This window comes from Chelonia mydas, chromosome 13 (genome assembly GCF_015237465.2).
Source record: "Chelonia mydas isolate rCheMyd1 chromosome 13, rCheMyd1.pri.v2, whole genome shotgun sequence".
Taxonomy (NCBI): Eukaryota; Metazoa; Chordata; order Testudines; family Cheloniidae; genus Chelonia; species Chelonia mydas.
In genome coordinates this window covers 10,001,265-10,073,353 of record NC_051253.2, presented here as the reverse complement: position 1 = coordinate 10,073,353, position 72,089 = coordinate 10,001,265, and the positions used below count along the sequence as shown (strand labels likewise).

Below are 72,089 nucleotides of genomic sequence, written 5' to 3'. Positions count from 1 at the left end.
ATGTTATGAATGCTTTCCAACTTTTGAGAGTCCTTGGAATGTCTTTGCTAGTTTCACTGGAATCTGGTACTCTGATACCCAATTATGATCTTGCCCCTTCAAATCCATTCACAAGCTATTGCAAAAATCATTTTCCTGGTTTATTGCTCCAGCTATGTCATCCACCAAGTTTCTTTTGCATCATTCCACTGACATCAATGGAGTTACACCAAATTTACATCCTCTAATCTCTTTCTTCCCACCATGCCTCAGAACAAAAGAGAGTGTGTTCAACTGTTCTGCAAGAATTTTTGGTAAATGTGCATTTAACTTTGCAAATAAAGTACTATAGTTGCCCACTTGAATACACATTTTCATATGCAATTATATGGAACTGGTGGGATGTGGAAAAGGCGTAGGCCTTTAAGAACACATGAGGGGTTGAAAGAGAGTGGGAGAAGAGGAAAGGTGCATGATTGGTTTCATTTTCCTGACTGGAGGCCCGACTTTCAAAAACTTGGGACACACTGACCTAAAATACATTGTGTGAGCAAATGCAGGTTTTGCAAGCATATATTTTTAGTGGTTTTGGTCATTTGTTCTGCAGTTTGTGTAGCACACACTAAAGTAAAACAACGAGAGGAATTTATTTTCACCAGATACTTTTTTCTTGAAAATGTTTTTATTTTCTTTTAAGTGTAAACTATTTTAAATTATATTTAGGTGCAATCTTATGCTAATGCCTTTCAGGAACAGCATCTTTCTAATTTCCCGCTCTGATAAGTCCTTGTCGTGGCATCTCCTGACCATGAAATGAGTCGTGTTCTATGCTGATATCAACGGGCATGATGTGTCATAGCAACAACCACTAGTGTGGAAAATTCAAACAGAAAAAAGACACTTGACAGGCACTGTAGTGATTTTCTAGAAAAAACTCTTAGGAAACACTTCAACTATTTAAGGGGAAAAAAAGAGGATTAAAATATATATTTAAGTATCTGCTGCTCACCGAAAGATGTTATGGTCTAAATTTTAGGACAACCGCAAACCAAACTCCATTTTGCTTGTCCAAATGATTGTATGTGGTATGCATCTGATGACTGAGCGCTCAGCTAGAGCGCATAGACAGGTGTCCAGAAAAACCCCCTCAAAATTGGAGGCCAGGACTGCCCAGCTGGTCCTATGAGTTTATGACCCATATATTTTCATGATCAAAACTCGCTTTGGGAGTGAATAGATGAACTATTTCAGTTAAAATACCCTGCCTTCTCTCATCAATGTCCTGAAACTATGCCTCAGGATCAACCTGGATATTTTTGATGCTTGAAAAGGTTACTTTCCCCCCATTATTTCTCATTTTCCTGCACCTGTGTACTTTTGGGTCTTAGCTAGAATTCAGAAGTGCTGAAATGTGGCAAAGAGAAATCTGTTTTTGTGTGATCTCTGGCTCAAGTGGAAGATAAAGACACAGAAAAATTATAAGAAACCGATTCTTTCAAGATTTCCAGCCCAGTTTTGCAGCTCCAAGCAGTTCTGATAAACAACTAGGTTGGGATTTTCAAAACCACTCAGGGCTAGATCCACAAAGGGAGGCAGGCATGAATGAGATTCACAGAAGCCAGCAAACTGAGTGGGGAGCTGCCTATTTTAGCCATTAGGAAATGCAGAGGCCCCGCCCCGACAAAGAATTATGCATCTAAGTCAGGAGGTAGCAGTGGTGTTGAAGGTACCAGCATTATACCCAGTAGGTGACTGGCAAGGGCACTCACCTCAGATGTGGGAGTCCAAAGCTTGGACCCCTGGTCTGCCTGATTTAAAGTCAGGACTTGAACGCAGGTCTCCCACATTCCAGGTGAGTGCCCTAACCCCTGAGCTATTGTGTATAATAGGGGGCAGTGGTAACTGCCACTAAACTGCACTGCTTTGGGAGGGCAGTAGGCATGCACCGAGCACATGTACCAGCTTAGGCCCCACTGGAGAGACAGGCAGGGAAGCGCCTAGTGCACAAATCCTACCAGGGTTTAGGTGTTCAGCTGCTCAGTGGCATCAGGATTTAGGCAGCTTTTTACGTGGCTACCAGTCTATCAACTTTAGGCACCGCCAGGTTCGGGCGGTATCTAAACAGGGGTTTTGAGGCTCCCGTGGCAACTAAATGTTGGAGATCGGCAACGACAGTGGCAGGTAGGCACCTAAATGCCTTTGTAGATCTGGCCCTTAGAGTTCACCTAACTGCTTATATTGAAGTCAGTGGGAGCTTTATCACCCACTTCAATTGGAGAAGAGTTAGGCCAGTGCTGAAGGCTTTTGCAAACCCCACCCCTAGACTTTTGGCTATTCACTTGAGTCAAATCTGAACGTTCAACCCACTCCCTATTAACAGGGGAGGGACTGAGTTTCCTGACTTCGCCACAGTCTGTAGGGTGTTCAGATGCTGCAACGTCTGGAAGCGGGCTCTGAATCCCTGCAAAATTCAAATCCAGATTTGGAACCAGGGTACAAAGTTCCACGGTATTTGGATCAGGGATTGCGGGGGGGAGTGGGGGGGAACTCTATTTCACTTTTTGACTCTGGACAGAAGACCACATCAGTAGCAGAGATTTACTGGCTAGTAAAGTACAATATCCCTTTTTTCCCTTTGCTTCTCTTGCTGAGAGTTTTTAATCATTCATTAAGAACAGGTATTGCCTTTCCATAATTAAATTAAGCAGAGTGTCTGCACCATTATGCTATTGGAAGTGCTTAATATACTGTGCGCTGCAAGCCAATAGACCTCTGGCTTTCATCTACATTCCCTGCACACTTTTCAAAGTATGCAACAGCGATGCAAATTGTGTAAACAAGACAAATCCAATCTCACCAATGTGTATGTATGTTAGAGATGGACAAACTGCGACCTTACAGTAAATAACCAGTAGGCTCTGTCCCTTTCCCATGCATTAGAGCTATCTGAGGCTATGACTACACACCAGCTGGGGAGGGGGGTGGGGTTGATTCTCAACTCACGCAGACATGCTTGTGCTAGCTCTCATCTGCACTAGCTTGCTGAAAATAGTAGTGTGGCTGCAGCTGTGGCATGTGCCAGCAGTCCTGAGTACATCCCCTGGGGTTTGCGCCCTGGGCGACTAGCCTGCACAGTCACTACTTGTGTTACTGTGGCTACACGACTGGTTTTAGAGCGCGACCTCCGAGGAGCGGTAGCGCGAGTATGTCTACATGAGCTGGGAACCGCATCCCTCATTTGTAGCGTAGACACAGCCTAAGAGATGCTGTGTGAGCCAACGGGTGTTTACTGAAAAGGAGCAGGGAAGTAGGCACCGAACAAAGGGGCAAGGGTGGATGAGCATCCTACTTATGGGGGCTTTTCTGAAGCAGATGGTCCACCCCTAGTTTGGAACAAACATATGCTTCATGTATTTATCTCCTATTTGCCAAAGAAAACACATTTGCGGGGGATGGGGGGAACAAAAGCTAGTCACTTTATGGCTGAATAGAATAATTTAACAAATCCCTATTTGACATGCTCATAAGAGGCTTAAGGAATCAATTTTCCCAGGCTGTACTCTTAGTCCTTGGGGACACTTTAATTAACACCGCTTGAAATAATTTGAGGCACAAAGTGACAAAGATCAATTCTCAAAGATGCGTGGCTGGCACAAACCCTGATGAGCACGGGGCCCAATTCAGAACAGCCGTGAAAAGCCCAGGGAAGAGGCTTTGCTTGCTTGAAATTGAGTGAAGACGCAGCAGGGCGGAGGGAAAGAATCTCCAGGCAAAGGGCTAGCACGGGCACACACAGACCACTACCAGTGGGTGCGTAGAGACTGCAGAGTAGCACCTCAGGGCTGGCATCCTCCACCAATGTGGGCTTTGAACCAAGAGGATCCACACTGTACCTTGTCCCCATCTGTGGGTGACATGCCTACTGATCCCCTTCTATGTTCCCTTGCAGAGGCCTGCCACAGAAATCTCTTCTGCAACAGACAGTAGGGAGTGAAGTCTCCCAGAATGGGTGCTCTGCACCTGTCTCCTTCTGGCCAGTAGGAAGCACATGGTAGTGTTTAGGCCTTGTGCACCGATGCAAGGGTTAGTTCTTGGTGAAAAGAAAGCAATGCTGTGAAGTGCTTCAGCCTCGCTTGAGGGTCATACTCACTGTGTCCATAATATAGTGCTTTTCATCTAAAGATCCCAAAGTTCTTTACAGGGGCGAATAAGCATTAATATCTTCTCTCTCTCTCTCCACCCCACCCTCACCAGCCCCTGTCACGCTGGCATCCAAATGGTAACATTCACCAAAAGAAAAATAACCTTATTTCTCTCAGCTCCCTGTGAACAGACGTGTATGATTGTAAGTGTCAGTGAGATATTGCTTCTTATAAATGCCATTCCTGAGGGAAGCTTTCTTGAAAAGACTGCAGATTTAAGCACAGTTTTTAGGTCGTCTTCAGAACAATGTAGCCAGAAACAACTCTTTTTAAATGAAAGCTGAGATTCTGGGGAACAGTTCTGATACGGGGCGGTGGATACTGTAGTCATGGAATGCACAAAGCTCTATGGTAACCGAGAGATGATGAAGTAAGATTCACAGATATGAGTTTTAAAGAGATGGGGCAAATCTAGTGTTAAAGTGACTTGCCCTAAATCAGAGAGCATACTAGTGGCAAAGGCAGAAGCAGAACCGTTGTTTGCTAATGCCCAGTGCAATGCTCTAACCATTAGGCATCCATGCCTCCCTATACAAGGTTGATGGGTGTGTGCAACAAATCCTGACTCATTTTGCTTTATCCAAGGGTGTTGGAATGACTCCGCCTCCAACCAGAGGTTAGAGTGGCAGGAAGAGACGACTACCGTCACCACATGGGGACAGAGGCAAGAGGCCCCGTTCCTTGACACAACCGATTCCATCACTGTAATTCACTGCAGTCCAATAGGAACCAGGAGGACAACAAACCATTCCTGCAAGAATCGAGTCAATGCAGGGGAGTGACCCTCTTCATAGGTGCACAATCTGTTCCTGATTCTGCGATGATTTTAAATTGGTTGGGTTGTTTAGATTAAAAAAACCCCCTATATTCCAACGAGGACCTAGAGGGTGATGGTTGTCGTCTATTAGAGTCAGACAGATGACTGCTGGGGGATTTCAATGGAAATAGAGTGCAGGGTACCTCAGAAATGTGCATTTGGGGACATCCACTCAAGGATCAGGAAGATCTTGGGTATGGCAGAAGAGGTTATTGAGACATTTGACTGTTTTTTTTAACAATGTGCTGGATAAATAAGCTTGTGCACGCGTCAATCTTTTCTAATCTGGCACTGCCTTCTTTTTTTGCCAGCCACATAAATGTTTGTCAGATGATCTGTCCTGGATCAACATTGTCATGGCGTGATCAAAGTGATGACACAGACATATTGAGAATATTGTATTCCCTTGAGCTATTTTTTATTGGTACTCTATTGAATCCTAAAAGTGCTGTGAATATTAATGAAAATATCTGCCTTACTATTTCCTGGCTTTAAACATTCAGCATTAAACATCCATGGGTTTGTTCCTCATCTTTCAACCAAGTTTAATTCCTCATACTAACATCATTTCTGTAAAGCAAAATAAATGCATAATTTTGGGGTTTAAATCTTAAGTCTCAAGAAAGTCATCGCAAATTGAAAGTGAATACAATATATTTGTTAACACCTAATGGCTCGAAATAATTTATCATACAAACATTTTATTGGAAACAACAGCCACTTGAGTTCAAGCAACTTCTAAAATGTTACTTGTGTGTCTAATAAACTACCCGCGGGCCAACAAGTACATTAGCATTGCACAAACTTTCTGACTTATTCATCATCACTATTTATTATTAAAACTTTATCTGTTTCAACTTAGTGAATAGCTGCCTTGGGACACACCAGTCTGAGCAGCAGCAACAACATAAAGTTTATGCAATTTGCATAATATTGCACAAAGAATATTAGCTTAGAACAATATGAATCCCCTGGATCATTTGCACAGGCCCTTTGGTGTTTAATGCTGGTAAATATTTAAATAACAGCAAGCCTATATAATTTTAAAGATTCCTCTTCCTAATCTGCACAGGATGTAAAAGTGTTGTAAATCATCGCTGTTACATGGTTTTAGCCAGACGCACTTGTTGCATTGGCCAAGTATTTTATGATCTGCATGCAAGGATATGCTGGATTACAAGCAGAACCTATGCACAGCTGAGTGCTGAAGAGTGCGCACACTGTCTGTGACTGAGGATTGGTGATATCAGCATGTTTTAAAGGCAGAGGGACAGATTCTTCATTGTCATGCATAATGAGCAGTTATTTACACCAGTACTAATTGTTCATTTACATCTCGCACTCCTTTTGCACTACTGGGTGACCATGGGCAAGTCTCTTTATAGCCCCATGCCGCAGTTACCCCTATGTAAAATGGTGGACATGATCCTGCCCACTTTTATAAGGCGCTTTGAGACCTACTGATGAAAACAGCTACATAAGAGCGAAAGATTATTATAATTATTATGGCCCAGGACTTCCTGTGTTATTGGTCTGTAGTGCATTGCACAGATCTATGGCACTGTAGTAAAATAAACAATCATCAATAATGGTGTAAACTGGCAAAGTTGCATTGAAAGCAATGAAGCTGATCTCATTTAACTCCAGATGAGGATCTGGCCCAATGACAACACCCTCTCTTGGGTGATTGCCTCTTTCCTGGACCAACATGGTAAAAATGCAAGTCCTCTATCGAGCTAATGGGAGTAAATAGGCCCATTCCCATGGCCCTGTGCTTAGTCCAGTCTGATTCAGCCTGATGTTTCTATAGTGAAATTGAAGATAAAAATAATGCACTACAACGGACTGGAACATGTTGTGACAGATTTCGAACATGAGCCCTGGTGAATCTCACATCGGCTCATCCCTGTCACCCATTTCCCTGAAAGATGGGTATTGAGATTTAAACAGTTTCCTGTACAATAGACTGAAATTAATGCCCATGGAGTAAATAGAATATCTCACCTTTGAAGAGTGATTATGTTTCTTTCACTCATGAGAAAGGCCTTCATAATTCATTCATACCTGAAGCACTCATGAGTTATGGGACCTTCACGCTCCTGAAAGAAACATAATGTTCACCCTTCATGGATGAGCTCTCCTATATGTATTTAAATTGTAAAATTAAAATCTGGAGCTTTTGAAAGCATTTTCAACATGTAAAACATAAATGCATCTACAGAATGTTTTCCCTGTCTATTTGAAAGGTGACGTGAGACCATAGGAGAATATGACAACATGAAATATTACAGTGAAAGCTAACATGGGATGTGCTGCATGCAAGACAAAAGAAGAGAAAAAGAAATTATCTTCCCCACTGATCATTCTTCAAAGGGATGCACTATTGTCGCTTTCTTTGGAACACTTATAAATGTCTTACTCCTATGCCCTCAAAAACTTTAATAGAATCCAAGATGTTACACCTAAAAATGTCAGCATCACATCAGTCTTATTCCTAACCCCTGAGATTATTTTAAAAAGATACATTTAATACCAGAAAGTGGGATAGGCTAGAAATGCATATGTAGAGGCGTTATAAATAGAAAGGGAAGGGTAACCACCTTTCTCTATACAGTCCTATAAAATCCCTCCTGGCCAGAGGCAAAGTCCTTTTACCTGTAAAGGGTTAAGAAGCTCAGGTAACCTGGCTGGCACCTGACTGAAAATAACCAATGAGGGACAAAATACTTTCAAATCTGGAGGTGGGGGGGGGAGGCTTTTGTCTGTCTCTGTGATACCTTTGCCGGGAACAAATCAAGGATGCAAGCCCTCCAACTCCTGTAAAGTTAGTCAGTAATCTAGCTAGAAAATGCATTAGGTTTTCTTTGATTTAGCTTGTGAAATTTGCTGTGCTGGACGAAATGTGTATTCCTGTTTTTGTGTCTTTTTGTAACTTAAGGTTTTGTCTAAAGGGATTCTCTATGTTTTAAATCTGTCTGTAAAATTATCTTCCATTCTAATCTTACAAAGTTGTTCTCTTATCTTTTTTTGTTCTTCTAATGAAGTTCTGTTTTTAAAAAATCTGATTGGGTTTTTTGGGTCTTAAAAATCCAAGGCTGGTTTGTGCTCATCTTGCTTATTCTCAAGCCTCCCCCAAAAAGGGGGTGTAAGGGCTTGGGGGAATAGTTCGAAAAATAAAAACTCCAAGTGGTCCTTTCCCTGTTCTTTGTCTAAATCACTTGGTGGTGGCAGCATACTGTTCAAAAACAAGGCAAAATTTGTGCCTTGAAAAAGTTTTCAACCTAAGCTGGTAAAAATAAGCTTAGGGGTTTTTTCATGCGGGTCCCCACATCTGTACCCTAGAGTTCAGAGTGGAAAAGAAACCCTAACAAGAGGAGAGACAGAGGAGAGACAGGGTAACACATAGCGTGATGGAGAACACATAGATTTTTGGGAATATATACCTATGTACTAAAAGGGCTCAGCATCACTTTTACTTGTGCTAGTACTTAATACATCAAGTTCCATCATCCATTGTCTCCTCCTTAACTTTTACAGTCTATTAGATAACGACAGTTATGCTTGAATAGTTCTACAGCTATTATACCAAGTCCAAAATAAGACTTCTAGGAGAAAAGACAAAAAATAAATAAATGGAAAAACAACCACCAAATTTAAATACCAGACCATAGAGTGAATGTATTCTGGACATATATTTGTCTTCACAAATGCGCTCTTCCTGAAGGTTCAAGATTACGTGGCTGTTAAAAAACAGTTATTATTAGAACTGGTCAAAATTTGATTTTTTTGATGGAAATTTTCACCAAAATTCAATGAACAAAAATCAGGCTATGTTACAGCTACATTTTCATGCCCCCCAGCTCCCTGCTTTTAGACTAGCTGTACTTATCATGCGTAGGCTGGCCATCAATACAGCTATTGAATAAGCATGAGAATCCAAGGAAACCGCTTTAAAAAAAACATAGGGTACAAATCGAGTGGCGCTAAGGAAGCTATTCAGGTATTTTTTAAGGCAGTTATCTTGCATGCGGACTTCTGCTTTCAACAGGGCTGCACATGGGCGCAAAGGACAGACCATACGGAGCTCCTTGCATAATCAGGGCCTTTATCGCTTTTGGTCACTGACCCGATTACTCCATTAGGCCCCGACCCTGTAAATATATACTCATGTGCTTAGCTGAACTATCATGAGGCGTTCAACTGACTGACTGAAGAACACAATTTTTCACAATAGTAAAGTTAACCACGTGCCTGAGTGTTTGCAGCATCGATGCCTTACTGAATTAACTTCGTAACATCAGTAACACATATTAAAAAGAATGAAATAAAATAATACCCAGCTCTTTTTCTCAGTAGATCTGAAAGCACTTTACAAAGCAGGTCACTAACATTATCCCCATTTTACAGATGGGGAAACTGAGTCACAGAGTGGGGAAAATGACATGGCCAAGGTCACCTAGAAGCCAGTGGCAGAGCCAGTACTAGAAGCAAGGTCTTCTGAGGCTCAGTCCAGTGCTCTGTGTTTTCCCCATATAACCCTGGCTTGCCACACGGTGGGTGTGAATAAGAAAATACAATATTTGACTATGCCTTCGGTAAATGTGTCTCTGGGTAGTTTTGGGGAAAAGAGATGAAGAAAAGTCAAGGAGAGACTTTTTAATGATGGACAGTAAATAAAGTTTAAATAAACAGAGAGAATTGCACAGGGGCAAAAAAGACACAAGTATCAGGTCAGAGAGGGATGAAGTTTTAGAGATAATCTTCGAGAATGCCTGAAAAACAAGTTTCAGAGTAGCAGCTGTGTTAGTCTGTATTCGCAAAAAGAAAAGGAGGACTTGTGGCACCTTAGAGACTAACCAATTTATTTGAGCTGTAGCTCACGAAAGCTTAAGCTCAAACAAATTGGTTAGTCTCTAAGGTGAGACAAGTCTCAAGAGAAACAAGTTGTTTGACAGACATTTCATAACTGAAAATCTAGAGAAATGTACAAAAGACTTTGCTGTCTAGCAGGAATCACTAACCACAATGTTCCGAAATTTAACAATTAGAGGGGACAATTAGTTAATATATGTGCTGGAGAATCCTGCTAGCACATAGCTGGAGTAACATTAAAAATAGTGCTAAGCACTGATTCTAACATAGTGGGGCAGCAAATAATTCCACTTTGTTGGGCTACATTCTAATTGCACTCTAATGTTCCCAACAGTTTGATCTGTTACTGGGGATAAGTATTAATGCAGTATTTCGGTCTGGGGAAATCAGCATTGCCCTTTTTAAGAGTACAAGAATCCCCAAAGGGCTCGCCATGTATGACAAAATACAAAGCTAATTTTAAAGTTGAGCTAATCATGGTTTGTTCCGAGGACATAACTCGGACAATTTTTTTCTAATAACAGGAAAGATTTTATTTCGGACTTCAGACTAAACTGATATTTGGTGAGAAAGAGTTAGACTTTTGTAAATCTGTATCAGCCTTAAATATTTTCTAATTTGCCGGTCTGTAAGATCTGATTGCCAAGAAAGTCAATTGCAAATTGGCTATTCCTTGCTTTATGCTGATATGGTTAGGCACGGTCATTTACCAACAAATGGTGGTTATGTAACTATCACGACAAAATTAATAAATGACTTAGAGCCTGATCCTCAGAAACACAGGGCACACAGTACTTCACAGTAAGTGATTGCAGGGTGGAATGATTCTTTGGATATTTTCCAGCAACACTTAAAAAATGTAATGCATGTTTCTGTTCAGGGACAGAGTCTGTACTTTGCTTTTGCACTACTGGAAGAATTTAAGGGGACACCATCAACTTGAAAACCACCTCTCTTTGAAAAAACAATGAGGAGTCCTTGTGGCACCTTAGAGACTAACAAATTTATTTGGGCATAAGTTTTGTGGGCTATAACCCACTTCATCAGATGCATGGAGTGAAAAATATGGTAGGCAGGTATAAATATACAGCACGTGAAAAGATGGGAGTTGCCTTACCAAGTGGGGGGTCAGTGCTAATGAGACCAATTCAATCAGGGTGAATGTGGCCCATTCCCAACAGTTGACAAGAAGGGGAGAATATCAACAGAGAGAAAATTACTTTTTGTAGTGGCTCAGCCACTCCCAGTCTTGATGGTCACATAAACACCACCCTATACCAGAAACCTACTGACCGCTATACTTACCTACATGCCTCCAGCTTTCATCCAGACCACATCACACGATCCATTGTCTATAGCCAAGCCCTAAGATACAACCACATTTACTCCAATCCCTCAGACAGAGACAAACACCTATAGGATCTCTATCAAGCATTCTTAAAACTACAGTACCTACCTGGTGAAGTGAAGAAACAGATTCACAGAGCCAGAAGGGTACCCAGAAGTCACCTACTACAGGACAGGCCCAACAAAGAAAGTAACAGAATGCCACTAGCCATCACCTTCAGCCCCCAACTAAAACCTCTCCAGTGCATCATCAAGGATCTACAACCTATCCTGAAGGATGATCCCTCACTCTCACAGACCTTGGGACACAGGCCAATCCTCGCTTACAGACAGCCCCCCAACCTGAAGCAAATACTCACCAGCAAATACACACCACACAACAGAAACACTAACCCAGGAACCAATCCCTGCAACAAACCCTGTTGCCAACTCTGTCTGCATATCTATTCAAGGGACACCATCATTGGACCTAACCACATCAGCCACACCATCAGGGGCTTGTTCACCTGCACATCTACCAGTGTGATATATGGCATCATGTGCCACATATGTACAGTTACTCATGTATGTAAGTGTTTGCAGGATCAGAGCATTAGTTGCTCCCTGGTGGAAGAGGTCCATATAATTCTCAGCAGGGGAGCAGACAATGCAGGGCACTGTATTTAAGGCATGCTCAGTCAGAAACTTGATCCTTTTCAAAAAGTTAGTCAATTAAAAAAAATTATAAAATTCAATGTCCCTTTATTACCATCATGGAACAATGATCCCCGCCCTGATAGTAGGTAGTAAAGGGCAGTATTTAGAACTTTATGCTAATGTCAATTAGCTTTTATGAGAATTTTATGTAAATCTTTATGATTTTTGCCTAATTGAAAACAAGATTTACTTCCATTCTGCTGCTGATGAGTTTTAAATGATCTCAAATCAATCTCTCTATTATTATGTTATGAGATGGAGGTTTTCTGGTGGGGAGGTGCAGGTTCTGTGTGTCTGGGAAGCTAATGAGATATTACATTGGAATTTCATGTAGGAATATCTTCACTGTGGGTATAAATACCAGAGTGACTTTTTAAGATATTGGGCAACCTTATTCCACTTCGTATGCTTTGACACATGACACAGAGTATTTCTTCCTCACCGTAAATCATTGGAAACATCCCCTGCCATCCCTTTCCATTTATGCCCCAAATTCTTGAACAGGGAGAATTACACACTGTATTGGCCTCTGTTGATTTTCTTTAGTGTACACTCATTCACACCAATGCAAAAAGTTACCGTAAGTGCTTAAGCATACTTCCTTTGTACATGCAATGGCTTCAAAGACCTACTGAGCACAAATGGTAAAGGGGAGCTGGTTCTGAAAACTGCTGGGCTCTCTGGCCCTGATCCAGTACAATGCTTATGCACGTGCTTAACTTCAAATATGTGAGCAGTCCGATTGAAGTCAGTGCTGCAGGGTGATCAACAAGTTCATTTTGGTCAATCTGGCCATGCCATTAAGAACATAAGAATGGCCATACTGGGTCAGACCAAAGGTCCATCCAGCCCAGTATCCTGTCTACCGACAGTGGCCAATACCAGGTGCCCCAGAGGGAGTGAACCTAACAGGTAATGATCAAGTGATCTCTCTCCTGCCATCCATCTCCACCCTCTGACAAACAGAGGCTAGGGACACCATTCCTTACCGATCCTGGCTAATAGCCATTAATGGACTTAACCTCCATGAATTTATCCAGTTCTCTTTTAAACCCTGTTATAGTCCTAGCCTTCACAACCTCCTCAGGCAAGGAGTTCCACAGGTTGACTGTGCGCTGAGTGAAGAAGAACTTCCTTTTATTTGTTTTAAACCTGCTGCCCATTAATTTCATTTGGTGGCCCCTAGTTCTTATATTATGGGAACAAGTAAATAACTTTGCCTTATTCACTTTCTCCACACCACTCATGATTTTATAGACCTCTATCATATCCCCCCTTAGTCTCCTCTTTTCCAAGCTGACAAGTCCTAGCCTCTTTAATCTCTTCTCATTTGGGACTGGTTCCAAACCCCTAATCATTTTAGTTGCCCTTTTCTGAACCTTTTCTAATGCCAGTATATCTTTTTTGAGATGAGGGGACCACATCTGTATGCAGTATTCAAGATGTGGGTGTACCATGGATTTATAGAAGGGCAATAAGATATTCTCCGTCTTAGTCTCTATCCCTTTTAAAATGATTCCTAACATCCTGTTTGCTTTTTTGACTGCCGCTGCACACTGCGTGGACGTCTTCAGAGAGAACTATCCATGATGACTCCAAGATCTTTCTCCTGATTAGTTGCAGCTAAATTAGCCCCCATCATATTGTATGTATAGTTGGGGTTATTTTTTCCAATGTGCATTACTTTACATTTATCCACATTAAATTTCATTGCCATTTTGTTGCCCAATCACTTAGTTTTGTGAGATCTTCTTGAAGTTCTTCACAGTCTGCTTTGGTCTTAACTATCTTGAGCAGTTTAGTATCATCTGCAAACTTTGCCACCTCACTGTTTACCCCTTTCTCCAGATCATTCATGTATGTAAATTGGAACAGCCCTTTTGAGAATCTGGCCACTTATTTAGGTACCTAAATGGGAACTATTAGGTTCTGACACCTATTGAAAGTCTGTCTAGTAACTGATTAATAGTAAGGAAATACTGATGAGTCATGGAATTGTAACAAAAAATTCCATTCACCTACTAGAAATTAATATATCCTCTGTAGAGCATTAAATCTTAATAGTGTAGTTTTGTTTTTATTAATATACAAGTGAGAAGAGGTCAACCAGATTCACTGCACATTAGTTTGGCCATCTAAAAATACTTCTACTACCTTAGCCTTGGGCTTGAACTTCAAATAAATTTTCATCTTAACTGTGACAATTCTGAGCCTGGTAGAAAGGCAGGAAGCTGGGAGGAAACAAGAAGGTGCAAATGCAATGATCTAATGTAGATAAGGTAGGACAAAAGAACATCTGCGGGCCCTGGACTTGCTAAATTTGGACTGATAATGCATCAGAGGAAAAAGATTGCATTAAAGGTCAGAATGGTATTAGTCTCATAAAAAGAAAGCTAATTATTTCCATCTCATCTTTGTCTAAAAGAAGATTTAAAAGGAAAAATCAGGAAAAATATACTTTGATTTTAGAAACTTATGTAGGGGAACATGTGAAGAAAATGTACAGAACTCTAAGACACTACAGAAATCCTATTGGATCATACTTTTCAGGCACTGTATAGAAAGCCGTTGTATGTGTACACTGATGACCTCTGCAGGACGGAATGAGAACTGCTCAGCCACGTGTAAACACAGGCCTGAAGCTGCAAACAGCTAACGGAGGGCTTGTCTACACTTGAAGCACTGCAACCCCGTGACACTGTAGCGCTTCAGTGTAGATACCAGCTACACTGATGGGAGGGGTTCCCCATCGGCATAAATAATCCACGCCCCTGAGAGGCAGTAGCTAGGCTGATGGAAGTAGTCTTCCTTTGACCTACTGCTGTCTATACGGGGACTTAGATCGGCTTAACTACGTCACTCAGGGGTGTGGATTTTTCACACCCCTGAGTGATGTAGCTGGACCAATCTAATTTTCTCGTGTAGACCACTCCAGAGATTCTGTAAATGGTAGCGGTCTGGGCTCATAGGCTACGCCTACACCGCACATCAGCGGTGCATTTAGTGTGCGTGTAGCTACGGGCCATAGTGAAGAGCAGGCTGCACCCACACCACGGTGGGTAGCTACGTGTGTCAGTGAATGGCTCTGGCAGAGAGGAGGGCTCCAGTAACAGGGAGTTGACGGAGCCTTGCCCCCGCTGCTGGAGTCTTTACCTATGGTGAGGAAAGGCTCTGGCAGGGAGGAAGGAGAGGTAAAAGGCTGAATCTTTCCATAGTCCCTCTCCCCATGCCAGAGCCTTTTCCCATGGTGGGGAAATGTTCCTTTCCCCAATGAAAGTCTTTCCCTCCCGCCCAAGCCCTTCCCTGCTGCTTCCCTACTGCCAGACACTTTCCCTGCTGGGGGAGTCTTTTTCTGCAGAGGCGAAAAGCTCCAGCCGTGGGCTTCTACCCTAAGAAAAATAGCAGTCGAGCTAGGGAAGCACAGCTTAGGGAAGTAAAGAGCATGTAGGGTATATACTTGCAAACATATCCACACCCTTCAGGCATATCTGTACTCTCCGTGTCTATGCCGTTCCTCACCAGCAACACTGCTGTTTATACCTGTGCTAGGGGGGCTCTGTGGGTATCTGCTTTACACACCACCAAAAGAAGCATGCAGTAGAGGCATACCCTGAGAGTATATGGCTCTGAGTTCTATCCCAGCTGGGTCTGGAAAGTTTGCAGAATAACGACCACCCTAAAGTGTCTAGGTGGCCACAGATCTTTCATATGATTGAGGGAACAGAGTATCTACTGAGAGAAGAGTAAAGATACAAAATATTTACAAGGCTTTTCACACATGCTGAAAGGAGATCTAGAGAACACATAAGAGCTCCATGATAACAGTTGCACACTGGAAACCATTTCAGGTACACAACAGCAACACATTTGATTGTTCATAGGTTTGCTATGACCCAATGTTGAACATATCTTGAGTGCCATCTACTGGCACAGTCTCCATTAACTAACTCCATATATGTTCACAACCATTTCTCCTAAAAAAAGAAAAGGAGGACTTGTGGCACCTTAGAGACTAACCAATTTATTTGAGCATGAGCTTTCGTGAGCTACAGCTCACTTCATCGGATGCATTCAGTGGAAAATACAGTGGGGAGATTTATATACACAGAGAACATGAAACAATGGGTGTTACCATACACACTGTAACAAGAGTGATCAGGTAAGGTGAGCTATTACCAGCAGGAGAGCAGGGGGGAAAAACCTTTTGTAGTGATAATCAAGGTGGGCCATTTCCAGCAGTTGACAAGAACATCTGAGGAACAGCGGGGCGGGGGGGGGGGGCGGGAGGATAAACATGGGGAAATAGTTTTCCTTTGTGTAATGACCCATCCACTCCCAGTCTTTATTCAAGCCTAAGTTAATGGTGTCCAGTTTGCAAATTAATTCCTATTCAGCAGTCTCTCATTGGAGACTGTTTTTGAAGTATTTTTGTTGAAGAATTGCAACTGGTTTTTGAATGTTATAATTCTTGACATATAATTTGCAAACTGGATACAATGAATTTAGGCTTGAATAGAGACTGGGAGTGGATGGGTCATTACACAAAGTAAAACTATTTCCCCATGTTTATTCTCTCCCCCCCCACCTGCACTGTTCCTCAGACGTTCTTGTCAACTGCTGGAAATGGCCCACCTTGATTATCACTACAAAAGGCTTTTTCCCCCCTGCTCTCCTGCTGGTAATAGCTCACCTTACCTGATCACTCTTGTTACAGTGTGTATGGTGACACCCATTGTTTCATGTTCTCTGTGTATATAAATCTCCCCACTGTATTTTCCACTGAATGCATCCGATGAAGTGAGCTGTAGCTCACGAAAGCTTATGCTCAAATAAATTTGTTAAAAGAAAAGGAGGACTTGTGGCACCTTAGAGACTAAGGTGCCACAAGTCCTCCTTTTCTTTTTGCGGATACAGACTAACATGGCTGCTACTCTGAAACCAACCATTTCTCCTGTTACTTTTGTAATATGGACCCAGAGAAGAGAGAATTCCATAGCCCGTGGCTTTCACTGCCTGGTCCCAGAAGGCAGAGGGGATGGGGATGGTTCTGTATTGCTAAATAACCCAACCATGAAGAATCAGTCTACTGATAATGCTTGGCTTCCCGTCCATAGAAATGGAGAGAAGAGATCCAGGAAGGTTTGTGAATGTCAAATACAGAGAGAAGACAGCAACTGAAACTGGGCAAAAATGTCATTAATGAAAGCCAAAATTTACTGTTTTTTTCTGTTTATAGTGTTCAACATATTAACAGGACAACACACTTAGTTTTTAAAAAAGGCTTATTTCTTATGCAGTTTTCAGTCTTTTTTGCAGCCAAAGGGCCATTTTTGCTGGAGCAAGCTCTTATTTGCTTTTGTCTAAAGCAGTGGTTTTCAGCCTGTGTTCTGTGGACCCACAAGGGTCCCCAGAATATGTCTAAGATTTCCAAAGGGGTCCACACCTCGATTTGAAAATTTTCAGGGGTCCGCAAATGAAAAAAGGTTGAAAACCACTGGCCTAAAGGGTGGAAAAAGAGGGGGTCAGACAGGGACCCTAAAACATTCAGCACCTCAGCTTCTAGCATCTCCAGGTCATCCTTCATGCATGGCTTGAACATGTCCATATGTATGTCCTGCTTACTTGTATGCCACTTACACTGAAGCAAATTTAATTGCCTGCTGGTTGTTCTTCTATTCTTAATCTCAGTCTTCACTGTTTGTCCTTATACTGAGAGCTCCTCTGAGCAGGGACCTGCCTTCTTGAATGTTCTGAAATCACCAGGCACATCCTGGGTACTATCCTAAATAAATAATTAAGGGTATGTCTTCACTACCCACCCAATCGGCAGGCAGCGATCGATCTACCGGGAATCAATTTATCGTGTGTAGTCTAGACGCGATAAATTGACCCTCGAGCGCTCTCCCGTCGACTCCTGTACTCCAGCGCCGTGAGAGGCGCAGATAGAGTCGACGGGAGAGCGGCAGCAGTCGACTCACCATGGTGAAGACACCACGGTAAGTCGATCTAAGTACATCGACTTCAGCTATGTTATTCACGTCGCTGAAGTTGCATAACTTAGATCGATCCCCGCCCTAGTGTAGACCAGGGCTAAGACACATTTTAAACAAGAAGGCCAGGATTGTTCACTGACCCTTCACTTCTATAGAAAGTGCTGTCAGTGAGCAGAACACGACTTTAAAGTCAAGGTTGCACAAAACTAACTGGGACAGTTGCCAAGATAATAAAATCAAAATTTGGTAAAAATGAATGAATTTGGGAAAACAATGCAGAATTTGTGGTGTTAAATACCATTTCACCAAAAAACAACAAAAACCATAAGTTGTCTAGCCCAGGTGTTTGCCTAAATCTCAAGGTTATGTACGCTGCAAGTATGTTTTCTGATGATCTTATTTTTGGTTATCCAGATATTTCACTGATCCTGCTTTTCTATTTTACTACGGTCAATCATATAGGGGGTTCTGGAGCAAGCTAATATTTTTACCTACAGAATTTATCAGTGTGGAGAGAGAGATGACCATGGGGGTCTGAAAACCTGAATTTTCTCAAGAACAGTTACTTTCAAAGATAAAAGCTTGGACTGGGTTGGGAAAGTGATAGACCTAGCTCTTTAAGTAGGATTATGGAGTAATAAGAGATTAGAATGAAAGTAAATCAAATACGAGACTGCTTGTTTCTCCACAGCAAGTCCTCCCAATCTCAAGCTTCTCAGGTTCTGCAGAAAAGCTTAATACGTTCCCCTCCCTTGAACTGACTGGCAGAGGATTTTGTAAACAAAAGCAAGCAGCCAGATGTTGCTTTGGGGAGATTTAGGGAGAAAAATGTTAGCTGACCATTGTGAGCACCTTCTTGTGACTATAAACTGAAAATTATGGCAAGGCATCTGATCCAGCATTTACAATTTACTATTTATTGGTGAAGTTTGCATCTTAAGAGGAAGCTAAATGTATTAAGAAGCTGCATTTTTCATTACTATGGAAGGGATTTCTCTGGCTGCACCTTTCCAGTCCTACATTTGGATATTCCCATTCCATTTCTGTATAGTCACTAAGGGTAACGATATAGATTGATTTTTCCCTTACCTCATCTTAGTCTACACAGAACTTTTCTCTCTTTTTTAGCATTGATTATGATTTATTATAGTGAATAAGCCATTGTTCCTGTGTAGGGGAGAGGAGAAGATGAAAAAACAGGAATTGTCGTAATAGACAAGTATTCCAGGACAAGCTGTTTCACTTTGTATGATATATTTATATAGCCATTGGATCAAAGAGAATGAGAATTACTCTATAGCCTAGTGGATAATGTGCTCTCTTGGGAGACCCAGGTTCCCATTCCTGCTCCAATGACTATTTAAGAATTTTACACAAAGTAGAACAGCTTCACTTTGAGAGATTGGAAGAGACCCTCCTCAAATACCCTATAGCCCAGTGGGTAGGTCTCCCATTAGGAATTTGGAAGACCCGGGTTAACATCCCTGCTCCAAATCAGGAAGAGTGGGGATTTGAACCAGGGTCATCAACACTGTGAGGGGCTTGCTCTATCCACAGGGATAGTGGATATAAGGGGACCTCTGCCTCTTCTACTTTGGGCTTTCCTGAGAAAGGGCTGACTTAGGTGTTGAATTCCATGGCTATGAGTCCTCACAGGAGAAAGCACCTAAATCCTGTTGAGGGGTGGGGCTTGGGCTCAACCTCTCTCTTGCCTTGAAATTTCCTGTGAGCTAGTTCAGACAGTTCAGCATGCTGGCTTTTGTGAATCCATCCCTTAGGCATCTAACTATGTGTTGTATAGGCAGTCTGGGGGCCTAAATCAGGGCTGAGGAGCCCTCTGATTGGCAGGACATTTAAAGTTAGACTCAACATTACAAGACCTATGTTTCCTTTGTTGATCTAGCCCAGGGGTGAGCAAACTACGGCCCCGGGCCACATCCAGCCCTCCAGACGTTTTAGTCTGGCCCTCGAGCTCCTGCCGGGGAGCAGTGTCTGAGGCTTGCCCCGCTCTGGTGCTCCATCCAGGGAGTGGGGTCGGGGGCTAGCCATGCTCCACATGTGCCATGGCTCCACACGGCTCCCAGAAACAGCGTCATGACCCTCCTCCAGCTCCTAGGGGTGGGGCAGCCAGGGGGTTCCACACGCTGCCCCCGCCCCACGCGCCTCCCCCACAGCTCCCAGTGGCCAGGAACCACAGCCAATAGGAGCTGCAGGGGCACTGCCTGCAGACCAGGCAGCGCGCAGAGCTGCCTGGCTGTACCTCCATGTAGGAGCAGGAGGAGGACATGCTGCTGCTTCCGGGAGCTGCTTGAGATAAGCGCCACCTGGAGTCTGCACCCCGTCCACCTCCCACCCTCCGAATCCCTCCATCCCAGCCTGGAGCACCCTCCTGCACCCCTCATCCCCAGCCCTACCCCAGAGCTCGCACCCCCAACCTGAGCCCTACCCCCACCCCAACCCTCTGCCCCATTTGGAGCTTCCTCCCGCACCCTGAACTCCCCATTTCTGGCCCCACCCCAGAGCCCGCACCCCCAGCCAGAGCCCTCACCCATCCAACACCCAAACCCCCAATTTCATGAGCATTCATGGCCTGCCATACAATTTCCATACCCAGATGTAGCCCTTGGGCCAAAAAGTTTGCGCACCCCTGCTCTAGCCCCTAGTGTCCAGCTTTTTTCCCATTTGGGCCAGAGGCAGCGTTCATACTTTCAGACAATGCTCCTATTTAGTATTCATTTAGACAACAGCCGTACTTTCCTGCATTCTCATATTTTCCTCAGTAAATGTATTTCTAAGTGCCTGGGTAACGAGTAGCAATTGCAAGGAAGCTCACTTTCCAGGAATCAGTTATATCTAAAAATTCAAAGTGAAATGTATGGCTGAGAGTTTCAAAGACTCCTGGGGATATGGATGCCCAATTCCCACTACAATTTTAAAAAAAATCTGAAGTGATGGCTACATTACAGAAAACAAAAGTTTGAGAATCTAACAGAATATTAATTGTGGCCATTCAGCTCTAAAGAAATCAAAAGTCCCAACTGTATTTCTTAGGTAAATCTAGTTATTTCATCTAAGTTTCCGAAGTTGCACTTTATAAATATAAATTAATAAAATGTTGTTGTACCCTTACACAAACAGATGATATTTTATTTAAACAATACAGATTTACTTTTGGCAATGCAGGTTACCCCTATCATATGGGTAAAATAATATAAAAAAATGAACAACAAAGAAAATTATTTATATATAAAAAATAGGGCTGTCGATTAATCGCAGTTAACTCACACGATTAAATCAAAAAAATTAGTCACGATTAATCACATTGTTAAAGAGAATACCAATTGAAATTTATTAAATATTTTTCTACATTTTTCTACTTTTTCAAATATATCAATTTCAATTACAACACAGAATACAGAATGTACAGTGCTCACTTTGCATTATTTTTCATTACAAATATTTGCATTGTAAAAATGATAAACATAAGAAATTGAATTTTCAATTCACCTTGTACAAGTACTGTAGTGCAATCTCTTTATCATGAAAGTGCAACTTACAAATGTAGTTTTTTTGTTGTTACATAACTACACTCAAAAACAAAAAGTGTAAAAATTTAGAGCCTACATGTCCACTCAGTCCTACTTCTTGTTCACCCAATCGCTAAGAGAAACAAGTTTGTTTACATTTACTTAATTACAATGTCACCTGAAAGTGAGACTACAATTCGCATAACACTGTTGTAGTAAGACATTTACGTGCCAGATGTGCTAAAGATTAATACGCCTCTTCGTGCTTCAGCCATCGTTCCAGAGGACATGCTTCCATGCTGATGACTCTCATTAAAAAAAAATGCGTTAATTATATTTGTGACTGAACTCCTTGGGCAAGAATTGTATGTCTCCGTCTCTGTTTTACCCGCATTCTGCCATATATTTCATGTTCTAGCAGTCTCAGGTGATGACCCAGCACGTGTTCGGTTTAAGAACACTTTCACTGCAAATTTGACAAAATGCAAAGAAGGTACCAATGTGAGACTTCTAAAGATAGCTACAGCACTCGACCCAAGGTTTAAGACTCTGAAGTGCCTTCCAAAAATCTGAGAGGGATGAGGTGTGGAACATGCTTTCAGAAGTCCTAAAAAAGCAACACTCTGATGCGGAAACTACAAAACCCAAACTGCCGAAAAAGAAAATCAGCCTCCTGCTGGTGGCATCTGACTCAGATGATGAAAATGAACGTGCATCGGTCCGCACTGCTTTGGATTGTTATCCAGCAGAAATCGTCATCAGCATGGACGCATGGTTGAATCATCAAGGGACATATGAATCTTTAATGCGTCTGGCATGTAAATATCTTGTGACGCCAGCTACAACAGTGCCATGTGAATGCCTGTTCTCACTTTCAGGTGACATTGTGAACAAGAAGCGGGCAGCATTATCTCCTGGAAATATAAACAAACTTGTTTGTCTGAGCGATTGGCTGAACAAGAAGTAGGACTGCTTGGACTTGCAGGCCCTGCATTGTTTTATTTTTGAACGCAGGGCTTTTTTTGCACATAATTCTACATTTGTAAGTTCAACTTTCATGATAAAGGGATTGCACAACAGTACTTGTATGAGGTGAATTGAAAAATACTATTTCTTTTGTTTTTTACAGTGCAAATATTTGTAATAAAAATAAATATAAAGTGAGCACTGTACACTTTGTATCCTGTGTTGTAATTGAAATCAATATATTTGAAAATGTAGAAAACATCCAAAATATTTAATAAATGGTATTCTATTATTGTTTAACAATGTGATTAATTGCACAATTAATCACAATTAAGTTTTTTAATCGCTTGACAGTCCTAATAAAAAACACTGATGAGGAACTGAATGCAATTTCCACTGTAATTCATCTGCTCTCTTGGCCTTGTAAGGATCCCATCCTTGCTTTTCTAATTAAAAGTAAATAAAAATGATGGTATGGGAAAGCTTAGGCACATAGGAAGAATAGAAGGGTTGGGGAAGGGGGAAGAGGGAGTGTATAATCATATCAGTCAAACAACAGTTGTGGTAATTTAACTGTATCCGATTTTGAAAAATAGTCCCTGGCTTCCATTTCACCTTCATCCATGGCTGTATTCTGAAACACTTGGAAGGATTTGTTGCGAACACTGCAGTCCTGTTCTTATTGACTAAAGACTGCTAGGGAATGTAAAGTTCTCATAAAGACTAAGAAGCCTGGGAAATCTGAACAAGGCCAAACTTCAGCACTTTCATTAGGCTTCAAAACAAGTGAAAAAAATTAAATGACCCTTGTACTTTGCAATCAACTTACTTTCCAATAAAAGCCTAAGGGGAAGTTAACAGTGTCCCTCTATTGTATTCAGCTGAACTTTCCTGACATATACTACAATGAGGGGCAATGTTCAGTCTATCCTAGAGATGGCACTGTTGCATTTCTGGGATTGCTGCTGGATTTATATTGGAAAAGATTTAATGAAGAAGAAGAAGGAAATTAAACCGTATCAATAGTCGTGTTACAATATTTTTGATGTTTGTGTCACCCCTTCAGATCAAAATCCTCTCACCTTTCTTTCTGTTGAACCTAGATAACTTTGTTGATCTGCCTTAACTAAGAAGAATAAGAAAGAAAGCTTATATTTGACCATGTAACAGAAATCTTTAGCATTTCGCTGTGAGAGAGTAAGTGATCGGTATCTTAAATAATCATGCTCAAGTAAGTTCAATTTTATGTGGAAAATTCATTTAGAAAGAAAAGTTTAATACCAAGGTTTCTACTTCCATTTGATCATGGGCTTGGAGATGAACAAAGTAACAATCTAATGGCATTAGACACCATAGTTTACATTCATACCTGCATGGTTGTGTACGTGCACCAGAGTTGCATTTCCAGGAGCGCTGAAAAGAGCATGTGAAATCTGAAAGAGACATTTAGGGACACTGAGAGCTTAACTCTCCACTCCCTTGGGCAGACGGTAACATCTGTGCAAAGTAAGGTTACCATTCTGATTGGGCGGCATTTTATACCCCTTTTGCACAGCTGAGTACACAAGATGCAAAGCAGTGGAGAATCAGTAATTAGGCTCAGGTTTTCAAAAATAGGACCCTTAAAATTAGGACTCAAAGTCCTTATTAGGGCAGCTGCCTAATTTTCAAAAGCGGGAGTCAGTGGCTGGTCAGTGCTTTTGGAATCCAGGCAGGTGCCTAAGTATGGAGCCTAATTTTAGGCTCTGACTTTTAAAAATGTTGGCCCTAAATGGTCCAAGGAATACCTGGATAACTTTTACAAGGATTCTGATTAGGGATCTGCCCCACTGCCTTCACCCGACACACAACCCCATAGACAGTGGGAGGGGGGCATTAGCGATTGACAGACAAGACTACAGAAAGAGACCTAGATTAGTAGAAAACAGAAATATGAAAGAAGAAGCCAAGCTGTCCCAGTGTTCTTAGAAAGAAACAGCGAGTACAACTAACCTTCTGCCTCCTGGGGATTCTAATGAAAGTGACCTAAGCATACACAAATCGATACTGAGCATATCGTGAAATTTTGCATTTCGCTACTTATCTGGAAAGCAACATGTGACCTCGTGGCTTGAATAGTAGTTACCTTGATGAAACTGAGTTTATATGGCAAGTCTGAGGGCTGTGCGAGGCAGACATGAGCAGATCAGCTTAACTGCATCTCCTCAGTTAAACTATCTGCATAGTTTCAGAGACTGTTATTTCTCTTTAAGTAAAATGCGCTATCGTAGGCTTTGACACATAAGAATTCAGCAATGAGGTGACCTTGATACAACCAAGTCAAGAACATAAATAATGGAAGAGTATTAAAATCCTTGGAGGGCACTCTTCCCCCCCCCAACACATGCAGACTTTCCCCCCCTTCTTCTTCCAAATACCATTAAATGGGGCATTCAGAGGGTGATAGCAACTTTTCTTTGTATTTATAGTGTTTATCTGTGATCAGCAGAAACAGGAAAATTGCAATGCTAGATCATTGGCTCTGCTCTGTCTTATCTACAGCGCAGCAAGTCATCGTGCGCCTTGCCAGAAACTACTCAGTCATTCAACATCCTAAATGGGAAATATTTTCTTCAGTGTGTGCATAGCAGCTAATGAGACACTTGCCTGCCTTGAAATTGTGACCCCCCCACCCAAGTGCCTGATATTTGCCTTTAGATACACAAGACTGAGTATGAACCCAAATCCACAAGCTGATTCTCAGCACCACAGCCAGAGTGATGCTGACAGTTTTTAAAATGTGTGTAATGCTTTACTTATCAGTCAGCTATAGTCTTTCAATAAAAGAAGGCAGTGTCAAAGCTACTCAGCTCTAACTTATATTCCCATCTAACCATTACATGACAGGCAAAACTACGGGGCCAGATCCTCTGCTAGTGTAAACTGGCATTGTTCAATGGAGCTACAGCAATTTATGGCACCTTAGGATCTGGCTGATCTAATAGGACATGCTTAAAGGGATAACAACAGGGCAGACCCAAAGTAGGCAGGGAAAGAATTTTTAATTCCTTTGGCATCAGTAGTACTACTCGAGTACATAAAATTAAGCAGGTGCTTGAGGGCTTTGTGGGATCAGGACCCGAGTTTCCCACTGGTGTAAATGGGAACATTTTTCATTGAAGTCACGAAGTAACTCAGGATTTTCACCCCGGTAACAGATTAGAAATTGGCCTGTGGTACTATTTGTAGCAGACTTACACATATTGGCCCATGTATTCTTTTAATACATGGGCCAACATGTATAAGAACATGTATTGGCCCATGGCCATCTATGAAGAACTGGGCCAAGAAAACAATGAGACTTAGAGCCTCTTGTAGGATTGGTACAAGAAAGGACCATTCAATGCATCACACACTAGGCAGCTCTAGATATTCTGGTGATGGGTGAGACAGAGAAATATATGAAAACCCTCACATTTGGAAGCTGCATTCTACTTTGTTTGTACAGATCAATCAATACTATGCTTGCAGTTTTCACAGAGCTCCTGGCTGAAATTTCATAATGAAATGTTTAGACGCTACAGCCATGATCCTTAAAGATGAAGGCTGATGAATGGCTTCAAGGCATGCTGTCCCATTTAACCCTCTATATGTTCCCCATCCCTCTAATGCATTCCAGCCATAATAAATAAATATGACTTTCTTGTAGACTTAGAAAGCAAGACAAGGTAATACTGCACCTGTAAACAGTTATGCAAACGAATGATTATCAGTGTGGCCAAAGGAGTCCCTTTATGATCCAAAAGCCAAACAGAACTGGGGCAGGGGAGAGAGAATCAAATACTGGAGCGATACTTAATTCCAGGTTGAAAGGTCAGACTCACTCATAGGTCCTCAACCTAGGATGCACATAGCCTCGGGCACTTCAGTGATCCACTGAAGTGCTCAAACTGCATGTTGTTTACCATCTACAAGCTGTTACTGGAAGAACAAAACTGTTCTGTCTTATAAAGAATGACACTGGAGCCATTGCCAGCAGCTTGTAATGACCATGTCATCTATTTTCCCTCCTCAGTGTTTTGGACTCTCTTAATTATGGTGAAAATAGAAACTTCATTAAAATTTGATAAGGTGGCCTGCCAAAATAAAGTTTTGGGAAATTGTTCTCCGGGAACCGCTCTAAGGGTCTGGGCCACCTTATTAGGAATCGGAATAAGCCTTTCTAGTTTAGTGGTGCAAGTTATTAATCATATGATGTGAGCTGCAGCTGTTTTCAATGCAGTTCCCATGGAGTTTGTACAGCACATACCAGAGTCAATGCAGAATACCAGAGGTGTTTTGTGGGAAACACTAAATGAGAAATAATGGAGAAACCTGGCATTGGTGCTTAACTAGTCAGAAAGTCAGGGTGCTGCAGGCTGGCCCCTTCATTACCTTCCTTTCTGCACAGCAGAGAAACTGTGTACAGCCCATTAAAAAAACCCAAACCCCTGGCCCTGATCACTTGTGTTAATGACCTACTGTGTTACTCATTGTATGGATAGAAAGCATCCTGGATAATCTGAGTTTTGGTAATTACATTTTATTTCTCCGATTTCCCCTTTGCTTTCAACTGGATGGTACTGTGTTCTGCTTCATCTCCTATCGAGGAGCATATGTGCAGAATTGCTGTGCACTCTTAAACAGTTGCAAGTGTTCTACCAAGGTGCGACTGCATTAGTGATTCCTAACTGAATAGAAAATACATTGGAGGTTCAGATGATTAGTCTAAAAACATAGGGCCAAATTTTTCAAACAAGTTTGCAATAGGTGACCCCATAAAAATGAACGGGCACTCATTGTCCCCTCCTGAACTGTTGATAGTTGTGCTCATGTCGTACCCCTTGTTTTGAAAATGTTGCTCTTTGTTCCAGGCCTAAAATAAACTACTTTTATTGCTGATGTGGCATTACAAAAAAACAGTGGCTGAACAAAACCAAAATTATTTGGTAATACAAAATACAAGTTCAACCCCTCCAAGACATTCCCATGAAGAACTGCATTGTCTGTGATACTCTGCAAATGCCCAACATCTGGATCCATATAAATTGCCATGAAGATTCATCATACTCCCTTGAAATGTCCCTATAAGAAACTGCAGTTGTACAAGTTGTCTGGTGTGAATTACTGCTACAAATAAATCTGACAAGCAAACAGCTACAGCAAAATGGATTGAATCTGATAGAGGGTGTCAGCTTGCTCGGTAATCTGCAGTCTTTTATGGCTGAAAAGAATGATATAACTATTTTTGAGAAAGAATGAGAGAGATCGCTGATATAGTCAGTATTTCAGTACAACTATTTTAAAATACCCCAAGTGCTTGGTATACTCATCTGACTGCCAGTTCCTACAGTGCATTTCCAGCTCAGAGGCAGTGTTCATTATGGTGCAGAAGTCCAAACACTGAAAATAAATTTGGAAAGTTTGGCTGTTGGTCTGGGTGTCTTGAGTTCTTTTCTAAATTGTGCTTTGCAGACGTCAACAGACCCTTAATTTTGCAAAGTAACACACAGGGTTTCAGCTGTGCTAATCTGATGGGAACAGTATTTTGGAGATGAGGTAAAAACTATTTTTTGTCCTTGGGCCTTGTCTAGATGGGAAAGTTTTACCAGTTATACTGATCTAATTATATGGATATAATCCCTCTCTTATTCCAGTAGAGGAATAGATTTTTTGGGGGTCTAACTTAAACACCTTCCCAAGTGACATAAGCTAAATTGAAATAAGGAACTCTTATATGGGAATAAGAGTGTCCACACAGAGGGTTATACCCATTTAACAATATTGGTTTAATTTAATTTCTTGGCTTATACTGAAAATGTCCGTCCCCTCCCCATGTATGCAAGGCCTTCAGACCCTCAATGCCTGCACCCACTTCCACTGATATCAAAGAAATTTCCACCACTAATCAAGGACAATGTATCATTCTTAAAGCACACTATTATGGGGTAGTCTTGTAGGGCCAATATTATAATTGTTTCATTACCCTTTCTATTGCAATCCCGTATTTTCAGAAGTTTCTACTAGCAGTGGGAAAAACCTCAAAAGGTTTGAAGGTCTTGCATTCACCCAAAAGTTCAAATGCATTTCAAAATGCAGCAGTGCTCTCTGAACCCCGTGCATTTGCAAAACTGGGTTGGGCAATCATGTGAGAATGGCTTACGTGTGATGGTGCCAGTATGTTCACTTCAGGTTGGCCAGGAAAGATACACAATATTTTGGCTTTTATGCTCCAGTTTTGGTTGGGATTGGCAATGGAGATGCAAGCAAAAATGAAATTATATAGTAGCTGAGTGAATAGGGCATTGACCTGAGAATCAGGACATGGTGGTTTTAGCTCACTAGCGGCCTACTGCATGACCTTGAATGAATCACTTCAACTCTCTTTGCTTGTGCGCCCCCTCACACTCCTTCACTGGGATGACCGTTGAGATGGTAAGCTATTTTGGCAAGGACTGCCTCATTAGGTGTTCGTACAGTGCCTAGCACAATGGGGTCCTGATGTTAGACAGGGCTACTAGGCGGTACTGTAATATACCTACAACAACATCTGTGTCTACTTTTATAAAAACCTGAACTAATTTGAACTGAGAGTCCATTTCTGAGCTAGTTGGCAATGTAGATTAGCAGTCCTATGGGCCACCCAGTTTCAGCCAGTCTGATATAAATGTTACAAGGCAAACAAATTAAACATTAGACTTTCTTAGCTTTATTTTGTCCTCTACTCACTCAGAGTGCTTTGGTTTTAGAAACCCAGAAAGTTAACGTATGTGGACTAAATTGCTAGAGGCGTTCGGATAGCAGTAGTCTGAAACAGCCAGGTGGCTGTATGCTGCGTGCTTGTGTGACCCATAATCACACGGTGAGGAAAATGTATTTGTTCCTGTAATTACATAATCAGCTGTACAGTAATTATTTAAATACATGCTCAGTGACAAATGAGTATTTTTAAATAAACAAGGAATTTCAAACCAAAAAAAAAATAATAAAATAACCCCCCTATGTTACAGGAGTCACAGTTTGGAAAACCGCCATCTAAGGGGTCATAGACTTGGTAGCTTCTGCAGACCAAGCTCACTGCATACCTCCATCCCTTCCCCTCAGCTCACTGTGTGCCACACACTTAGCCCTCTCCCTTTCAGGGACAACCTGTAACTTCCCCCCACCCCCTACTTCATGTCTGGGGTTCCAAGTTCCCCTTCCGCCATATACCAGGGTTCCCAATTCCCTCCCATACCAGCCTCCTATTCCTCTCCCATTCTTACCTCCCTGCTATGCCTGGGACTCTGAGTGTCCCTATTCTCCTCTTCCCACCATGGCCAGAGGTCTGTGACCCCCTACCCACCTCTCCCAGATGCCAGGGTTCCCCATTCCCCTTTATGCCAGTGGCTCAGTGTTCCCCCTCTTCCCACCCAGGGTTCATCAATCTCCCCCTCACACCTGGGCTTCTCTGTGCCTACCCCATTCCAAGATCCCCCATTCTCTCCTCCATGTGCTCTTTGTGTGCCCCTATTCCTCCCCTCCCCCCAACTGCCCCCACTAAAGGGACTGTGTGCACTCCCATCCCCCATCCACCCATTGCAGAAATCCCCAATTCCCCCCATGACTGATTTCCCCCTTACCTCTATACCAGAGGCTCAACTGCTCCCATGCAGGATCCCCCATTCTCTGCCCATGCCATGGGCTGTGTGCCCCCACCTCCTTTATTCTTGATTCAGAGTTTCAACATGTTAAACTCTCTTGGGAGGATGGGCAGAGATGTTGTCAAGGTTCCTCCCCCACTCTGAACGCTAGGGTACAGATGTGGGGACCTGCATGAAAACCTCCTAAGCTTATCTTTACCAGCTTAGGTCAAAACTTCACCAACGTACAAAATATTCCACCCTTTGTCCTTGGATTGGCCGCTACCACCACCAAACAAATACTGATTACTGGGGAAGAGCTGTTTGGAAATGTCTTTCCCCCCCAAATACTTCCCAAAACCTTGCACCCCACTTCCTGGACAAGGTTTGGTAAAAAGCCTCACCAATTTGCCTAGGTGACTACAGACCCAGACCCTTGGATCTTAAGAACAATGAACAATCCTCCCAACACTTGCACCCCCCCTTTCCTGGGAAATGTTGGATAAAAAGCCTCACCAATTTGCATAGGTGACCACAGACCCAAACCCTTGGATCTGAGAACAATGAAAAAGCATTCAGTTTTCTTACAAGAAGACTTTTAATAGAAATAGGAGTAAATAAAAGTAAAGAAATCCCATCTGTAAAATCAAGATAGTAGATACCTTACAGGGTAATTAGATTCAAAACATAGAGAATCCCTCTAGGCAAAACCTTAAGTTACAAAAAAGATACACAGACAGAAATAGTTATTCTATTCAGCACAATTCTTTTCTCAGCCATTTAAAGAAATCATAATCTAACACGTACCTAGCTAGATTACTTACTAAAAGTTCTAAGACTCCATTCCTGGTCTATCCCCGGCAAAGACAGCATAAAGACAGACACACAGACCCTTTGTTTCTCTCCCTCCTCCCAGCTTTTGAAAGTATCTTGTCTCCTCATTGGTCATTTTGGTCAGGTGCCAGGGAGGTTACCTTTAGTTTCTTAACCCTTTACAGGTGAGAGGAGTTTGCCTCTGGCCAGGAGGAATTTTAAAGGGGTTTACCCTTCCCTTTATATTTATGACAGATGTGATGGGGTATTATTATGCTGCAGGGCATTAATGGATGCCATCAACCAGTTGTTTGATCTACTGATAATTGCAGAAGTGCGGCTGTGCTAATCAGCACACAGAAATTCCGCATATCCCCCATTTTCCTCTTTTGGTTTTATGATTTCCCCCACTAGCCTCTGACAAATAGAACATTCCCTGAAGTTTTGGAATTGTTCAGATGAGGTGTTCAAACATTACAGAGGGACTGACAAACCAAAATGCCATGGAGTTGAGTATAATAGCTTCACAACTTGGTCCAATACAAACAAAATAAATTCACAGTATCGAATTAAAAACATCTTTTACCGTACCTTAGACAATGAGCATTATTGTTTTAGTATTCCTTCCCTGTGCTCAAGCGATCAATTTTCATAAAAATATATGCACATTTACATGACTATTTTGCATGCAGAATCATAAATGTTCATCCATATTACAGAGTCCATCCATATTACAGAGTTTTCGTGGTCATTTGTGTGTGTACCATAACTTTATACAAACATTAGATGTGCAAATATGCCTATCTTTTTTTGGAAACGTTGGCCCAGGTTTCTAGACATCTAAGTGATTGGGATTATCTGGTCTCATAAATACAAACACATAGCACACAATGCACTTGCAAAGCACAATGCACTCTGTGGGCATAATAAAGTTATACAGTTATTTCAGAGCCAGAACCTCATTCTCAAAGTATCCCAGCACCACTTAGAATTTAGTGAGTTTAGTAGCTTCATTCTGAGCCTGTTGAATGATTAGTTGTGGTTTGCCCGGGCACGGAGCAAAACATATTTTTCAATCAGTGACTTTAAAATCTGACTAAAGAAAAAAAAAGAGATAGAAAGAAAGAACAAATATATAGAGTCTGATTATATATCATCACACCCATATTATACATATGCGCATGTAGACAAAGGAAACAAAACGACTCACTAACATCTGCATCTGAACAGAAAAAACAAAATGGCAGCTGCCACACCTCCATTCCGCTAGGAGGCAGGGGAGACTGCTCCGCACCGAACGGAGCACTAGGCACAAACCAGAATCACATATCCTTTCACATTGCCTCTGAATTGTTTTCCGAAGCACAAAATCCCTACTATTGACAATGCATTTCAGGGGCACCAGATAGTTTTTAAAAGAAGAGGGGAAAAGGCGGGATACATTTAAAATTGCATACTGCACTGCTAGGGAACCAGCTCAATGGAGCAATATATACAGTGGGAGATCTAAAACCACTTGGGTATATTCCATTTTTTGAAACTGACAACAAAGAATATGCCAGATGAAAGAAATGTGTTCATGTTAAAACTAATACAGAATTTTCCTCTGGCAACAAATGGGAGAAACTCAGCTGAGTAATCTTACTGTGTTATGTGCTGAGGCTAATGCATGCTGTGAATTTGGAAATCAGTGCAGAGAAAGTTCACTCATGAAAGCTCAGGAAAGCATTTCTGGGAGCTGTTAAAATATAAATACTGTAGTATAATCCTCGCTAGACGGGTGTGCTGATTTTATCTGCTAAAGTGGATTTCTGAATACCATTTTCTGATTGTCGTATATATTAATGCACCACCAAATGGTCATCAGTATTATGACAAAAGTTGCATCTTCAGCACTGTGTGCAATTTGACTCTATGGTTGCAAGGCTACATTTCCAAGTGCACAATAAAGTGGGCCTATGAGAGACCCTGCAATCCTTAAGAAAGCAGCGAGCTAGGCCGATGAAGTGAGCTGTAGCTCACGAAAGCTTATGCTCAAATAAATTGGTTAGTCTCTAAGGTACCACAAGTCCTCCTTTTCTTTTTACTCTTGTTAACTTTGCCACTTTCCAAGGCTGAGGCTTTCTACTGTGCAGAGAATTAACATCTGCCTCACAAGCTGATTCCAGTAGTGAGAGCAAGTTGCTCACTAAAAAACAAAACAAAACATGATTTCCCCATTGCCCTTACATTTAGGGGTCCTTTTGGAACTCTCCAACCATGTGCACAGAGGCAATGTTCGGTAATTAATGGCATATTTAAAAAAAAATGCAGTACGCATTTGCATTTTTCTCTAAGGAAGAATAAGATGACAGCATGTAGGTAAGTACCAGGCAGAACCTCACACTCAGAGGATGCTTCTGTCTCAGTGATCTGTAAACTCACTGTAACCAGCCGAAGATTATATTGCCCTGCTGAGAAAATCCTTTTTATTAAAGAAAAAAATGTTTCCTGACAGCTTGTGCTACTGTAGAAGCCTCTGTGTAAGAGCTTTCTTCTCCTCCTCATTTATTTCTAGCCTTCAATTAATGAGGATTCAGTTCAGGAAAAGAATCTGAAACCAAGAACTAATCCCTCCAGGCCTATTTATAAGCATGTGTGAGTTGGCTGGAGGAGGCATGGGCATGATTTGCACCTCTACTTTTTAGTTTGAAATTAGTGCAGGCCAGTGGTCACCATCAGTTACTGGTCAACTTGTTGGTTTTCATAGTTTGGTATAAACTCCACCTCTTTCCAAAAAAGATCATACAATAACAGGGAGAGGTAGGGAAGAGGAGGAAGGTATGGGATAGGATGAAATCAAGTGTAAGTGATCAATACCCAAGAATTAGAGCCCTGGCTGCTAGAGAGAGTTAGGAGAAGACAGAATTGGCTGTTTCGTGGCCTATGTGAAACAAGTTGATAGTTTCAATCCTCACAGAGCTGCATGAAATAAGCTTTTAATCAACTAGCTTTGCATCTAGGGTTCAAGGTTTGATGTGCTCATAACCCTCAATCCATGCATGTGAATGTGCAGAACAGGGGCAGGCAGGGGTGTTCACCCTACTGACCCTCTCTTTTCCCCCAGGTTGGAATCTCCATCCCCCAAACCTATTTTCCTCACTCCTCTCCCCCACAATAAGCATACCGACCCTTCCAAACAGGTAGAAAAGAGGGTTTCTTTGACAGATGGTCAAACTCAAACCTCCAGGAGTTTGTTTGGTACCAACCCTTGAGAATCAAACTGCAGGATAGATTTTATGTCCCTTTTCTCAAACCAAACCCTGCAGGGACCCTATTCCCAGGTGTCCCTGTGACAAAGAGTCACTGCCATCATCCCCACTCTCCTAGAAAGTCTTTGCAATGAACCTGAGAGCTGAATAAACTTGGAAATCTCTTATTGCTAATGGCTTGCCCTTTGGGTCAACGATGAAACGTGTTACCAGCAAGGGGCATTGGACTCCAGTTTCTAATGCTTTCAGTTCAACATCTCTCACAGACTACAAATTAGGGAGTGATCTATATTCCAGCCCCAGTGTGTTAATAAGAGGTAAATGTGCCTGTTTCAGCATTGTACCCTAAACCACTGCCTTATCTTGAGTTAATGGGCACGGAAGAAGAAAACTGACTGGTTGATTTTAAGAACAAGTTTCCTAATGTGTCTGAACAGGTAAGGATGAATGTTTTATACCTCGTTCTTCATAAAAGCACAGAGTAGGGGAATTACATGTCAGGAACTATAGAAACAAACAATCTCCCACAAACAGACTTTATTCAGACCCAATGCAGGTTTCAGGTAGCGGGATCCCCATGTAGAGGGGCAGGTTACAAATTATAAAGAAAGAGCTCTGAATTCTGGGTTCATACAGTGAGTTAAACGTCCTGCTAATTAGAAAACAATGGCTAATTACAGTGTAGTCTTATCACTTGGGGTCGGTTAGAATTGTTGCAAAGGGCTTTGGGGCAGCAGGAGTTCTGCAGAAGGGGTTTAAAGGTGATGTTGGGAATAAGCAGCACATCACAGAGGCTATTCAGCATACATGACCCCATGATAACATCCTGTAATTTGGTAACAGGCTGAGATTCTGTCCTGTCCTGCTCGACTTAGCACAGTACCTGTACCCTATGCAGTCACCTTGAGCACAGAGTAGAGTAGCATCCCAGTCACCCATGAGTGAGATGGTCGCCCATTTTTAAGTTCTTTGTCCCCAGGAGACCTTATGCCATTTTGATTTCAACTCATCTTTAAAAGTAGGTGTGTGGGTATATGTGTGGGGGAGGGAAGAAAGAGAGATTACACTTGGATAAGACAAAGGAACCATTTTTATACCCAAAACCTATTCTTTTGTTGTTACTGTAGCTGCCGCCTCCTTCTCTGTCTCAAGTTTCCACTTCCTTTCACTTCCAATGTTTGTAGGTTAACATTCCCTACAGCCTCAGGTAATGCACTCTGGCAAAATGCTATGCTAACCAAGCTCTAAATTTTGAAGACTCAAAAAAAAAACAAAAAACCACACCAGTGGTTTCACACAGGAAAAACACATTCAGCATTCAGCCTTCAATAATCTGTGGCATAAGTAATGGCACCTGAAACCTCCTTGGCAAAAAACAAAACAAAACAAAAAGTTGACTGACAATTCATTCCCCATAATATGTTGAGATTGATTGCCTTAGAAAGGCAATGAAATTGCATAGGAAGTGATATTATTTGGGGGAACTTTATAATTCATTGAATATGTTGTAGTGCCTTGTGCATGTAGTGTTATATTTTGGGCACACTGGGAAGTATTAGATATGAAATTACTTTGTATGATGCAGCCCAGACGTTAAAAAATGTGCATTGCTTGGGACTACATGATTCAGTGAGAAAATATAAATGGAAAATTACTGGAGCTGAAATTTTATTGCAAAGTTATTTATCTTTGTTATTACTTTCTGAATCCTTTTGTGCTCATTGTGTGCCGCGACAGATAGAGCAACTCTTACTTACACTTTAAACAGAGGCTTATGAAGGAGAAAGACTCACCGCATACCAAAGGAAGAGTGTAAGATTGTGGCCCATGTTGGTGTTTATTCTTATTACGGTTCCTAAAATTGAAATACAAAAAAATACTTTGTAGCACAATTCACAGACTGAGTAGTTGTATAACATCATATTAGGCCATTCAATATTTTCTATTAAACATAATAGCAAAAACATAACTGATAAAACCCAATTTTATTGATTTAGTGGTCCCAGAACTATAAGGAACAAGAGTAACAGCTGGGTAGGTTTATGGAAGACAATCTGATTTTACTGAAATTAATAGGGAAGAGTGATCTAATTTTTTATTGGGGGATGAATTACATATAATAAATGTTTACATTACAGATCTACATATATATTTTTCTCTTGAGAATGTATCTACTTGTAATAAAGGTGTACAAATGCAAAAATCCACAAGTTGTCTTTAGGCCTTGATCCTGCAAAGTACGGAGTGAGTCCTCAATTACCACTGGCTGTAGTGGGAACCATGGGCACATAGCCTGTCTCAGAACTGGGTCCAAGGCACATATATAGTTACATACAGTCATGTAATTATGCAGGGAAACTAGGTATCTGTAATTGCAGTAATTGTGCTCACAAATGGCAAGTTAACCATCTAACTTGGTTATTTATCCTTGCCATGACCAGCCATGGTAACTGTACTTGCAAATAAGGTGCGTCATTGCTCATGAGTGCCTCTGTGTGCAATTGCATGTGTGCAGAACTGAAAATCTGGACTCCCCTTGGCCTCCTTCTAATTTTACATTTCTGCCCTTCTTCACATGTAATATCCCAAACTGTCCTTGTGTATAAGAAAAAGCAGAACAGAGAGGACTGGAAGGCAAACCTCATGGCAGAAATGCACACCCACACCTTTGAAGGAGAGAGTTTAGTTGGATGGTGCTAAAGATGGCAGTGAAAAAAAAAGTGAAGCAGATGTTGGTGAGAGTATGCTATCATAAAACATCTTTGTGCTGCTAAATCAAAAGCCAGAAGACTGAGGATGGTGGTGATCCTGTGCTAAGCTGTTATCCCATCCCTAATTCTGTCTTCTGAAGGTCCCCTGCATGTGATCAAACCCTCTGTAGTCAGAAGATGAGAAAGAAATGGAAATTCTTATTCAGATTTTATGGTCTCTAATTGAGTTTCTCTAATGCACAAAAGCAAAGGGAGTTAGGGATTGACAATAGAGATTTCAGCAGCATATAAATCTCCAAAAGCTTTACCTCCACTCCAGATACCGCCCCAATCTTAGTAGAATTTAAGCCAGTCCAAAAGCATATTCAGTAAATGAAAGCAAAAGTGAATTAAAACAGGACAGGGACAGTCCCATCTGGTGAAGGATTGGATCTAGAAACAATGCAGGGAGTGAAGCATTTATTCTCATTCCTGTTAAGATGAAAGGATCATTTTAGTGCCTCTTTCTGTGCAATCTCTTCATGACCATTTGAAACCTGAAGATATACTGAATTTCCTGTTCTAGGTGGGCTACGACCAGATCTTTATATAGCTCATAATGGGAAAGGACCTAGACACTTCTATTCACTTCTAATCTATTTTACAGGGAAGATGCTTGGATACTACGGTGACGGATTGCAGTAGAAACCCTGCTGATGGATAGTAGATGGACAGAGTCAAGAACGTTTGTCCTACTATGGGGTAATGAGCATTCTAGATCATCCTGGAGCTAGTCAGTGTGGAGAATCACATTTTTAAAATATATCATAACCAATGCATTATGAACCAAACATTTTCAAAGTCATGTGCTCCAGTTTAGGTAAATTGAATCTGTTCAGCTGGCACCTTATCTCACATTAACTTTTGCCTGTGATAATGGGAGTGTGATTGGCTGATTTCTCTCTTTCATGTGTTTCTATAGTATCTGCACACCAGCATCAAAATGCAGTGGCATTCCTGAAAGCACAACCCCCAGTAAATCCAAGAGTTACATTCAAGTGGAGGGCCTGGCAGGTTCAGAGATCCTAGGAGGTGTTGAAATGTTCCGAGATAGAGGCGCTTTTAGTGGGTATCCCTCGGAAAGGCAGACTAACTAATGAAAGAGTATGTTATCCCGGTACCTATAAACACTTCTGCGTGTGATTAGGGCATCGATCTGGTGATATTTTGGTGGTGGTTTTTTGGGTGTGTGTGATTTGGTTTGGCCTGTTTGATTTGATGAGACAAGATAGCATCATCTCCTACCCTAACCACTAGTTTATTTCCAGCTGTGCCTTAAGTAACTCACTTAAATGCTGTGCCCACTACCCCATCTCTAAAATGGGCACAATAATACATATTGCACAGGAGTGCTATGAGGTTTATTTAGTTAGCTCTGACCTCCTCAGATAAATGTGCAGGATTGACAAATAGTATTGCACTTCGTGATAAACAACGGAACAAATACAAACATTTTTTTTTAAAAAGACACAGATTTACAAGTACTTTAGGCAGAGTATGTTCAGTCTTCTACCCAAAAACATGGGAGTGCCTTTAGATAAGGGTGTAGTTTGCTCAACTGAAACTAAGTATTGCATTAAACCAGCAATTCTTACAATTCAATACCATACTTAGTTAGGTGTTTTTGTTTGTTTTTTTGTTCAAACAGATCAGCTGCAAGATTTTAGTCCTGCAAACATCTGCTGGAAAAAAGGCCGTGGTGCACTCTTAATAAAGGAGAACTATTTTAGCCTTTTGCAAAGTTAAACATGTTTTCTAAAGGTTAGCATTTAACAGGGAATGAGTGTTGAACAAATTAAAGTTTTACCCCAACTGCTGTTAGCCAAGTGTTTAAAACCCACCATCTCTGCATAGAAAGGATATTCCAAGCCAGAAATGAGGCCCCAATTCAGTCAAGCATTTAAGCACATGCATGAGTCCATCCTTATTCAGCAATGCACTCAAAAGTTAAGCACGTGCTTTGCTGAATAGGCATGAACTCATGAATCAGGGCCCCCGAGGGGAAGTTTTTATTCTGCCTTCTACCCCTACCGAACCCCCTATATCCCCTGCAGCAACATTTATTTGAAGTTAAAATCAACTTGAAAATTTCCAGAGCATCTGTTATAGAAAAGCTATTCTGCAGTCCCAGCAGGACTGCAGGTAGCGCATGGTGGGGATTTCCCAATAAGCTAAATATTCATTGCCCTGTAAGAGTATATTTCTTTTCTTTGCACAAGCACACAGAGCCCTTTTAAACATATTTGAACTCCATACAGTGCGAGCAAGTTAACTGCTCCATATCTGTAGTCTTTTGAAATGGGTTTATCATTTGTTTATCAGAAAGACTTAATTTTAATTCAACCTTCTCTGTGTCTTTCTATGTTGCTTCAGCCACAGAAGTGGTTTCCCCTCCGTTACTCCAGACCCCAGCTTGTGAAAACTTTTCTTTGTTAACTTATCTTGTTCACGCAACTAGACCAGAGCCTTAATCTACAGAGATGTGCCCTTCTCATCCCTTATTTTGCTGTTGATTTTTTTAAAAAATACTTCCCTACCCCCGTGGGTATTGTCAGCACACTCAGACATCTCTGTGCTTAGCAAAACAGACTCATTACACCACCAACCTTGTGCGAGTGGCTCAACATTTCATGGTCTGCTCTCCCTCCTGCTCTCAGGAAATACTGAGAGAGAGAGAGAGAGAGAGATGGGGGGTGAGTGAGTGAGTGTGTGTGTGGGAGGATCTGTTCTGTTTCATGAAACGTACCAGGCCAAACTATGGAGAAAAAGCCACAAGACTTAAAAGCAAAGTTATGTTTTAATATCGATTCATTTTAAGTGTTTGAAAGATATACTAAGAAATATATACATTGAGTAGGGTAGTTGCCTATAATGCCTTTTATCACTTTATAACATTAAACATCATGACACCTCATAATTTAAGTAACAACTACATAGTTCAAGAAACAAGGCACTAGATTAGGGCACAGGAGATTAGGAGCTCTGCCCCTGGGCTTCCAGGTGACCTTGGGCAAGTCTCCCCCCCCCGCCCCCACTGTGTGCCTCAGTTTCCCAAACTGTAAAATGATAACAAAGATGCTGATGTCCAATGTAAAATGCTCTGAGATTAAGTAAGAGCTCAGTATCATCATACCACCAGTTTTACAAAATGATAAACTGAAGCACAGCAAGTCGGAGGGTGGGGGCGGGAGGAGAGAGAGATTGGAGGACTGGAAGGCCTAATTAAAGACCCCGGAAAATTGAGTTAATCTTTCCTTTGGCTTCACTCCCTGTGGATTTGCATTCTCTGAGTTTTCTTTGAAGTTTCAAGTTTGAATGGTCAGCGAAGCAGGAAGTGAAACCCATTCAAAGACATAGCTTCCACATGAAACCATGTGCCACTCAATGCAAAAATCACGAATGGCTTTGTTTAAAACCTGAAACTCAAAGCAAAACCTCAGGGCAGCCATGAGGAGAGAACCCACAGGAAAAAATGAGCATTAACCTTTGCGAAGCAAAGCCACCCACACTCCCCTAGGAATAGCTAACCTGCAGCAATTACACAGTGTACTTCTACGAGGACATACCATGGAATTGTTACAGAAATTTATGGACTACATTTTTTCCCCTCACAGCTGTCACTAAGCTGCAGACTCATAACTTCATAGCAATATTGAAGTGTCACAGGCCTAGCCCACCGTGCCTCAATTTTTCCTCACCAGGTCTTTACTATCTGTCCTGGGGAATTGCATGACTCAGCCTTTCAGCTGAGCTTTCAGAGTTCAGTCCTCTTCTGGGGCAATAAGAATCTAAACAACACAAAAGGTTCTTCCACCTGCTTGGTCTCCACTTCAGCTTACCCTTTAGGCTCAGTTCCCAGCCCCTTCTGGGATATCTAAGTCTCTCTGCTCTAGGATTGAGCCCTGACTCCCCAGAAACTACATCCTGCAGACCCAGCTTCAGGGACTTCTACAGGAACCCAATGGTTCTTCTACCAACCTGCGTTCTCTGCCCTTTTATGAGGCTCAGGTGTTCAGGTGTTACCTGATCTCAATTAGGGCTGGCCCCTTAGGGAGGCAGCTAATTATGGCACAAATTAGGCTGATTGAACAGGCCTAGTTAGCCCCAAGCCTCCTGGCCCTTATAGAGCAGGCCATCCTGGACAAAGCTCTGATTCACAGGTCCAGCGACTTGGGAATTGCCCTTTGATGTTAGTGATATAGACCCTATGACAGATAGATGAGAAGTTCTGATTTTATCCCTTAGGAAGCAATGGTACAACATGGCACTGTTATTAAACACAAAGGAAATCTTGCGTGTGTTTATGTTTACACTGACAGATGTGAAATAAAAGAAAAGTTAAGGATAAAATGACAATACTTCTAAGAATTCCAAGGCACACTGACCAGTATATCATTCCAATGAATTTCTGATTGGAGGCAAATATAAAAGTTGATGGCATTCAATGCAACAGCTTTAGACAAACTGCCAGAAATAGAAAACTCTGGCATTCACAGCTCTTAACGTGTGGTCACATCCCAAAGTAAAATAATTAATGGGTGGCCGGAGGTGTCAGGGTGTGTGCGCGTGTGTGCATACATACAGATGTTAAGTATAGGCCTTTTAATATAATTTTCTTCTTCCTCTATGATGAAGATAATTTTTGCTCATACAGCTGTAATTTAGATGGTCTGTAAGGCCCTTCTTTCTGCATTTCATGATGAAAGTCACTGATGAGGCCAGCAGAGCAGGCCTTGCGTCTTTCCATAAAATATCTATTAAATGGCAAAGAGATACACCTCAAAGGGATTCCCAAATTGCAAGCCTCCTTCAGAGCATTAATAAATTATCCTTTCATTTGCTCATGCTGAATCTCAGAACACCTCAGGGTCCAATCCAGTTCCCACTGATATTAATAGAAATACTCCCATGACTTCAATGGGAGTTGGACCAGACCTGAAGGCCCTCCTCAATGAGCTCCACCTGGGACGACCCATGTGGCTGCATGCTGCAGTCAATGGACTCTACACAGGTTCAGTGGTTCACTTGCACAGAACTCACTGCAGGACCAGGGTGCATGAGATGAAGTTGTTGCTAATCTGTTGTTACACGGCAGTATGGTTTCCTGGCTTGACTAATTTGGTCACACGAAAGGCTTCCTAACACTGCAGCTCTCTTGTAACCATGGATTGCCAAAGTCCGAGATTATTTCAAGCTATTTAACAAATAAATCAGTTAATCGTAATTTGCTGCATGATAGGATGAAGCTTCCTTAAGACTGTTATAAATATTGCCTCACTGGTACTGACAAGACGGCAATGAATATTTGCTACTAGCCAAAGAAATAAATCTATTTTTACTACTTCAAGTGTGGGCTAACCAGAGCAGTAATTGCAATGTTCATATGCTTTACCTTCCCAAAACCACTTATTAGTTTGATTGTGCGGCTAAATATGCAGTGACATAATTCAGTAGTGTACTGACCTCTAGCTGACTGGTAGCAATGCAGCAGTCAATAGAATTTTAATAGCTCGCACTAAAATCAGCCTGTCTGTGTCCTCATCAATTACTATCTCCACAGATACCAAAAATGCACTAAAATAATTTCCATTGAAAGACCAGCCCTAATTAACTCCCATCCACACTCACTACTTAGTGAAAAACATGCCACAATCAAACTGCTTTAAATGTTCCTTCTTATGCCAGAGAGATGGGTTAGTTTATTTGTAATTTGTTTACTGAGGCAGCGTGGATTCTGCAGACTACTGCTTCTCAACCAGTGGGCCTCAACTCCTTGAGGAGTCATCAAAAGCAGTCGGGGTGGGCCGCGCAAGACTTTATACATTTATTACAATATAAAGCAAAGAAAAACTTACTCCCCACAAACCCTTCCTCTTCAAAGTCAAGTATTCAACGTCAATCTCTGAAACACACAGACACACACACACTCGATAGGGTTAGCAGTGTTACCACCACAATACTTTTTTATTACTACTTTTTAGTCAATGTCAGGAGAGTTATGAACATTTTTTACTTTGAATAAGGGGTTCCCAACCTCAAGAGGCTGAAAGACACTGTAATAGACAGATGGGAGCTCTCTCCGCTTATCCCAGACTGCTCCGGTCAAAACATCAGACATAAAATGTGAAAAAGTGACCTTGGATTTTGGGTGCCTTGATTTTTGGGTGACACTATGGGCTCGATGTTCACAGAGGCTGAGCACCCACAGCTGAAGTCAGTGGGTTCTGTGGGCGCTCAACTCTTCTGAAAATCAGGCCCAAGAAATCAAACGAGGCACCCCAAAATCAGAGGCCACTTTTCAAAATGTTAGCCCTAGAGATAAGAAATCCTGCAATTCTGAGGAGACGCTGACCACACAGACATACCAGGACTGCTACTGGAAGGGCCATAAACCAGGCAGTAGCCCAACTCTTGAGTGTGTCACGCCAGGCCTCGGTGGTGAAAAAACAGCACCAAAATACACATAAGAAACCTTAAGAACGAAAGAAGCCACCAGGCTCCAGATGCAACACATGTTCACTTCTTATGTCCTTTTCATTTTCTTATTTTCTCCCCACAACCCCTTAATCTCTGAGCGTGAAGAATCTCATCTAATTCTCAACTCTGCCTCCTAAGGCTCCGTGAATACATTTCCCTACATTGTTACTTGTGGCGTATACTCATTACTTTCTGCATGAACAAGCTTCAGACAGTCTCTCTTTGGCTCCTGATTTTATAAGACTTCAGATTAAGTCCTCTTATTGTCAGGCTCGTATGGATCAACGTTATCAAGATTTTTATTTCTTCCTTGTGTTATTACTTTATTAAATTTTAAATCTTTAATAATAAAGTCTCCCTATTCCCCCATGACAATAAGCTTAACTTGTACAAACTTTTCTCACAAACTTCTACAATTTTCCAGGTCTAGTGTCATTTTCTTTACCCTAATCTACAAATTTTCTAAAGCAGTTATATTATTTCTATGGTATGCAAAAGAAACCAATATCCTGTATCAGTAAATACGAATAGTGGGTGAAATTCACCCCTTATCTCAACCCTCCAAAAATAGACTGTGTGCAAGGATGGGATGGGATGTAGGAGCTGCTACCGCAGCCCTTAGCCTAGGTTGTGACACCCCAGCCCTTCCCGCCCGCCGCCCCGCCCCCGGAAGATTGCGGCCACTGTATCCAAATGAAAATAGATTGATTGTGGCTGTTTTGTGGTTGTTTACATATACCTGTAATACAACAAGGCAAAACCCTGCTCCTTAGTTGTGCAGTATAGGTATATTCAAACATGTATTAACTAGCCCTATTCCTGGTGGCTAATATCTGGGCTACTTTATAGCTGCCTTGTCCAATTTTGTGATGTATGGAACCAAATACCCTCCTGAGTAGAGCTGATCACGAGTTTTGCTGATGAAACATTCTTTGCAGGGGAAAATATGCCAATGCCAAACCTTTTCACTGAAACTTATCACTTTCAGTGAAACTTTTGTTGGGAAGGTTTCTGAGGTCCCTGATGGAATATTTGGTTAAAGAGAGAGCGTAATCAGAACAGCCAATAGCCCAGTGGTTAGGGCTCTCACAGGTTCAAATCCCAACTCTACCTGCTTTAGAGCGGCAACTTAATCCTCGCTCTCCAACATCTCAAGAATGTACCCTAACCACTGGGCTATTGAGTCTGACTCAACAAATATTGATTTATTTTTAATGCAAAAGAGAACAGCTCCAGAGAGAGAAAGAGACTGACTCTATAGGGCACTCAGTGGGCTACTTGCTATGCTGAGCACTCGCTCTCTCTGTGCTTATGCAGAATCAAAACACATTTCAAAGACCTTGAAATTTTTCATGAAGTGGAATTCGTGTTTTCCTGCCTGCATCACTGCTGAGACCTCCTTCCTAACCCTCTCCAAAAGGGCTGTGCATCTGAGACCTCATGATGACCTAGCCACTCATCTTGCATCATATATTCGCTCAGTAACACTCACTGGGCCACATTTCAATCTCAACCAACGTTTTCATGAGCATCACACTTACCTGTGTTTACAGGAGGGGCATTAGTGGAAGAAAACTCCAAAGATAGGGATCCCATTACTCTGACTAGTGTCCTATCAAATCTGCCACTTAACCTCTGAAGTATAAGATAATTAGAAATCTCTCCCCTGGAATTATCCAGACCATCACCCCACCTCTCCGTATGTGTTATATCCTGAAGCACCCCTGAGAGTATGTTGCCTAGATCTAGTGGTTTGTCAGCTGGAACTCAAGCTTTAGTCTCTTAATTACAGATGTGCCAAAGTACCTGAATTTAATGGAGATGGCTGGCAGAGGGACTCTCCATCTCTTTTCCATTTAATGGCTTCATTACAGATTAATGTCCACAGCAATAGCATGTACACATTTTGCAGAACAGCTGAACTATTAAAGTGCTGCTGATTTTGATTTGTTCTCCTGTCGCGGTGTGTTGTGTCGCATCCCTTAAAAGTCCCTATTATGCTGTGCCACACGGAAAGCTGGTGTGATGCAATGTAGCACGACATTGCATAAGCAAATTAATAGCTCAACAATATGACACTTTGTGTCCGCAACGACAGTAGCCACGGCTTGTGAGCTTGACTCACGGTAAAGCTGGGGATAATGAATTATTCATTTGCTGCTCTGATCTTCAGATAATTCGATACTCATATCTCCTTTTCTTTCAGTAATCCTTTTCACCATTATTTATATTCATCCTTTTACTTTGTAAAGATGAATGCTAAGTAATTGTGAAAGATCTCTGATATTTCCCGAATAAACTGAAGACACAAAGATATGTGATACTATGATTGAAGAAAATATTCTGTCGTCTATTGGAACTGAACTACATTGACAAACAAAAAAAAGTATCATTAGTGAAGAATCCAAACAGTTGTGATCACTGTCAAGCAGGTGTTATTTTACAAGTAAAATATTGATTTGTTGACATCAATATTTCTTGTAACCTGATAATAATATTTCATTCCATATTTGAATAGGAAACATTGTTTTGGGCTCCTGGGCACAAATTATGATGAAGCATTGATACTAGCTGCTTTACAGTTCTGCAACTGCTATTGCCTTATATCCAAGGCTGAGATAAAAATATAATATCTAATTTTCCTATGACTTCCAGTGGATTCAAAGGGCTACTTTTACTATGCAGATCAGATGCCATTATCTTGACACAAAGCCTGAGTGAAGGAGTGTTGCACAGGAAGTCTCCAAAGAGGTGAGGGGACAGACTCCTCTCCCAGTCCATCCCAGCAGTCCCACCACAGTGTTCCTGTTGCGCCTCCTACTGTATAAGTACATGTTTCTGCTGCCATCTTGACCAACATCAGGGATTGAACCAGGGACCTCCTGCACTAAAACCATAAATCTCTGCAACTTGACAGTCTCACACCCTCTGCAGAACCAGCACAGAGGGTGAGACATAACACCTACTGACCAGTGGGTTAGACAGACATTCAGAGATCCATACTTTCAACCCTATCCTGGCCTTCTGAGCCTACCACACTTCCTAAATTCCACATTGAGGCAGCTATGTAAGCATCCTGATCTTCTGAAATGTTGAGCATACATCACTTCCTTTGAAGTCGACGGGAGCTATGGATAATCAACCCCTCTGAAAATTCAGTCCACTTAATTATCTGCCTAATTTTGAGCGTCCAAGTTTGAAAACATTGGCCTTACGCTTCTGGTCACAGATGCTGACAAGGGTCTGACCCATTCTGAGCCTAAGTTGTAACACAGGGCCTCATCTGAAGACAATGGACATAAATGGGCATCTTTCCACTGGGTAGGCTTTGGACCAGGCCTATAGTACCAAAGATTTACATGTCACTTTGCAGACACAGGGTCCAAATGAAACCAATGGACATTTTACTCAAGCACAGCTTTATATTCAAAAGTCTGAACAACCCTTCTTCCCTTCAAAAATCAATGGGACCTGCAGGTACCCAGCACCTTTGAAAATCGCTTTAGGAGTAAGGACTTTGGGATTTGGCCCCATAAGGTTAAGACACATTCTGCACTCAAATATGCAAGGCAGTATATGTAGCCTGACAGCATTGTTGCCCCAAAGCCTGTTTCAAAATCGTATCGGTGAATGTGCTGTAGGTAACCTGAGGCACCTTTGAACTTCAGAAACTCAGGCAGAAATGACAAAGTGTATAGAATCAGGATCCATAAGCAATGCCAGTGGAGCTCTTCATAAACAGGAACCTTCTGACACAGGCATACTGAACTATGAAGTTCATGCTGCATAATGCTACCTCCTCACACTCAGACAAAAAACCTCGCATTACTATGTGCCCACGGCTGATTTTTTCTGATACGAGAGTTGTTATCATCCTATCAAACCAAGGAGAATAAAAGGGATTTCCCAGAAATAGTGGTTGGATTCCCTCTTCTCTGGGAGAGAGAATTTGCCCTTTGACAAGCCAGGGCAACAAGGATCTCTACCTTGAGGCAAACAGGCTCCTAAAGGTCACCTTAAGTTTAAAAGAAACCATTGTGAGGAAAAATTGGTTTTTTGGCACTGGTTCATTAGCACACAGTGTTAGCACTTTCGCAATATGTTATACTGTTAGTACGTTTTGGGAGACTTTGCCATTGGCACTTGCTATTTTTATCTCCCCACCAGGCAGCTCAGCACAAAATGACAAACAATTTCTCTTTGGTTTTATTTATTTTTTTCATCTTGTGGAGATAATACAGGAAGGAGGGAGGAGAAAATTTAAAATGATCAGGAAGGATACATGAAAAGTAGATGGACAGTGGACTTCTTGGCAAATGAACACCTATTGTACCCTCATCAACACTTGCCACGTTCTCTCTCTTCTTCTAGGCTAGATTGAATCTTATCGCTCTGCCCTGAGTAAGGGACAACACATAGTTGCACTGACCCAGCACAGCCTTAACCAAATTTTCGGACTCAGAGTGCCATAGTCTGCCTGCTGCTTCACCCCTTTTCCTGGTGCAGCTTTCTTCCCCCTCTGTGCTGACTCAGCTGCGCTAGCTGGCAAAACGAGTGGGGGAAGGTGGACCTTGACTGTAACTGCTCTCTGCCCCTGCCCACCCACCTGTGCAGGGGTGGAGCAGTGGGCCACTTCCAGCTGTTTTCCCTGAGGCACTGTGATACGGCTAGCAAGCCTCTCTCTCTCTCTCTCTCTCCTGTGTGACAGTGCAGCAATTTCAGAATCCAGCTCCATAGCTAGAACGATAGATGGATTCCTTTATGCATGATGAAGAGCATTATATCTTGCTATGAGACAGTTACACTAGGATAATGAACGACTGCAGCTGCATTGCTGTTCTACAGATTTTGCCCCACTAGGGCCTCAGTCTAGCAAAGTACTTAGGCAGATGCTTCAATATACACCTGCTAGTAGTTCTCTCAGTGGAACTACTCATATGCTTAAGTGTTTTGGGGGACTGGAGGCTAGGTGTGTAAGTGACCCCAAGTTGGGGTGGTGGGAAGATACACATTTGTTTTCAAAGTACTTCTAAAAAGATGACCTGCAAAAGGAAACATCTGTGATTTATTTCTCTCCTGTCTGAGGCTGGAAGCCTTGACTTCAACAAATGTAGCTTTGCTTAATAACTCAAGTGCAGCAGGAGCTCAGACACAAACTGTGACCGGTGGAGTTTGCAAATCATAAGCATGCCTCAGAGGCTCAAGCCATTGCACACCCTTAGCTAAAAACATATCCAACGTTCAGTCCTATTAAATACAAACTGAACATAACGCTGTCGTTTAGTTATGCTGATACAACTATTCCCATTTCAAAGGAACATCTCAAATCCTTAGCAACTCAAGACATCCAGAATATGTATAATTTGAGCTCAGTACCTGCAAGGCATTTACAAGAGTATTGGAATGACAGAGCCACCCCACACTGCCACAAAAAAAAGGTCTTGAAATGCAGAGTTTTAAAACTGCTTCACTCCCAGAATGATGTTGAAACAATTGGTTTGACCACACATTTCCTAGAACTACAGCTAGCCTGCACTAGTTTCTCCCTCTCCCTTGCCCATCATGATTTAAATGTCCTGTGCCCAGCAGTGTGAACAGGACTTCCCTTAGATGCTGGGGAGTGGCCGGCTATGTGATACTTTGGGGTAGCCACAGGTTTAACTACCTCTTCTGCAGGTTAAGTGGAGCCCCAGCTGCTCGTGCTGGGGTTCATGCCTAGTTGCTTGCTCTTAATTCCCCCTGCCCCCCCCACCAAGGAGCTGATGAGCTGCATCCCACTAGATAGCCATCTGCCAGAAGGTATGTGCATTCTATGAATTTTGCATCATTTCACAGCATCCAAAATTGGGCTTTATGCCTCCCAGTACATATAAATGTAACAAGGTCTCTACCTGGAAGAATTTATGTAACAACCCCCACCACAGTCTCAAGCAGAGCTTGTACCTGGAGTCTAGGACACTAAGGCACAAACCTCTACCATTTGAGATAAAGGAATACCTCAGCTATCTGACAGCAGTAGTAGGCTGTTTTCTTTTCCAGGGACTAGTCTAGAGAGACAGAGCTGCCACACCGAGAGCTTTACAAACATGTTACATTTATAGCCTGATTTTTCACATGACAAATGAAACAGGAAGGAGAAAGGAAAGACAATAGCCACAGGAATAAGATGACATGGTTAATCAGAAATGGGATGCTCACAGCATGGGTGAGTTAAAAAAAACAAAACACCCAACTAGGCTAGTTTCATTGTCTAAGCTGAGTGAAATGCAAAGAGCAAACAGTATAACTGTTTCAAAGTAAATTATGGGATGAATATGAAGAGAAGGAGAGAGATAAAATTTAGCTTACTGGAATCACAGTGTAGGGCAAAAGATTTGCTGATGAAACTCTGATTTTAAAAGTTATGTTTAAATACTTGGGAAATGCTCAGTGACCATATTAATAGATGGGGAGATGGAGACAGACTTAAACCAGACCTCAGTATCAAGCACATTGTATTGTTAGGTTTTGCAAACTGGTGGTAGAAAGAGTTTATAAACAGAAATACTGTCAAATAAAATAAATAGAAATACCATCCTCCAAAAGCTTAATCAAAATGACAGAACCTTTAGTTAAATGTATTAGAAAATCCTTTTTACTATGAAATATCAATGTAGATTTGATTTTAAAAAAAATCTTTAAGGCATTTAAAATTTGTAGTTAAAAGCAGAGGTTATAAAATCAGAATTGCTGGCTTGTAATATGTTCCATAAAATGCTTCTTGTCCTCCGAACTTCACTCATTCATGCTGGTGAAAGAAAATCTCATTTTTTTTTTCTGCCTACTTAAAAATGTAAAGAACACATAACATTAAGAAATAATCAAGGATATTTTTCTGGCTCTTTCTGTTGGAGTCTCAGTCTAAGATGAGGCCCTTCTTGTTTTATGCTATTAATAATCCTCCATTTGCCAAATCATCAATGCCTGCACAATTACAAGACCACGTTTTCAATTACTGGATTATGAACAAGTGGGATGAAAGCACAAGTTGGGAGGGAAAAACACGGTCTTTTCTTCAACATTTCACTATTAAATCAGGAACTAACAATCTGTGAGTGGTAAATGGACTTATTTCTAAACAGACTGTTGGGTAAAATTAGATTACACAGGCAAGTAATTTCTGAAGCTAAGCATATTTGAAGTGCTATCAGCTGGGTGGACAAGTTGCACATCTGGTGTTCTTATGGGAGATTCTAAGCCCTGGAAAAGAAGAGATACTCTAGCTAATATAAAAGTACTTTAACCATTTTGGCTGCTACTCTACTGTATTCCATGCTACTGCTGATGAGAACGCTAGAAAGTCAGTTTCACCAGGCCTATATACCTGAAGGAGGTGAGTTGAGTCAACTTCCTTCTTACCCAGACTGGCAAAAGAAGGGTGATAGCAAAGCAAAAGCAATACTGGCATATTAGACAATAACACAATGGAGAATATGGAACGTCCCAATTCGGGTGGGAAGGGTGGGGAGAGGGAGATTTAACTGTATGGTTTTATAGAGAAATAGGCTGACTTCTCCTGAATTTGAATATTCAAGTTGCTGATGTCCTGATAGGGATCAATGAAATAAAACTAAGGAAACTTTAATAATATATTATTTAATGCCATATTAGGATGGAAGCCCAGTGAATTCCAAAAGCATGTTTACCAAGGAATGCTGCTACATGGTTGGTGATCACGTGGTCGCCAAAAGCTTCGGTGGCACAACAAGATTGCTAATAGCGGACATAAACTGATTATCCAGCCAGACCACGACAAGGACCTAGCTACAGATTGATTCGGGTGGCGCTTTATCTGCAAGGAAGCTACCTCCATTTGAGATTTGCCATGATGATGAAATATTGATGAGTTTTAGGACAGACTCCAAAGTTTGTCTCTTTAACGGTAAACCCTCCTGGGAGATTCTCACTGCTTCGTTCCTTAAAAGGAAGGAACACTGCAGTGGTGATGGTGGTGTGTGTGTGGGGGGGTAGTTGTGTGTAGTTTACAAGGGGATGGGTGAACTAGCAGGAGAAGTGTTCTTGTCTGAGGTCTCCCCTGGAAAAGAATTACAAATCTCCAGAACTCGAGGAGCCCAGGATTAGTATAAGGAGCGATAAACCATATGACTCGCTGTATGTAACCCAGACTAGTTTAATAAAGATCAACCATACCATGAAGCTGCAGACTGAAGCTTGCTAATGCTGGATATTAATGCTGGAGATTCTTGAAGAAAGAACTTACTATTCCTTTTGGAAATTTCCCCAATGACCAGGGCAGGTTTTATGTTTATGCTTATGTCATAAGCAAGCTTGTCTTTGAGATAAGAGAGACTCCTATGTGCATCTTAAATGGCAGTGGTTTGGACAGTGTTGAGTGTTTGGAAATATGATCTGAAGCTCTAATAGTTCTCTTACAAAAATGGAATGGAACAGTAGTCATTCATGGTTATAGAAGCCTGCCATTAGCAAAAAGAAACACTGTATTGTCTTTGAATTACAGTATTTCATTTTAAAGACAGATGTATGGGGATGGCTGGAGCATTCTGAGACTGAGACAGATTTCATCATTTATGAAATTGGTACCTTTAACACTGAAAGAATAATTATTTTCACCAGAAAAATATTCTGGACAGAACTTATGGAAATCAAGTGATGTAGCCACCAGTTCAGCTATATGTCAGTCTACAACAATAACAATATATACCAAGAAGCAGCAGAAATTGACTGCGCAATTATTGGGGAACTCTCAGAGTTGAAACAGAATGACAGAAATAAACTGACAATATATCATACAGGGAACTGCATTGGATGTTTCAAACATCTCCTGAGAACAGCCCCCAGGTGCACTGGTATATAGCTATAGAGAGAGAGATAATTTCATCAGTACACATTCTTCATCCTGGTAGACATAGGGGTGAGAGCATCAGGGACGTGTTGGTTCCCATGTACACTTTGACTTGGCTGGCAAAGGACCTCCTTGCACACACTGACCCCTTAGAGAGGCATTCTTTTCCTTGTGTCTTGCTCTGTTTTAATGACGAATGTTCTCTGTAGTTTTAAAGATTATAAAGTGCCTGGTCAAAAGTGACCGGTTTTGGATGTCCGCTTTGAAGCGCCTTAAAGGACTCTGATTTGCAGCAAGTGCTGAGCACCCATTCTTTGAAAACAATATTCCTGCAAGGTCATTCATGTTGGTCACCCAAAAACTGAGGCACCCAAAAATCACTAGTCACCTTTAAAATTCTTGGCTGGAGGCTTAGATCCTGTCCCCCACTCCCCAGAGCTATATATTAAAATAAATAACTTAACATGCAATCAAACATGCATCTGACATGTACTTATTTTTAGAAGCAAACATAGATTTCAGGCTTTGAGAATCACCAGATTACATTTTACATGTTTTCAATATTTGTAAGTTTTTGGCAATTTTTTTTTTAAATCTAGTCCTATTATGGCTGAAAACTTTTGCAACAGGTTGCACTTCTACATTATGAATTCCTGTAAAATAGTGAGAGCACAATAAGAAAAGTTATGTTGGCAGGCTGTGCCGTGCATCTGCAACGAGAGGGAAAAAATCCTTTTTTTTCTGTGGCTATCTTGTCTGATCAACAAATCTTTACATGTTTTAAAATTAAAATTACAGCTTTGCAGGAGGCTGGGAGTCAAAGCGAGATTCTGCTGTGTTGTCTTAATGACCACATGGATGAAAAATAATTAAACCACAGAGATCATCCTGCCTCCATCCCGTCTTGGTTAAAAATGTAAGAAAAACATAGCAAATGAGATTTTCTCTTGCGTGTTTTTCCTCCCTTCTTTTAAGACATTGCTCTGAAAAGAGGCACTTGCTGTTTTTATGCTATTAATAATCCTCCATTTCTGACATCACCTCATCCCCACAGCAACACACTGTGCTTCAATTGCTAGATTAGAGAACCCCTTGTTGTGTTTGACAAAAAGATGTATCAAAATGGTGGAGATGGACACTTCCACTTTCTGGGGTAGGAGAGTTTCTTTACTAGGTGAGAGATATTTTAAACAGGAAAGGAAAATCATTCTTTTAATGGAGCAAATGATTACTTTGTCTTATAAAAGTTTCCAGACATGGTATCCATTTGCCCTCAGTGGCACTGTTCGTGTCAGTATAGCTTAGATTGTCAGTCCCACCATTTGCTGGTTAATGCTATATATAGTCTTGCAGAGGGGATAATTGATGTGGCTAAGTGAAGATATGGAAAATAGGTTTGCTAGCCATGTGCAAACCTATTATGTTCTGTACAAGCCTATCTCTAGGACAAAAAAAAAGTCTCCATGTGATGATATTTAATCTAAACAGTGGTGTGTCTCTGTCTGAAACACTGTACGCAGGAACTCTTATTAACATGGATTTTATTGGAAGATATTTGTCTGAGCAGCTAAGTTATTTATGCTTACATAAGGCTGCCATTTACAACAACAAGTATAATAGCATCTTTGAGCTTTTTAATTAAAAATTAATTAGGAGATTTAAGAACAAACTCATTGGGGGGTTACTGTACAATAACATGTTTACAAAATTAGGTCTGGGCTTTTTGTTTCTGTTAAGTGTTTCAATCAATTCTGTGTCCATTAAATATAATTACGTATGATGCTTCCTCAAATTATAATGTAGCATTTAAAGAGCAGCTGGGAAAAGTCTGCAGTTTTAACTCTGGAACTGGGGTAACCATTAAAATGCAAATAGGTGCAAATAGCACTTTGTTGAAGAAGAAAACCAGCAGCATAAACATTTTAGCCATTAATCTTGGCTTTACCATGTATCTCCCTGTTTAATACTATTTATTACTTTTGACAGCTATCCCACCATTGCTGGAAAGGACAGGTCTCCTCAAGAATAAAGAATAAATAACTTATACAAAGCTCTCTGTGTGTGTGTGTGTGTGTGTGTGTGTGTGTATTTTACACACAAAAAACTGTTAAAGGAATGTTCAGATTGCAAAATGATATTACTCTCAAATACTCAAGTGATGACCACCACAGAAAAGCCTATGAGGAAATTAATAATTCTGTCTTTAGGGCAGGGTTGGAATAGTATGCAGTCAATAAGGCCTGGGGTCACAGGCTGAACAAGGAGAAAACAAAATATTCAACAGTGGCTCATTAAGTGAGCTCCATCCATTCGGTGCACTGAATGATACTGGAAAAAAATAGTATGGGATCGTGAAACTAAAGACACTCACAACGTGGCTGTACAGGCAACATTATTTCTGGCATTTCCTTATGTTTAAGTGCTCAACTTTGCAACCTTAATAATGTTCTTTTACTGTAGTGCTTGGGAGCATGTAATTTCCTAGGTTTTTAATAAAGCCACATGAAGGAATTTCTGGTTTTCAGATTGCATCATATAGACACCAACATGGTTCATCAGCAGGGATGGAATCTTTGAAGTCATCACACAGAACTTAGCCACTTGAATTAACAGCATAACCAATTGCAGCAGGAGGTTATCGTCTATGTGGACCAGCGCTAGAGAGAGATGGGGCACTTTGCCAGGGAGTTTCACAGCGATTTGCTGACAGCGGAGGCAGGTGAGATGCAGGGGCCTTCGGTTCTATTCCAGGCTCTGGACAGGAACATGTTCTAGTGGTCACAGACTCTTCTGCCCATCCTCCTCCACCCAAGCGTGACCCCTTCTGTCCCATACATTCCATCCTGTCCTATCCCACTGCAGTCCCAGTCATATTCTCTTCACCTAGACAGTCCCAGTCTACTCCTCAGGCTTTGGATACCAGTCCCAGTCTCCTTTTCCACTAAATTTTAGTCTCCCCTCTCTTCCACTTGCAGTCTCCTCGCCCAGCTATTCTCAGTCTCTCCCCTCCCCCAATCTTTGGGCTTTGGCTCCTTGCCCAGCCAATCCCAGTTCCCTCTGCCACTCCCCAACTTCCCTTTCTGCCTGTCTCCAGTCTCCTAGCCCTACACCCCAGTTACCTGTCCTCACTGGCTCCCAGTCCTACTTTTCCTCCCCAAGTATCTCATCCAATCTTGGAGTCCTTGCTTCCCCTCTCTTTGCCCAGAGACTCCTGCTTCTTCCCCTGCACTTTGGCTCCTTGTCTAATCTGTCTCTCTTCCCTGTCTCTCTTCCCTCCTTGCCCACTAGTCACATTCTCTGCCCCGGCTCCTCATCTGATCTCAGTTTTTTCCCCCCTCCATTTTCTTTCTTAGCTATCAGACGTAGTCTACCTGCACACGCAGTCCTAATCTGCACCCCCTGCTGTAGCTCTTGTCCTCAGGGTATTTGAATCAGATGGCTTGCTCTGCCAAGCTTCCTGGGTGCCAGCAGCGGGAAATCACTGAAAGCACAGCAGACACAGGCTCCCTGGTTTCAGTTCCAGTGCCCAGCCCCATCCTGACCCAGATCAGCCAGGCACAGCCATTCGGGGGCAGAAAGGGGGAGGGGGGGGAATCAGGCTTTGCCTTGTAGCCTCCCACTGGAGGGAGCATGCTCAGTCGCACCGGTCATGTGTGGGAGCTGGCAGGGTATGGAACATATGTAGCTGCTCTGTGGGGGATGGCCCATCCTGGGATAGTTTGAGGGTTGCCGGTACGTCCACTTTATGAATTCTGGTTGATGTTACAAAGTTGTTATAAAATCGTTGTAGCAGGGAATGCCTCTGTGTGGATGTGGAATACACCATTTGCTAACACGGGCTGCAGTATACACATGGACTACCAGACTAGGGACACTGGAGAGTCATTAACCTTAATGGCTGTACTCTGCCTGAGGAATGGAGCTTGGCAGAAGCTAGTTCTTTCAACTTGTTTGTAGAGAGGGAAGTGGAGACCGTGGAAAATTCCCCACACAGGACAGAGGTGACAAAGCAGGGGTTTAAAAAAGGACTCACAAGAAGAACAAAGAGGATGGCTTTTGAAGGGACAGGAAGCTTTGAGCAGGCAGGAGGAGGAGATGGGCAGGCTTGTGTAGTGGGGTGGGAAGGGCTGGTCTGGCTCCACAAAGAGCAAAGGTCAGATAAAGATGGCTGGGTTAGAGAAGGCTCCATGAGTCTGTATACTGTAAATCAAAAGGCTCACAGCTTTGGTGGGATTCTGGGGACTGTTGAAGAGCTGCTGTGGAGGCTTAGGAGACTTTCAGGGCCTAGGCATTTGGACCTGGCAGGGGTGCCACCGCCAAGAGGGATGTCCAGTATGAGATCTGCACCTGCAGTGCGTGCCTAGAGGCCCAATCCCAGAAAAAAGAGCCTGAACTCTGTGCAGCCCTCACAAACCAAGATGGGGATTCAGGGTTTGGATCCCCGCACAGCAGTCTGGTGAATGGACAGCAGGAGGAGCTTGACCAGATCCATGGCATGCAAAAATCCAGCTGCTCCATCTCTCACCCTTTCTAGGTGTATGTTCAGCTGCTGGGTGCACACAAAGTCTGGCCAGCTCTAAATAGCTGTGAGGGGATGGAACATGCTCGGTGAGATGGAATCGTGAGATGTTTTAATGGTTTAACTCTAGCACATCTCCACTGAATATGCACAAACTGCGATTTTTCACGGCTTATGTGGCTTGGGTACATTTGGTAGACTTTCCTGGGGACAGCAAAATGCACAGCCTTGACACAAAGGCTACCCCCTTCCACATTTCAACTCCCTGCTCCAAAGCATGGAGGCACTAGTCCAAAACAGAAGCTGCTGGGATTTTTTTAAAAAAAACATTGAAAGACGCATTTTTCCCTGGCGTCTCAGCCAAAACAGTTCAGCTGTTTCTGAGAGTAGTTGTCCACAACACAGTCAGCCTGAAGGCAGACATCCAGCCTGGAAAAGGGAGTGAATGGAAACTGGGTTGGCAAATTAAGGGATCCAGATGCACAACTCAGACCGACAATGGCTAACACCTTTGCAAGTAAGGTATTACTCACTGTGAGTAATGATGGCACAGTTGGGTGTAGAATTTCCACCTTTATCTTTTTTGAAAATCTGGCTGTAGAAAGTATTTATTGTACAGGGGGTAGGTGACCAAAGCCCACAGGTAAGTCAAGAACATGGAGACCTGGGAGAAGAGTTGGAATTTGTGGGGAGCATGGGCTGTTATAGGAGGGAGAAAGGAGAGACAAGACAGAACTGGGGGGAAGGAGGGGGGAAAAGAGAAATCAAATCAGTATCTTAGATGTCTGTATACTAATGCAAGAAGTATGGGAAATGAGCAGGAAGAACTCAAAATGCTAGTAAACAAACACAACTATGACATAGTTGGCATCTCAGAGGCCTGGTGGGATAATATGCATGACTGGAATATTGGTATAGAAGGGTACAGCTTGCTCAGGAAGGACAGACAGGGAAAAAGGGGAGGAGGTGTTGCCATATATATTAAAAATATATACACTTAGACTGAGGTTGAGATGGAAATAGGAGACAGACTTGAAAGTCTCTGGGTAAGAATAAAAGGGGTAAAAAAGAAGGGTAATGTCATTGTAGGGGTCTACTCTAGACCACCTAACCAGGAAGTGGTAGACGTGGTATATCTTGACTTCAGTGAAGGTTTTGATAGTATCTCACATGACCTTCTCATAAACAAACTAGAGAAATGCAACCTAGATGGAACTACTATAAGGTGGGTGCAAAACTGGTTGGAAAACTGTTCCCAGAGAGTGGTTATCAGTGGTTCACAGTCATGCTGGAAGGGCATAATGAGTGGAGTCCTGCAGGGATCAGTTCTGGGTCCATTTCTGTTCAATATCTTCATCAATGATTTAGATAATGGCAGAGGTTACACTTATAAAGTTTGCAGATGATATCAAGCTGGGAGGGGTAGCAAGTGCTTTGGAGGACAGTTTTAAAATTCAAAGTGATCTGGACAAACTGGAGAAATGGTCCAAAGTAAATATGATGAAATTCAATAAGGACAAATGCAAAGTACTCCATTTAGGAAGGAACAAGCAGTTGCACACATACAAAATGGGAAATGACTGCCTAGGAAGGAGTACTGCGGAAAGGAATCTGGGGGTCATAGTGGACCACAAGTTAAATATGAGTTGTCAGTGTAACGCTGTAGCTAAAAAAGCAAACATCCTTCTGGGATGTATTAGCAGGAGTTTTGTAAGCAAGACACAAGTAGTAATTCTTCTGCTCTACTCCGCGCTGATTAGGCCTCAACTGGAGTATTGTGTCCAGTTCTGGGTGCCACATTTCAAGAAGGTTCTGGACAAATTAGAGAGAGTCCAGAGAAGAGCAACAAAAATGATTAAAGTTCTAGAAAACATGACCTATGAGGGAAGATTGAAAAAAACTGGGTTTGTTGAGTCTGGAAAAGAAAAGAAAAGAAAGACATAACAGTTTTCAAGTATATAAAAAGTTGTTACAAGGAGGAGGAAGAAAAATTATTTTTCTTAACCTCTGAGGATAGGACAAGAAGCAATGGTTTTAATTGCAGCAAAAGAGGTTTAGGTTGTACATTAGGAAAAACTTCCTAACTGTCAGAGTGGTTAAGCACTGGAATAAATTGCCTAGGGGCGGTTGTGGGGTCTCCATCATTGGAGATTTTTAAGAGCAGCTTAGACAAACACCTGTCAGGAATGGTCTAGATAATACTTAGTCCTGCCACGAGTGCAGGGGACTGGACTAGATGACCTCTCGAGGTCCCTTCCAGTTCTAGGATTCTATTCTAGAGATCCAGCCATTCAGCAGGACAATTCTACATTATACTTGGACTTTTTGAGGCTCAGGTAGTGGTTTCTTTTACCATTTCTTTCTTTACCAGATATTCATTTGGTAACAGTGTGCTGTTATATCTTTTGATTTGGTGCCATGGAAATATACAGTAGTAAATAATAAGTCAGCCAAAGTAAGTATTCATTAACTGGATTGCAGCACTAGCTGTTTGGGTTTATGTGATAGTGTCCCTTGAACTATCAGTTCAAATTTAGCAAGCTTTGCTGTAACCCAGGGCCTATAGAAATACCTCTGCAATTTAAAAAAGTTCAATGAAAGTTTTTAAACAAATAAACATTTCTCTCCCAGAAGTGTCTGAAACCCAAAAACTTTACAAAACTAAGATCCTGAAAGCGAAACCAACTATAAATAAAAGTGAAACTGACTTCATTGGTTTCCATTGTCCAGGCTAAAGGAAATATAAAAAAAGTAAAATAGCATATTTAGTCCCAACATACAGTATTCTATATAACAATAGTAAATTGATGTGTTTGTTTACAACATAGGGGATTTTTCTTCTAAATTACCCAGCTGTAAATCCACAGAGGTCAGTGGGTTTCTAGATGAAAATTAGGCACAAGACGAGACTCAGACCCATGATTCTCACACTGCCACTACCACTTTAAAAGCATCTTCTTGACAAGTTTGTAAACCTTGTAAATATAGAGTTCTAATTGCAGGATAGCACCAAATAATCTGAGTAATCTCTAGGGTCACATGCAACTCACAGACATGCTGTTTTGTATTTGAAGGAGCTTCCCTGACACATGCTGTCCCTTGAAGCCCTTGTTCCATTTAGAAAAGCTTTCCAGCCAAAGGTTAATTAAGCCTAAAAAGGTCTAAACTGGAACAGGTTATGGCCCTATAAAAATAATTAAGAGGTTTGGGGTTTGCAGGAAAAACACTTTAAAATAAATAATATAATTGATAAACAAAAGCTAATGCAGAAAAGAGAGAGAAAGTTTAAAGCAATTTTTTTCCAGTAAGCTCTGGTTAATGACTGTATGCCTTAGATATATATAAAGAAATGAAATCACTGGGCCAAACTCATTCATGGAGTAAGTCCTGCATGTGGTGAAAGTGGGTTGGAAAATTAGTGTAAATTTGAGCTTGTAAAAAAAGAGGGGGGTGGAATTTGCAAAAGGTTAGTCAACATTTAGTTCCAAATTTTTTTAAACTGAAAAATTTAAATTTGGAAAGTTTTGCCCAGCTCTAGTGTAAAGGAATATAAGCAGCTTTATAGTCAGTGAGCGTGTGAGATAAAGGTGACTCTCACACTAAGGGAAGAGGGGAAACAGCAGGAGAAGCAATTCACAAAAGGATTTAACTTGGGGAAGCTGCTTTATTTTAAACCCTCCTGTTAATAATTTTTCCAGACATGTTGTCCCCTTCTGTCTCCTGGGCATGCAAATTAAGCTCACATTTCATGCCTGTTCAGTACCAAATCAGCACAAGTTACACTGCTTTACCGTTTACACACACTTGGTGACCCCGCAAAGTGCAACCTGCACAGTTGTTTCACCATTGAATAAAAAGAAAAGGAGTACTTGTGGCACCTTAGAGACTAACCAATTTATTTGAGCATAAGCTTTCGTGAGCTACAGCTCACTTCATCGGATGCATACTGTGGAAAATACAGAAGATGTTTTTATACACACAAATCATGAAAAAAGGGATGTTTATCACTACAAAAGGTTTTCTCTCCCCCCACCCCAACTCTCCTGCTGGTAATAGCTTATGTAAAGTGATCACTTTTACCAGCAGGAGAGTGGGGTGGGGGGAGAGAAAACCTTTTGTAGTGATAAACACCCATTTTTTCATGATTTGTGTGTATAAAAACCATCTTCTGTATTTGTGTGTATAAAAACCATTTTCTGTATAACACAGCTGTTACTCTGAAACCTGTCACCATTGAATGTGGCCCAGAGACTTTCAAGGGCATGACATCTTGCTTACAGTAAGTCTGAACTTGGCCATTCTGTCAAAGCAAAAGTACCTTCTTGTAAGTACTTAGGGACATTACACTAACATACAGACTGCAAACGTAGGCCCTGATTCAGCAAGGTGCCTAACTTTAAGCAAATGAGTAGTCTCACTGAAGTCAATGGAAGTACTCATTAGGCGCTAGGGTCTAATTTTCCACTCTGTTACACCAGTTTTACATCACTGTGACTCCCATGCTATCAGTGGATATAGAGCACTGTATAATGGAGTGGAGAATCAAGTCCTTTGCGTTCGGCACATTTTTCACTGTTGCCAGCTCTAATGATTTTATTGCAAGACTTGCAGTATGTGTTTTTTTCCATGAAACCCAGCTGGTGGCATCATGTGATTCCATAGGGTTCTCATCTTTCATTTTAAAAAATTAAGTTTTTAAGCCCTTAGATTTGCAGAGAAAAGCGGGAAAATATAAACCCCCAAAAGCTAAAAAGCCAGAAGGCAAATAAAAACAGCCCAAAATATATTTTTGAAATTATCATAATTTTCAAATGCTTGGGTTGGCAATAGGCCTAAACACTCACAATAATAACCATCGACTTCCTCCATATCTCCTCCTTGCTGCTACACACTTAATTCATTTCAGCTGTACCCGCTCCTTTTCTTTGACATAATTATCCTTAATGAGGACATGATTCAATAAGAACTCCATCCAGCTCACACATTATGAAAGGCTATTCATTCTTTGAAAGATCATTTCTTTTGGGCCATTGCTTGGGCTTCAGAGACAAGAAAGCTAAGGAGGGAAGAGGTGGCAGTGCAGTGAATTAAGGCACTTAATTACTGTCTGGGAACAATGGGATTCACATCTTGACTAACATCATGAGTAAAATGAGTTTTTAGGTTCAATTTGGGCCACATGAGGAAACCAACAACTAATTTAGTGCAATTAGGAATCTCTCTTCGGAAGAGGATATGGCAATTTCCTGCAATATCCTTGGAGCAGGGGAGACCCCAAATCAAACCTTATATAATTAAGTTTTAGTATCTCTGGAGCTGTGTGGTAACTCCTAATTGAAGACTATAAACAACATAACTGGCTGCAAAGAGTAAGCCAAGCACAGATGCTGGCCTGTTTAGACCAGTGTAGACAGGGAATTGTGTCACAGTGTAGACAGGGAATTGTGCAGCCTGGAAAAATTCCAGGTTGCGGGGAGGGGAGAGAGAGAGATACAGGCCTCCACTCAAGAGAAGGGATGACTGAGGAGCTGGGAACCTAAAAGGGGAAATACAGGTGCAGCTGACCTGAACTGTGACAAAGGTTCTGTTTATACATGCACATTGACTATGGCTGGCTCAAGTGAGAACAGTCTGTCCCTCATTTTGAAAAGCACTGAATTAATTTTACATAAAGGAAAAGGAGGAAATGACCACAAAAGGCTGCTGAGGAAAACCCAAAGCCAGACATGTTCTTTTGGCTCTAAACCTTACTGAAGAAACTATTTGTTCAGTTAGAGGCTCAAAACACATGGGAGTGAAATCCAGGCTCCACTGAAGTCAACGAGAGTTTTGCCATTGTGTCCACGGGGTCAGAAATTCACCATGATGTTTGCTAGTTTCTGCTCTGTTGGGTACATACATGATCAAGTTAGGAAATGAAAAGCCAGGAGGTTTAAGGACTTTGTGGTACTGTAGTCACTTGGATTAGTTTTGGGCTTGAAAAAAATCAGATGGCCTGATTATAATCCTGATGAGGATATTTAAATACACCAGACCCTCTCTAGAACACACGTCTATACAGCACGAATTCACATATAATGCGGTTGGGGCCATGGATCCCAAATGTAATTACTTTAATTGCAATTCATTTTAACAAGGTACTGCACATGGATCCCAAATCCCGCGTTCTAGTGAGGGACCGGTGTACTTCACAGGGGTGTCTTTCTGGACCCACGTCCCATGCTTAATGCACTTCTCCATACAGCATTCAGGTTACACATACTTGTAAAAAAATGCACATCTCTTCTGTTAAATTAATTTTGTTTGCAAAACTGATGTGTTGTCACAGAAGTTGAAACCTGAAATGGAATATTTTACTGTCTTTGGATAGACATGGATTGTTCTAGGCTGGGTTGTGAGGTTTCAACTTGCTTCATGACCACTGGTCACATGCTTTATCCTCTATGGCTCATGAAGTTTCACAGAAGCAGCCAGGCAAAGGCAATCTCACTTTCAACTTCAATCTCAGTTCAGCCTGAGAGTCAGCTTTTCTAGGAATCGGAATGAAAGTCAAGGTAAACCTTAGAGTTTAATCCCACCAGCCTTACTAATGCATAGAGTTGGATAAAGAGTTGATTTTTCAGTTCCACGGCTGAACCCCACCCAAAAATATAAAAAAAATTAAAAAAAAATTCAGGTTAGCCTAAACCAAAAATTTTTAGTTTTTCCTCTTGCAAACAGAATTTTTTTTTTAAATTCAGTCAAATGAAACTTGCATTTGGTCCCAAATCATAGAATATCAGGGTTGGAAGGGACCTCAGGAGGTCATCTAGTCCAACCCCCTGCTCAAAGCAGGACCAATCCCCAATCAAATCATCCCAGCCAGGGCTTTGTCAAGCCTGAACTTAAAAATATCTATGGAAGGAGGTTCCACCACCTCCCTAGGTAACGCATTCCAGTGTTTCACCACCCTCCTAGTGAAAAAGTTTTTCCTAATATCCAACCTAAACCTCCCCCACTGCAACTTGAGACCATTACTCCTTGTCCTGTCCTCTTCTACCACTGAGAATAGTCTAGAACCATCCTCTCTGGAACCACCTCTCAGGTAGTTGAAAGCAGCTATCAAATCCCCCCTCATTCTCTCTTCCGCAGACTAAACAATCCCAGTTCCCTCAGCCTCTCCTCATAAGTCATGTGTTCCAGACCCCTAATCATTTTTGTTGCCCTTCGCTGGACTCTCTCCAATTTATCCACATCCTTCTTGTAGTGTGGGACCCTGCACTTATCCTTATTGAACCTCATCAGGTTTCTTTTGGCCCAATCCTCCAATTTGTCTAGGTCCCTCTGTATCCTATCCCTGCCCTCCAGCGTATCTACCACTCCTCCCAGTTTAGTATCATCCGCAAATTTGCTGAGAGTGCAATCCACACCATCCTCCAGATCATTTATGAAGATATTGAATAAAACCGGCCCCAGGACCGTCCCCTGGGGCACCCCACTTGACACCGGCTGCCAACTAGACATGGAGCCATTGATCACTACCCGTTGAGCCCGACAATCTAGCCAACTTTCTACCCACCTTATAGTGCATTCATCCAGCCCATACTTCTTTAACTTGCTGACAAGAATACTGTGGGAGACCGTGTCAAAAGCTTTGCTAAAGTCTAGAAACAATACATCCACTGCTTTCCCTTCATCCACAGAACCAGTAATCTCATCATAGAAGGCGATTAGATTAGTCAGGCATGACCTACCCTTGGTGAATCCACGCTGACTGTTCCTGATCACTTTCCTCTCGTGTAAGTGCTTCAGGATTGATTCCTTGAGGACCTGCTCCATGATTTTTCCGGGGACTGAGGTGAAGCTGACTGGCCTGTAGTTTCCCAGGATCCTCCTTCTTCCCTTTTTAAAGATTGGCACTACATTAGCCTTTTCCAGTCTTGCTTCATTTTTAAAATTTTTGTTTAGTTAAAACTAGCTAAATCTGAAACTAAAACCGCTTCAAAATAAAATGAAATTTTTCCTTTATAAAATATCAAAACAAAACCTTGACTTTTGGGGAACTTCCCCTCCCCCATTTCCCCTCCTAACCACAACTGCATTTTTAGCTAATTAACTATTTTCCAAAACAAAACAAGACCAACCCCACATCCCACAATTTGCCCAGCTCCATTCAGGCAGGCAAGATTTGCACTTGCTGATGGAAAAGTTCAATGAAACCCATGCAGACAGCAACTCCTCTCATATTTTGTACTGCCAAGATCATCAAGCACTGCCAGTTATCAGCTGTGTCAATGCTGGCTTTTAAGTTAGACTTGCCTGGGGTAGTTCAGTGGGCATGGAGGGAGCATAAATGAAGGCAGAATTTCCACATTAACATTTTACGCTTTGTATTTTCTTGACATCTTTATTCATCCCATCAACTTTATTTAAACTGGGCATACTTCTGATATTACTTAACATGCCAACAAAATGTTCCACTAAATATCTGGAAAGTAGAAACCAATATTGAGGACTATGAGTGTCAGACTTGCTATGCAATGGCACACTTTGAAGCCCTTTCCAGCAGGATATCACAATCCATGCAAATAAGCCTTCAAGGATCTAGATTACTCAAGACAAACAGAACTCCAGTTGTCTTGTTGTAGGTGAAAGCAGAACATTACCCCACTATCCCTTCTAGTAATTATACCTTTGTAGCTTATGTAATTTCAAGTTAATTACATAGCAACAACAGTTGTCACATCTCAGAAATGTACTGAAGCACAATAATCTATTGCTTTTCAATTACAATAATTAACCTTAAATATCAGTGAAATACTTGTTTAATACACAGGAAATATGACCCATATTTTGAGTTTGCCGTTTGAGAACAACAATATGCTTCAAATGCTGAAAGAGGAATTCTGTCAATGTTTTAATAAAAAGTTTGGTTAATTAAATTAAAATCAGCCTATAGGTTTTAAAACATAAAAAGAAATATTTTACTGCTGTAAGTTAGGCTCTCTTATATAATGGCTCCATTTATGAAGCAGAAACAGTGGAATAATTCCCCACCCCAATGTCAGCTTGTTTTGAATAATCAGTATTTTGAATAAAGTAGCAACATAAAGTACTGAACATAAAATTATCACGTGTATCTACTCCTTTTGCTTGTTTTCAATTGAAGATCAAATGATTTCTGCGGCCTTAGTAGGCTTTAAATGACTCACAAATAACAGAAAAAAAATTCTAAATATTTTAAAGAACAATGCAGCAAATCTTTCAGTCCTTACCCAGGTCAAATTCCTATTGAAGTCAACCTGGAGACTGGTAAAAAACATACCACTAATAAATAGAATATTTAGGATGAATCTGAGTAGTGTAAAACTGATGTAGTTGATTATTTGTTTTACAGTAGCTTGTAAACCCCCAACAGATGGGGGGATCCATTGTACTTGTCGCTGTACCAAAGAGCTCACAGTCTAAATAGACAAGACAGATAGAGGGTGGGAGAAAAGGAAGTATTATCATCCCCATTTTATAGATGGGGTACCAAGTCAGAGACATTAATGACGTGCCTAACATAGCTATAGTAGAACCATAAATGGAATGCTGCTCTTTGAACCCGCATCCATTGCCTTCTCCACAAGATTATTTGTCCCTTATGTGAGATCAGTATCAGGGGTCTGGTCCTGCTCCACTGAAGCGAATGGGAGTTTTAACTCTGATTTCAATGGCAGTAGGCTCAGACCCCACACTCTGAGCCAACAGAATTTTAGACAATTCTCACCACTTTAAGTTCTGAGGGGTTTGTTCAGCAGGCTTCCCGGTTTCTCTGCCCGAGTGAATGACATCACAACTATCATAAGCAATGTTTGCAAGAACCATCCTCAGTCTAAACCAGCACATCCCTGCAGCCCGCGGCTTCCCGTAGCTCCCATTGGCAGGGTCTGGCAAACCACACCCACTAGGAGCTGCGGGGGGCCGTGCCTCCGGACAGTCAACGTAAACAAAATGTCTCGCGGCCCACCAGCGGATTACCCTGATGGTCTGCATGCCGAAGGCTGCCAACCCCTGTTCTGTATTGTAGGGAAGTTAGTAAATAAATTATAGGAGTGAGTGAAGGAGTGTGTGTAAATGTACATGTGCATATACATGCATGTGTGCATTGTTTGCTCTTGGATACATTCTGAACTTGCAAGACAGCTACTTTTCACTTGGCTGTCACTTTCTCAGTACAGTAACCTTTGAAATTAAGGCTAAAAGCATCTAGACATTCTTTTCAGTACTCCTGTATTATAGGCATTACGAAAGATCAGTGCAAAAGCATTATTTTTATCATGAACCAGATATAAATGAGACTAGATGAGGGGAGTGAGGAGGAGGAAGTGGTTATATATAAGCTTTGTATTAAGTGAAACAGATGTTTTCGGTCACGATTTTGAAAGCAGGATCCTTGAAAGCAATTTTACCAGTTGCAAGCATTTGTAGTTAAATATTCCATTTTCACTGTAAGGCTGCATTTTTTTCAAGGTTGCACAGTGACATCGTCAGATTGTCAACTCAATTTGTCACACCTAAGTGGCTGCCATAATTAGTAGTTTCATTATAATTTGTAAAACCACAAAACAAGAACACAACAAAAAAAAGGATGTGATTTAATAGTTTTGCGATCAAAATGTAATAAGCTTCAACTAGTACCCAATCCATGTGACCTGTCTGAGGAAAGGAATCTTACAGAAGAAATCACTGCTTAGGAAAAGGGCCATACACTGTTACTACTTTGCTGCATTACGTTTCCACCTGGTGAGGGAGAAACAAACACAAAACACTTTTAACTGGAAAGGAGTACTTGTGGCACCTTAGAGACTAACCAGTTTATTTGAGCATGAGCTTTCGTGAGCTACAGCTCACTTCATCGGATGCATAGCATGAAGTGAGCTGTAGCTCACGAAAGCTCATGCTCAAATAAACTGGTTAGTCTCTAAGGTGCCACAAGTACTCCTTTTCTTTTACGAATACAGACTAACACGGCTTGTTACTCTGAAACTTTTAACTGGGTTACATACAGATGATGCCACTTGTAATGAAAGGATTCAAAAAAACCTCAGTGTTACCAGGCAGACAATAGTCTGTTTGGTCTTAAATAATCACAAGACCTCAGATGCATTGGACACCAGCTAAATGTAGCCTCCAAGACTAATTATGTATGTCTTGGAAAGAGAGTAAGATTCTAGAAGAAGAATGGAGACAACCAAACCTAATTCAAGCCCTGGTGAGGACTCAAAATGTGTCCCAGGGCTCTGGGATTCTAAAACATGAAGTACACACCATGTACGAAGCATTAAGAGAACATGCAAATGCCACCACTCAGTTTCTGTACAGTGAACAGCCTCTCTTTTACCTCGTCATTCTTCTGATATTCCCAGACAATGAAAAAAAGACACATCCTTTTATTAAAGGTTCAGTGTTCAGGAGTGCAGACATGCAGCCACAGCAGTGCTTGCAGGGGCCAGAACCTGTGTAGGCACTCTCACCCCTAGGAGGCAGGGCCATCATTTTAGTCTCACATAATACAGTGAAGAGAGATGGTCAGAAATTGATCCTCCCACCCCAATGAAAAATTTCAACTTTCAAAATATTTGGTTTGTTTTTTGCTAAAAGGCTAAAGTTTTTGATGAAAACTCAGAATTTTTCTGGATGGCAGACATTTTTTTTTTTTTTTTTACACAGAAGATTTCATTTCCTGTTTGAACTCAATTTCCCCATCAAACAACAGTTTGATGGATTTTTTTTTACCAGCCCTAAATGAGAGCCTGCTGAGCATTTTACAACTGTGCGGAAATGAGTGAGAGCAGCAGTGCTCTGTTGCTTTGAGTAGCAGGCTCTTCAGTAAACAATCTCTGCAGAGACATCAAATGTATGATCTCTTTTTCTTAAAGACTTCTATGCATAAGACCATTAACAAAGCAGCTACATCATGCAGATAACAAAGGCATACGTATACTTGCCTTGTTCATAGGGTTGTGGGGATTTTTTTAATCTTTGCATTGGTACCTGTACTATTCAATATATTATTCAGGAGATTCGGGACATAAGATTAAAGGTTCCAGTTCTGTAGATGCGGTTCATATATTTCAGGTCTGATTCTAAGAGTTCTCAAAGGATGGAGCTCTCCCTGAAGTCAAAATGTATGGAGAGTTTATATAATGGAGCTACTCAGAAGGGTAATTTAGATAATGATTAGACTTCTAGCAAGTTTGGATACTCACTGGACTTTGTTATTTGTTCCCTTGGTCTGCTGAACACCCAGGGTAAGAGTTTTAGGAATCTATCAGAAACAAAGTGTCCAAAGTTCAGATCCTAAATATGCATCAAGATCTCAACCTAGTCTCATCACACTGTAATAAGAGTGCATTTACCGTGTCATTCCATTTAACAAACACGCTCCTCAAGTCTTTCATCTACCATTTTGAGCCTGTAATTTTCTAGTTCTGAAGCCATTACTGCACATGGAGACAGATGCTTGCGAGCCAAAATCAATGTTTACAGATATTTAGCAATTAAAAAAATCCAATCCTTCCAAGTCTAGTTCTAGATGGTTATAAGCAGATCAGTAGATGGTATTAAACAGTTATTGGCAACCTGTTGAACTACTAGATTCCATAACTGTTTATTAACAGATCTATCAATCATTGATTAACCCTTGTGAACTAATGTAAAGAGCACATATTTAAAAACAACATATTATGCTAGAGGTATTATTGAGGCTCTGTTACATAAAAGAGGCTTGTAAAGTTGTTAAAAGGCAAGAGTTTTAAAGATTTAAAACTAACATTCCACTCTTACTAAAGGACCAGGTATCCAAGTACACTCCAGCTGCTCTGGGCCACTCCAGCAATGCAAAGCAAAGTAAACCCAGCTAAACTGACCTGCTTTGCATTGCCAAACAAAATAGTTTGACTTTACTGGTGAATCTGGTCCAAAGTTGACCAAACGCTAAATATTTACTAAGCCTAGTGCTCATTAGTTGCCAGAAGATGCTCAGGATTTGACTTTAATTTTCTTGGAAGGTTCAACTTCGTTGCTAAGATTGTCTTTGTGGCATATTGAGGACTGTGTTGGAATTGTAACATGTGTGCGCGTATAGGGATGGTTCCTGGACCTGCTTGCAGGCTAGTGTACTCTGTAGTGAAGGATCTGGGAGCAGCAGTCAGACAGAATATAGTCTGGGGTGAATTGTGCCTATTTTAGGGCGCAGCCTGCTTCGTTTTTTTCTGTTGTGTGTGTGTGTTATAGTTCTGAATTCTAAGAAATAGCATTAGTTGCCAGCTTCCAGCAAGAGTATTTATGTTTTTGTCTTGCCATGAACATGCTCTTCATAGTTTGTTCTGGCCAGGTATGGTGGGTATGGTGTTGAGGGTCTTTGCCTTTAAGGATAGAGCTTCCTAGATGGAAAGTCTGGGCAGTGGCGCTCTAAAACTCTTTATTTTATGCACAGACAGTTGGAACCGGTCAGACTAAAGCAGAGCTCTTGCAAGCACTTTAAGCACTGGGTAATTATTGAACATTAGAGTGGATTTTGAGGCCAACACCTCTGGCAAACAAAGGAAGACTTCATTATCCCACAGTGGTCAGTGAGCGGTGGATCGATCGATGCATGAAACTCTTTAGCAGTATGAGTGGTTCTTGTGTATTAGCTACACATCTGGGTAGACATGCCCCTCAGTAGAGGTAACCATACAAGTAATTTTTGGAGAGACACACCTGCTGCTGAATACATTATTTTCACAGTAAAGATATGAAGGTGGAACTTGAAACTGCGTCACCAGAAGTCCCAGGTGAGTATCCTGCTGTTTGAGGCAAAGAAGAAACTCATTAGGTGCAGCATCAGAAACAGAATTATACTTCATCCACATTCACTTTGTTCTCTTCCTCCTAAACCAGAGCTTTCCCTCAGCCTCTACAAAGAGAGAAGCACAGAGGTTCTGAACTTGGTACTGAAAATGCATTAATGTGTTTGACTCTCTCCAAAACCAGCTCATTTATGTGGGGTTTGATCCACTGAGTTTCTTAATAAATAACTGCAAGGGGGATAAGGGTTTTCTTTTTTTTAATTGAATAGGGTTTCTTGATAGGAAATTTGCAACAAAGAAAGGCTGGATTTAAAAGGAAAGTGGCAAAGTGATATGCCACATTCCAGGAGATTATTTAAAAGCATTGGGTCTAATTAGAGGGGAGGCTGACAGAAGCATTCACTTGCCTTGCTGGCACGCATTCTTTAACTGTATTTGTTGCGCTTTAGTTCCAGGAGATGACTTGGCTCTGTTAAATTGGTGGTGTGCCTTTGCATCCATTGTTAAAAGACAAATTTTAAACACAATTCAATTTCAGTGTTTGGACTCACTATCATATGCCACTTTCAGGGTCTGGGCAGCCTGAATGCCTGCAGAATCTGGGAGGCTTAGATTTGAGGAGGTAAAATATTGCCTGTGTTGATTTAAATTTGTTTAGCTTGCCCCGTAATAAAAAAAGATACACGTAGCATTGAAATGAGTGACTTAGAGTAACACATAAAAGAACACATTTTCCCAGCCAGACACTGAAGTTCAATTTAGTGATGGGGACTAGATCAAGGAATACATTTTAAAGCCACTTTTCTCTTTCTTATTATTTACACATCCTTTTCTTTCTGGAAGTGACCAGAGTCACTGTAAAACCATGTTTTAGCATCTCATGAAAAGCAGCAGAGAATTCACACACCTTTTGACATGCAATCTGACATCCACTTTCACAGGGTCAGATGCCAAATCAACAGGACCAAATGAAGATGTGATTTTGGAGTGGTTTGGACAGCTACTCAAATTTCTTTTAACTGAGTCTCACAGCTTTGAGTAAACCTATAAAAACAAGTTGAGCAACTCATGCAGGGAGTTCATTAAACTGAACTATAATCACCACTTTATAACAAACCTTCAAAAGTGAAAGTTTATTTATTTAATTATCTTCTGGTCTTTGAAGTCAGCACATGTAATTTTTTATATACAGCTAAGGAAGGGGTGGGGAATGCTATACAATAGGCTAACAGATTCTCATCTGCATATCTGCAACGACATAGGCATCTTCAGAGATGACGACATTACTAGCAGAATTTTTTTTCAGAACCATGCAAGAACTTTTAAGAGAAGTAGAATGACTTAGTCTATTACAGTCACTTGTTAAGGACCCTAAATTATGAGAAATACAACTTCATGATTTCCTGGAGCTTCAGGATTAGATCCTTTATGCCACCTTCATCCACACTCCAATTGTGGGACTGACACAGATTAGAGCAGCCTCAGGACTGTTGTAAGACGTGCTCAGCTGCAGTGGCCCCCAAGAGACCATTCAACAGTGACAACCCAGAGACGAGGTAC

At 41.5% G+C, this 72,089-nt stretch overlaps 1 long non-coding RNA gene across 1 annotated transcript; it reads right to left on the bottom strand.

Moving 5' to 3' along the window:
- Positions 1-32,933: 32,933 nt before the first annotated feature.
- On the bottom strand, positions 32,934-40,824 carry LOC122462712. Its single transcript, XR_006285418.1, has 5 exons — positions 40,693-40,824; positions 39,460-39,608; positions 36,770-36,978; positions 35,897-35,958; positions 32,934-33,040 (listed from the first exon to the last, which is right to left on the bottom strand). It is a non-coding gene; the product is annotated as an uncharacterized LOC122462712 (long non-coding RNA).
- Positions 40,825-72,089: the final 31,265 nt, after the last annotated feature.